The following is a 72,089-nucleotide window of genomic DNA, read 5'->3' on the forward strand; positions in this document are numbered from 1 at the left end:
ACTCAGGGGGCTGATGAAATTCTCTCCCTACCAACAGGCAACTGAGTTTTTGATCCATCAGGCTCATTAGGCTCATCGTCTTCTCAGACATATTTAGAGTCTGTGCTTTTGTCGTTGTAGTAAATATTTAGCAACTGTCAAACACCTGATCACTACTGGTGAAAAGAGACCCATTAAATTGTCTTGAGGCACATCTCCGTCACTGTTCTCTTTAAATGAAAATAGCGTACTAAGCACCTCCTTGATACCATTGCGGTCCCACAGTACATGCTCATTTCTGGGTATGCTTTGCGATTTTCTTTGTAGAACAGAAGGAAAATAATCACTCAAGTTTTAAACCCACGACAGCTCAACTTTCAGTATCTTATTATACCTCATAATAGACTTCCCCCCCGAAACTGAAGATCTTTCTAGGTGATGAAATAGAAGACCAGGAAGCAAAAGCGCAAGTCCTGGAAAACACAGAGCGAGTCTGCACGAAAACATTTGGTACCTGTTGGTGGGATGCTTCTTCCTCCTGCACCAGCTCCAGGCCCGCCCTTCGGTAGAGAAGAAATATAGCTGTCCGAGTGCAATACGCTCACAGCCTGAGCGGCAACAGCAAGGAGAAGAACATCAACTTTACGCTGCTCTATTTGACTGCTGCTCCCTCCCAGAAAAAAACACCTGCTGGGAAATTCCGATCAGACACCATTTAATTCAAATGTGAAGAGCCTGAATAAATGAAATGATCTGCCTTTGTGAAGGATTTTGTCATGCCATGGGTGTCAAGTGCTAACCATATGGGATTTTGTATGAGGTACGTAAGATTTGGATACAATCCCTGACAAGCCGTGCGGGTAACCAGCAGGTAATCTCATCCAGCTTGATATTTTTTGGGAAGACATTGTTCCTACCTCTGTGGATTAGACTTGACTAGCTTGACTACTTGACTAACAGAAGCTCTAATTTGTGCTCAGTATGGGGACAAAAGCCCAAACAGGCAAAATATCAAAAGAAGTAAGATAAAGATTTGGAAAGAAGGTACAGTTGAGAGGAACTTGCCAAGAGAAGCCTTGCTGGCATTGGGATCTTCCCTCCCAGATGGCTACTCAGGGAAGAGTCCCCATGACCCTCAGTGGGCTTCCACACACAATACCCACTTCAGGGAGTTCAGTATTCTAACTTAGGAATAACACCACTCTTACTAAAAGTCACAAAAAAATATTATTTTCCTTTACTCCTATGATTTGCATGCAAGGAAACAAAAGCTGCTCGTTTTTTTCCATCTACTATTGATTTCAACCTGCTAGCATATGCTAAGGAGAAGATGGCTTTTTCTCGTAAAAGCCAGGCCAACACTAAGACAGTGTCTTCTGTAGCCGCCTGTTCCAGGGACGAGCAAACCCGACCAGGCAGGAGTCTTTGATTAAAAACCCCACTCTGTTCACATCACATTGTATTTTCAAACAACATAAAGATGGCTCAACTAATTTTCCTCTGAATGCTGCCTTGTGCAGAGCTGGAGAGTCACCGCGCAGGTTTTGAGTCATTATTTGCCAACTTACTAATATCGATGTGATTATTTAGGAGGAATTAACATTATGGATCATTTACACAAGTAAATGATGTTCTTGCCTACAAACCCAAACAAGGCAATTCTAGCTAGGCCTAGGCATTTCTGGTGGGGAAAAAAAAAAATAAATCACATTATCCCACACAGAAAAGAACCTCTTCTATACAGCAGTGTATTTCCTTCATTTTCATACAGATTTTCTTAAAAAGACATTTCTCAGACATCCCATGGGCAACTGTTCAATGCTTTTCCTGGCTGCAGCCTCGCATACAAATCAAATCGGTCCCAGCGCACAGTACGCCTGAGCAGACCCGCTTGGTATGCCTGACAGCAGCGGGGGTTTAGCACCTCGCCAGGACTAGTGCGAATCCAGCTAATGCCCACCTCTCCTTCAGTCATTTCTAGCAATAAACCACAAATATTTATTAACGGGTAGAAACTTAAAGACTGGCGTTAGGTTGTGATCAAACAAGATACCTATCTTCTCACATCATCCATTCTCCATATTGATGTACTATGGACAAGTGAGCTTTGTAGGTTGATGTTGCCATATTAACAAAATATTATATTATGGAAGAACGTATTTTAATGCAGTTTGGACTTTCAATTGTTCCACTGCTCGTGAAAGATTTGCATCCCCTAATTCACAGCATTTAAAGAGCTGTGATGCCCAAGCACCGTGTGCGGCATTTGCACGGCAAACGGCAGATGCAGAAAGCGGACAGGATCCCTGGCAGGATTCCCACTCTCCTTATGACATCATCTGCCGGGGCAACCGTGTGACGTAAGCAAAGCCAAAGATGTCCACGGGAGGAGAGTAAGTGCTTGTGGACACTGAGTGAATGAGGAAAGGCACCCGACCGGGAAGAGCGTCGCAGTACTGAAAACAGCTTATGATGTGTGGTTTTGAGATGCTTTCCTGCTTTTAAAAAAAAGGGAAAAAACAGGTTTTGGACAAAACAGTAATTATTGAGTATTGTAAGTGACAAGCGGGAATCTTGTTTACTGGAAATATGTGCTACACACTAATGTTAGCCCACAGTTCAATCTATGATAACACCAGTTTTTCTCTATACGTGTCAAGAATGGGGGAAGGAAGGGGAGATAGGCAAAAGAGGGTAATACCCAGCTCGAGTGACTATCTCTGCAGGAGAAAGAATCGCCGTTTTTTGGCCAGTCTAGAATCACAGGTTAGCAGAAGTAAACTAAGAGATACTTATGTTTCGCACTAACCCCAGAGTTTAACCTGGCCGAGAACAAGCGACGATGCTCATCGGCCAAGATCCTGTCTCCATTAGTGGAGAAATGCCTTTGGGGCTGGTGGCCACATACTTTGGTTGAGTTGGGACCTGGGGATTTTTCTCTGCAGAGTAGGGCATATCACTCCCCACGTAGGAGGCCAACAAACCAAGTTCTCATATAGAGAATTTTTCATGCTGTTTTTCTTCCAGTATTAAAAGTTTATTTGTGTTGCTTCTAGAAAACTAATTAGACACAGAGCTCACCTCACACAAATTAAAAATAGAAAAAGGTGCATTGAATATTTTCCTTATAATATCCCAAAAAGCTCAGTTGCCCCAACTGACGTCCATATTTTATTTCAAAGGAAAAAGAAAACCTATGTGTCCTGGCAGATCTGCGCTAAAATCTAGCCTCATTGTAGCTCCATATTGAGGATTTTTTCCTAGAAAAGCATCTCAAGTACAACCGTTTCTTTTCAAACTGTTGACAAACATTTCTATGGCTCCTGGCTTACAGTGGTGGAAGGTCACTGGCTCAGTTCACACTATTCGGGTCTCTTTTCCGTAGACGAAAGGTCTCACTGAGCAACTCGGCTTGGAGACAATGATCCATGAAGAGACTCATGGCTTTCCTAGAAAATAAAGTCTGTCTAAATCATTTAAGCAGGATAACGCCTTCTTCCTTCGTGGAAAAAAGTGTCTTTCATGGCCTGTCTTATCTTTGTTATGAAAAAAAAATGCCTTTCATTCAAGTTGCAGTACAATGATCTCGTCCTACCAGTACTAGACATTCCCTCTCTCTGAGCCCATGTCTCCTAGCATTGGGTCTCCAGCATAAATAATTGCTCCGCACAGGCCTGGCAATGGGCAGAGTGCAGGTTTTCTTGACATCTCTACAACAAAGTCAGCCTTCGCCCCAGCTGGCTGCGTTCCCTCGTGGCGGGCGGGCGAGCTCGACTCGGGAAATGGCGTGTTGCAAGGGTAGGTACAAAGTGAGCAGAGATTCGCAAGGCGGTAGCACGCGATCCTACGGCAAGCACTTCTGCCAGGATCCCTCTGCCGATCAGTGGCGAAGCTCTGACATGGGACTTCTAAATACCCTCTGCTGCCCAACGTCTGGCATCCTCTGTCTGACCTGTGGCCACCTCCGTATGCTGGCAAAAACTTGGTGTGCACAGACCAGACTCGCTGGCTGTCACCCTCTCTGTGGCCACATCCAGCTCTTCGTCAATCCCTAAAATTCTCTGCTGTGTTCAGCTTTTTGTCCCTCCTCCAAGAGTAGCTAGAAAAAGAAGCCATTTTTGGCAGAGCGAATAAAAGAAGGATGAAAATAGTTGGTTAGTTTAAGTTAAAAAGTAATAACAACAACAACAACATTTTAGGTCAGTTGTAATGGATTCACATAATTCCCGATACACTTACAATACAACCTAGATAGAAAGGTTCACACTTCTAAAACATCAGATGATGTACCTGCAAAGAGGGGCGTGCAGGGTCCTTGGTATTTTGACATTTGAAATCTTTAAACGGAAGAGAAGTTATATGTGAGCGTCAGCCTTAGTTCAACCAGAAACACAGCACTTGCCACAGCAAAGACTACTGAATTCAACGTCACCTTTACAATCGATCATCCCTCTGGCCTTGAAGCACATCATATACGAGTAGTCAAGACTCTAAATAAATAAATAAATAAATAGAGTTTTTTCCCAGTAAACCAGCAACCTACGTGCCATCACAGCAACTTCAGGACAGTCTTTTTTTTTCAGGGCCAGATTGCAGCAGAACAAAAACTTTCTGCCTGCCTAAAACAAACCTCCTGGATGAGCGTCTGTCTCAGCTCGTGTTCCCAGTCTCTACAATATACTCAGTTATTTGCTTTGTTTTAATGATATTTAGGATTAAGTTATTACATTTCCAGATATTTCCCCATAGACATTTTCTTAAATAGCTTACGTTGAAATAGTAATAATCCTTTGGATGGTCCAGCTGATTGTTCACCTTATTTCTTTTCACTAGGGTAGGTCTGTAAATTAGATCTCTCTTCTCTAAAGTTTTCTTGGATGAATGGTTTCATTAATAAGAAAAGAAACAGAAATCGATTCAAGCATTCAAAAGGCTCCGAAGAAAAATAATTTCAAAGTGAAAAGAATTTAGGAAATTTCAAAGCCCAGAGGAAAAAAAAAGAACTTTATCTCTTTTCTATAAACCCTAGCTTAAAAAATAAGGGAAAAAAATACAGCAGGTTAAAGAAACTTGCCAAGAAATGCAAAATTTCACAGTTAGATATACTGATTTTCTAACGTTTCTTTCCTGATTATGTCTTTTTTCGATAACTTTGTCCTCTAAGCCATTAAGAAATTTTGTTTGATGTTTTATTTTAAATTTCCCTTTCTAATTTCATCCCAGCACTAAATTGCATATGGCTTTTTATCTTTGCATCCCATATAATACTTCTCTCCCCATGATGCCCACATCTTTGGAAAACAGTTAGCGGGGACACCTTTGTCAGATCTCTAGCCTTGTTGAGCATCTACGTTTCTGGTTCTCAAAGGTTTTGTGTCTTCTGCTGAGGAGGAATGTACAGGTACAGGAGGAATGTACAGGTGGCCATACGGTGTAAAACCAACCCCTGCTAAGAGGTAACTCCTTGTAGAAGAGATGCTGGATGTACATACACGTCTGTGCATTTCCGCACACTCAAGAAAGGAAAATTCAGAAGGAGTTTGTGTTTTATTGACCCCGTTGATGAGCAGGACCTTCCTATAACAAGATCTACAAGCAAACGCTTTTGCCGAATAGTCTACAAAGTGTCACTGGTAGCAAATCATCCTATTCTCAGCTCTGTATAATTTGTAAGGACATTTGAAGGCATGTGCTAGGGCATAAATCATTTACAGTACACAACTGATTCATGTGAAATTTAAGTTAGTTCACTCTGAACTCCAAACAATTACCGCTGTGGTGATTTTATAAAATGTCTCTTCCCTTGGGAAGAAAGCATCTAAATCAAGCTCGGTTTCAAGACACAAAAATTAATGATAGGTATTCTCATCTCAACGTGCAGGAAGCTATGCACATAAATCCCCACGTCAAGATGAGGATCTTGTAATTTTAAGCATTACACAAGCCCAGATTCAAAATTTAAATTAAAAGCCCACCTAAACTAGGAAAACCTCTCTGTTCTTACAGCTAGTTTTTTCACTTAAACAAAAGCAAACACATTAAAATGGTCAGAAAAATACGGGCTTATAAAATCATGTATCCTTGACGTCATGCTATTCCAGGAAAAGTTTAGTTACACCAATTTTAAATAGAGTGAAGTGCTGTTCATCCAGCTAGCTGTGGTTCAGAGCCCAGTTGTATCCACTTCTGTGTCACCACCTTACCTGAAGGATATGGCAAACGGGTCGGGGACTCAGAAGAAAATAGTGTCAGAAAAAGCAACGACACGCCACCAACGTCAGCACTGACGTAGGGTGATGGAGCAAGGCAGGGCGACGGAGCGCACCACCCCTCAGCAGCAAGTTTCCCCAAAGCAGGGTAACCCCAGAAGGCAAAGCAGGGTGAACGTGGGCACACAGAGACTGGTCCTCAGCCGAAGGAGGAGGAATCAGGGGTCTTCTCCCAGGTTACAGCTTTCTCCAGACCATAAACCACTAACACAAAGATCAAGCGCACGACACAAAGCCTCCTCAGCTCCAGACTGAGCTCTGTTGGGGCTGTAGCCTGGGCATCGCTATCACAGATTGAACAGAAAAGGGTTTGCAGCGGGAGAGGGTGACAGCTTAGCTGATATTTAGCCAAGAATGTAATTTTAAGTCAACAAAGTATGTTCAAGGGTTGTTACATTACTTTATAACAGTATGCATGTATTACTGTCATTAGCATTACGGTCATTAGCGATACGCAACTTGCTACATGTTTAGAGCACATTAAACCATTTGTAGAATGAACATTTTGTTCCTCATTGACTTTAAAAGCTACAAGAAAATTTTCATCATCCAAATATGTCTAGACCCGAGTGTCATGTGCAAGTTAAAACTTCTTTTTTCTATGCTTGTCTCTATCTTCTGTCTAATTTTCAGATATTGCAAGCTCTCACTTAACACGACAGCCAGGGATGAATTTTTCTCTAGCATTCCCGAAGCCGTGCCGGCCAGGGACAAAGCCCCGATCAAAGCCTTCAGACTTGCATGTCTGTAAAGTTACCGTGAGTATTTAAAAGGGTCACCGCGCTTCCCTGATTTAAAATCAAGCTTAAAACACACGGGCCTCCCAGGACAGCAGGGAAGGAAGCAGGTCCTCATGCCCTGCACCAACGGGAGAGGTTGTTGGTCAATATGAGCAGCCCAGGGATGTTTAATAACAACAAATAAATTATCTTCCAGAACCAGGATCATCTCAAGACCCCAGATGGCCGAACAGCCTCCACCATGCCAGTGTTTCCATCCCAGGAGCTGCCTTGGCAGGCGCACGTTGGTGCCAGCTGCCCCCGCCAGCCACCCATGGTCAGCACGAGGTGGCCGTCGGCACCGAGCCTGCGGCTGCCCCAGCCCCAGCCCGGCCGGCAGCACCCGCTGGTTTTCATCTTTGAGCAAAAAAAGCCAACTCCTGCTCTGGCCACCGAGATGGCCACTGCTTCAGCCCCATGGCCAACGGCTCCTGACACCGGGTCCCTTCCCACACCTACCCCGGTCAATGCTCAGGCTGCTGCGGAGGCAAATCCCAGGGGGTTTTTAGAAAAAAGGAGCAAACCAGGGTGTATGCAGCTGGCACCCCCCCTGGCCGCCCCCTCCGTCCACAGCTCCTTCGCACAGCAAAGCCCACATGGGGAAAATCGTCAGCAATGCTCAAAACCCCCACCCCTGCTGCCCTCAGCTTGGGTCCCCTCCCAGCTCCCCGCCGTGACCCCTGAGGAAAGCTGGGGAGCAACAGGAGCTGGCGTTCCACCTCCCTGCCTGGAAATCATCTCGCTGAAGGAAGGATTTGCCATCACGACCTTTCCCAGGTTAAACCGGAGCTGCCCGCCCGGAGCCAGCATCCCTGCGAGAGCCAGGGCTGCCGGGAGAGACCGTGCCGAAATGCCGAGTGCCCATGGGACCACGGCCACAGGCAGCCGGGCAGGGGGCAGAGCGCCCAGGTCTGCACCCTTGGTAAGGCGGCTTCTAACTATGGGATTTACTTAAAGGTTGATTGAAAGGGTGAATTAAAACTTGCCTTTCTCTGCGGGTGACCCTTGCTGATGACAGTGGTACCTGGGTGGGAGGGGGCCCTGACCATCTTCCTCAGGGACGGCATCCAAGGGAGTCCCAAATGTGGGTGCTGGCTGAACACTGCTCATCCCCTCCTCCCCAGCACCACCTTGCAGCAAAACACCCCTTCTCACTTATTTATACAGAGGACGGAGGAGCTGGTTTAATTGATAGATCTGCAGCTCTGGGGTTTGCTGTGCCGTGGGTGGGTGCAGAGGGTGTCCCAGTGGCACTGGAGGGGAGTCCCAGCACCAGCAAGGCTTAATATTAAGAATATAACTGTAAAGAAGAGCTTGAAATCACAGATATGCACTCACCTCAGCGTTAATGTCATTAGAAAAGGTCGACGTCTCGTGTTTTACAGCCTGGAGCCAAATGGGTCCACAAATTCCTGTAGGGTGAAACCTTCCCCAGCACCATCACCATCACCATCACCCTGAGAGGACGGCACGGCTCGAACCATGCAGCGGCTCTTCCCCAGCGCCGGGGAGAAGTTTCCCAAAAAGTATACTTCTGCTTCAAAGCTACTTTCTAGAGCTGCTTTTCAATATTAAAAAATTATCTTTTTGTCAGAAAAAAAAAGAGGTAACTGTGTCCCAGCTGGAAAGAAGCATCACAACAAGGACATTTCACAGTTCAGTGGGAAGCTCGCTTGACTCAAGCCAAAATAAACTACGGACAAAGTCAGCCCCGAAGTATGAGATATCCTATAGTGCAAGGAAACAATGTTCAAATCAAGACAGTGAGAATTATCTTTGTGTTGTAGGAAATGTTTTGCCAAATGCTAACAAATAGGCTCAGGAGCATCCCAGATCCAACCAGACACCGGGAACTATAGCAGGTAACTCCTACAGAGCAAGTGCTGCGAATTAAATCCAGCCTTACCACTCTCAGTCCCATCTCGTCCTCTGTAGCAAGGTGACCTGCAAAAAGCAGAAGCAGATCAGGCAGCAAATAGTGGTACGAGTCACCCAAAAGGCACCCGAATTATTACAGGTCACGTATTTTAAAGGTAGATTCGGGCATCTGATACCTGATAACCTACACCCTCACCTAAGTCACTTTTCTTATTTGCTTCTGTGCACTAAGCCACAGTTCATTTCCTTGCGTCTGGGAACGACCCCTTGTACAAACGCGCCCTGTTTATCACAGCCAGTCCTCGAGTCGTCGGTCTTTTACACAGCCTACACCAGCAACCCATCCAGATATCTCATCTAGAGGAAATTTATTCTCCTGCCTTTTACAAAAACATAAAAGGGTGCTTATGATTATTTTTTACTATTTTTGCTACATTTTTTTCCACTCGCATGGCTTGACCACGTGAACAGGGCAGCGTGCAGGGATGCAGGAGATGCTCGCGGTGAAGCAGGGCTTAACCCCACACAGCACCGCGCGCTGGTGCCTCCCCTCCCCAGCCACGTCACAGCAAAGGGAAAACAATTTGTGGTTTAGCAAGTTAAACAAAACTTAAATTGATCAACTTTGTATTTTCTTTCTCTTTACTTTCTAACAATTTAGGGCAATTTTTAAAATTAAATACAAAGGCCTTTCCACATTTCAGAAAATTAATCACTTTTGGCATTTATTAGTTATTCATTTCTGTTTAAAACATGTTTTATAATTCATTAAAGTACCTCAAAAATTAAATTCTTAACAGCCCTAGGCCCAAAATACGTTTAAGTAAGAAAATTAAGCACAGTAATAAATAGTGAAGAATTCTGAAATATTAATTTGGCCTGTAGCATTTCAAATGTTTATTTGCAATAATTAATTTGAAACCAAGTTTACATTGCCTTTGTCAGTAGTTTGCCGGGAACTTTCAGTTACGTTACTAATTTCCTCAAATTTGCCCTTCTAGTGGCATATTCCATCACTGACAACCATTGCCGGTGCATTGAAATTAATTCTTTCAGCTATTTTTGAGTTTGATCATTTTCCGTGAGGCACAGAAAATTAGCAAGACGGCTAAAGGATATGTCCCCAGTTTGGCGCAGGGGGAATTAGCTAACCGGAGCTGGTGATTAACATTTTCTGCTCCCCCACCTGCACTGCGGTGCCCGAGCGGCACGATGAAAGCGCTTATTCGAAGACTGGCACGAGCGATAACATATTTGGTGCCAGAAGTAAACGTATGCGCCCCACGCAGAGGCAGCCTCCGATAGAAATAAGTATAAATGCAGATATAAGAAATCCCGTACACCTAAGAGAAGTCTCAATTAAGGAGTTATTACAGTTTCCGCCCCCCCCGGCCCTTACAGGACGCGGTGACACCGGGCAGCGGTGTCTCTTCATCGCCCTTCGGCAAACCGGATAATGTGCTTTTTTAACTTGGCGAGGCAAGCTCTGACATAATTTTTATTCCTGAAGCGTTGTCTAACTAGCAGGATTTAATGAGAACTTTTCTATTGTCAAATTTGTTCCAGATACTGAACCCCGCAGTATCACAGTGTATTAAATCACAGTAAGTTCCCTAATCAAAATAGTAAACGTGTACAAAGTTGTATTTACGAGCATACAGGTGCCTAAGTCGCTTTTGCTAAGGGAGAGTTCAATAGCTTTGAGAAATCACTAAAAATATACACCCGGTCTCTATTTTGATCTCAAAACATCCGTACTGATCTCAAAAAAATCTGTTTTGCGGATTTTGAGGGTTTTGCTCTAGATCAGAAGTTTCCAAATTTGCCTCTTGCTACTGTTTCCAGATCCAAAGCTTTTGTACTTGGCTGCACTGATTTCCTTGCTAAGGAAGAGCAGAGGAAGCGTTAGAAGAGGCGAGCTCTGCACCCGAGCATCGCCCAAACACCTCGACACGGGCTGTCCCCGCGGGTCCCGTGCCAGGGTCCCGTGCCCTCCTCGTGCCACCCGTGGGCCCTGCTGCCATCCCGGCCACACCACGCTTCATCCCTTCTCTTCCTCCATTCCCAGTATCGCTAACAGCGGGAAAACCTCGCCAGAGGGGCTGTGAACTCTGCGCTCCTGGAGATGCTCGGGAGTTGGTCCCTGGTCCCTCCAAGCTCCTTGCAGAGCCCTCCGCTGCAGGCAGCCAGGGCAGGCAGCTGCCTGCGCCTGCTTGCCCTCTCTTCGGTCCAGAGCAGCAGAGCTGCAGCGGGGTGAAGCCGCTTCAGCCCGTGCTGCCGGGCACGGGCAGCGGAGCCAGCCCCCAGCCAGGGGAGCAGCAAATGGTTCTGCCCCCGCAACACTGGAGCGCAATTGAATTCCAACACCGCCTTCCGTGCTGTGCATCCTTCAGCCGTAAGCGGTCTCTCCACGTTTTCCTACGGGATAAAGCCCCGCAGGAAGGTTTCCCGCAGGCCCGCTCCGCCGGCGGTGCGGGGCCGGGGCCGGGCGGTGCGGCGGGCGCGGGGCGCTGCCGCCATCTCCTGGCGGGAGCGGGCGGCGGAGCTGGCGGCTGGGCCCGAGCCCTGAGCCGGAGCGGCGGCAGGGACGGGGAGCGGCGGCAGGGACGGGGAGCGGCGGCAGGGACGGGGAGCGGCGGCAGGGACGGGGAGCGGCGGCAGGGACGGGGAGCGGCGGCAGGGACGGGAGGGGCGGCAGGGACGGGGAGCGGCGGCAGGGACGGGGAGCGGCGGCAGGGACGGGGAGCGGCGGCAGGGACGGGGAGCGGCGGCGCTGCAGCCCCCCCAGCTCCACCGTGCAGTTCCGTCGTGGTTTAACCCCAGGCGGCCGCTCACCCCCCCCAGCCGCTCGCTCCCTCCCCCCGCTGGGATGGGGGAGAGAATAGGAAGGGGGAAAGTGAGAAAACTCGTGGGTTGAGATAAAGGCAGTTCGATAGGGAAAGCAAAAGCAGTGAACACAAGCAAAGCAAGGAATTCTGTCCTGGTTTCAGCTGGGGTAGAGTTAATTTTCTTCCTCATAGCTGGTATAGTGCTGTGTTTTGGTTTTTAGTATGAGAATAATATTGATAACAAACTGATGTTTTGGTTGTTGCTAAGTGGTGTTTACACTGGCCAAGGACTTCTCAGCTCCCCATGCTCTGCCGGGCACCCAAGGAGCTGGGAGGGGGCACAGCCGGGACAGCTGACCCCAACTGGCCCAAGGGCTATTCCAGACCATATGGCCTCATGCCCAGTATAGAAACTGGGGGATGGGCAGGGGGCAGCAATCGCTGCTCGGGGCCTGGCTGGGCATCGGTCAGCAGGTGGGGAGCAGTTGCATCACTTTTTTTTTTTCTCCATGGGTTTTGTTCCTCTCTCTCTCTCATGTTGTTTTCCTTCTCATTATAATTTTTATTATTATTATTCCAATTATTAAATTGTCTTTATCTCAACCCATGAGTTTTCTTACTTTTGCTCTTCCGCCTCTCTGCCCCATGCCACAGGCGAGGGGAGGGAGAGCGAGGGGCTGGGGTGGGGCTTAGTTGCGACTGGGGCTAAACCACAACCCATTCATTCACTCCTTCCCCGGGGCAGGCCCGTGTTCAGCCCTCTCCAGGAAAGCAGGGCTCCATCATGCATAGCCAGTAGAAGAATGGAAGACAAATGCCATCACACTTCCCTATTCTTCCCAATATAGAGGGAGGAGTGGGACTTTTTAGTTGGCGGGGGGGGGAAGGCAGGGGAAGCCTTCCCCAGCAGCCAAGTCACCCTAGAGAAGTGGTTTTCCCCCAGTTTCTATACTGAGCATGACGCCATAGGGTATGGAATAGCCCTTGGGCCAGTCTGGATCAGTTATCGTGGCTGTGCCCCCTCCCAACTTCTTGTGCGCCCGGCAGAGCATGGGGAGCCGAAAAGTCCTTGGCTAGTGTAAACATTACTTAGCAACAACTAAAACACCTCTGTATTATCAACACTGTTTTCAGCACAAATACAAAACACAGCCCCATACCAGCTGCTATAAAGAAAATTAACTCTATCCCAGCCAAAACCAGCACAAGGGGCCACGGCTTCAGCCACCAAGTACCACGTTAAACACCGCAGAATCCCCTCCCAGGCACTGCAACAGGCGCAAGGAGCTGAAGTTGTCCCAAACATGCAGCGTGGTTTTGAGGTTGCTGTCTATCTGTACCTAACCAGGACCACTTCCCCCCCCACCCCCCCCAAGAGAAGAGCAATGGAAGAATTGCTCCCTCTTTGTGCAGGAGCCCCTGTGCTGTGCTTCACCCCTGCTACTACTGCTGCTTTCTCAAAACTACTAAATTCAGCCCAAAAGAAATGAAAGACAACACATTACCTGTTTCTAACTCCTTGCTACATGATCAACGTTCCATTTAATTACAAAGACCTCCAAACAAGCCTTAAGGTGTCCACCAGCACATCCAGCTGCCAGATTAGCAAGGCACAGTGCCTGCATCTGTGCTCCGCAAATGCAGTTATAATCCCCCCTCAAAAGCCTTTAGAAGTAAAAGCAAACAACTCCCTTAAATTAAGGGGAATCTAGCTGTTTATGGTTGTGAATCCCAGCCTCCTGGTCTCCTCAGCAGAGACCAAGACACAAATCTGGATGCCGAGAACCACAAGAGCCAGAAATGAACCTGTTTGGGAATAAAGTGATTTGCACTATTAGCCAGTATTAGGGCATTAAACCTTGTTGTTTAGACACTGAGGACTCGACATGGTGAAACACCTCTGGCAAAAGAGTTTTCCTATGTGTCTTTCGAGAGGCATACAAGAAGCCCCGGCCTTTAAGAGAAATTCCCCAGAAGTTCTGGGGGAAAAATTGTTAAATAAAAACTTAAATACAGTTAAATCCATATTTTGGCAGGATGGCTATGCCAGCAGACATAGGCTTCCTGCTACATGCTAGTGCTAGGGCAAAGATGCGTTTGAAGTGACGGATGGTATGGCAGCAGCACAGACGCTGCCCCGCTGCAGCCCTGCTGGAAAGGAAACGTATCACATGCAGTAGTAAATCAGTAGTAAATCACAACCTTCACTTCGTAACGACAAGGAGCAGTCTGAAAAGGGATTTCTGCCAAGAGGGGTGTATCATTTAACTGTGGTCTGTCCTTACCTCCTGCTCTCCATCCTCGAGGTCCACCACTGAACAGGTTAAGCTCAAGGAGCAGCATGCTCTGGTCTCCTCGGTGTCCCAGTTCCTCGGTGTCCAGCATGGTAATGCACTGTGCTGTTGATGATGCAAACTTGATCTAGTGACTACCTATGGAAAGCTACTCAGCTGAAATAAGCACATTTGAAGTATCTTTGAGAGCTTTTTATTCACCTTAAAACATTTTCTACCCCATAAAAGCACAAAAGACAGACGTGGGAAGGTGCCTCAGTCACAAAGCTTCAGAGATGAATCATGGGGAAAACAGCTTCTGAGAACCAACATTTGCAGGAAAGCAAAATGAGCAGGATGTGCTTGATTAAGGCACATTCTGTAGTCTCCTTTCCAACACTTGGCTTGTCCCTGTTCTTGGTTTCTGGAAACACTCACTGGCATCTGACGAGTAAGGTTGGTTGTTTTTTAATCCATGCCTTGTCTCTTCTCCCACCAGAAAGGTCTTCACCAAGCCTACAGGAATCACTATCTGAGACTTTGGGGTTTTCAGGGCTTTTTTTTGTTGTTTTAAAATCATTTCAAAGTAATTTTTTTGTCCAATTTGGTTATTCTTTCCTGCCTATCTTCAATGAAATAGAGGAAATCACCACCATCTTAGAAACTTTCTTACCTGTTGCCTGCTACATGGCTTCAGTCACCCACTTCTTCCCCGCTCAAGGCATAGCTTTGCCGTTTGCTCTCCAGCTGTGGGAGGAGACCGCAGGACCACCTCCACCACCACCGCAGCTCCACCAAGCCCTGGCCCGACCTCGGGAGCCCCCGGGCACACTGCGGGCTGGCACTGCTGGGCAGGGGCAAGGAAACAGCTCTCTGCCACAAAGAGCTTGGTCCTCATTTGGCTCCTACCTTTTCCTTTCCTATTTCAGTTACCCATTTATTAATGACAACGTTAAACAACCAAACAGAAAACACACCCCAAACCATACTGAAGCACTGGATCCTTCCCCAGGTGCCAAGGGGTGTCTGCGGGTGAGCTCAGAGCTCCCTTCTCTGCCCGTGCCGGCGGCCAGGAGACTCCACCACCAGGCAGGCCTAAAGTGCTTTATTGTGCGAGCAAACATCACCTGGGAGATGGGCTTACTTCAGGCAACTGTGGAAAAATCCTTTCTGTGTATTTGGACTGATAGGGTAACTGAAAAACAAGGTCTCTGTAACCCATTTTGAATACCAACAGCAACACTAGTTACCAAATACCTTACAAGCATTTTAAAGTGGAGATATTGCAACTTAACTTCAACGCTATTATATCCAAGTATCCCCTATTCTTGTCCCGTGACGGGCATTATTAGCTGCATACTGAGCTGTTCCGTCACTTACCAGCAAGGAGATCAACCACATTTGGCTTTGCAGTAACAGCTCATACCGGACAGCAGAGTTCACTAATCTGCAGCGATTCATCAGCTTAAACCCAGAGACGAAGCGGTGTCAGGAGGCAGAGCCGTCTAACGCAGCTCCCGACGCCTCGCGTGGCAAATGCTGACGCACAGATTTAACCCTGACCAGGTGTGCAAGTCCTTTTAATGTGATTACTCTCTGCCTGTATTTTCAAAGGACCAGACCTTTGCAGGAAAATTATTTCCTCCTAATATATAAAGTCAAAGCTGAATAGATACCTGAAAAACATATAGAAGGCAGATCATCCCACCCTGAAGTAATACATCAATCCTATCAGTGAATGTATGTTTTATTGAAAGTGTGGCATGAAACACTTGACTGAGTATAAATTTATAAACAGCTCTTGATGTATGTGAGATTTTTGGCAAGGTTTACCAAATAATGCAACTGACAGTACATTTAATTTAGGAATGTTCGCTCATTGGTTTTTATATCAATTTTAAAAAAAGGAGTTGATGAACTTCCAAATCATAAATGATGGATTTTTGTCAACTATAAAATATTATGAATTTGCAACCTTTTTATTCTAGTACTCAAGGAACTGCCAGCTATTTAAAACTGTACCTTTATCATTATTCACAAAGTTTAACAAAAATAAATACAATTTCGAGGTTGTCTTTGGCATGTCGTAATTCAAGGCAATAGTATCTTTTAGCAGCACAGTGCGAAGAAAAACAACATACCATACAATGCACTACTAGATTCAGCCTTACAAGGAGAAGAGAACGTAGTACAATGCAAACTTTAATGTCAATATATACAGAGCTTTAAAGAAAACATTTTTTTAAAATTAAATGAAATAAATACAATATGATACAAAATCCACAATATGCTTAGAGAAAGAAATGACAGTTACAATATCTGATAACGGGGACCTTTTGTATAGTTTCATCTTTGAAGTACCTCAGAGAGCATGTAATTCATTGCACACTGTTTTCAGTTAATGCCCTTTCATATATTGAGATTTATCGCCAGTCACGTGCCAGAAGAGTTTTAGCTCTAATCAGAGTATCAGTGCAAGATGCCAAAGTGCTTGGGATATTACGACAATGCAATTACTTAGCAAACGCTGCTCATAAGCCTAATGCAAAACACACAAAATAGGAACACTTTGTCCTGCAAAGGAGATCCACCTCGAGCATCTTTTCAGTTCTCACATAAAACCCACCCCCAAACAGGATTGAATGTTATTCAAACTCACTATTGGTGATAATAATTAAGATGTGGGCAATAGCTTAAGAGGCATAATCAATTAGATATCTTTTAAAGCTTTCAAAGAAAGTTTGCTTTCATTACACAGGAAAAAAAAATCTCAAGAAAACCAGTCACTGATTATTTGGGGAGGACTTCTAATTACATAAGTTATTATAATACTCAAGTCAGCTTTAGCTATACACTAGGGGTGGTTTTTTTTGCTTTTAAATTTGTATTCATTCTTCTATTCCCAAAGAAAAATGTAGGCTTATCCACAGCAACATAATTTGGGGGAGTAAACATTTACAAAAAATACACTGAAGTAGGGACAAACAGTATCCAGAATGTACTTAACTAAAGGGGTGTTAATGCGGAAGGATGGTACGGTATGAATGACAGCGTAGGCGTGTTACCAACAGGTATCAATACATACCCAAGAAAGTTTTTGAATAAACTTTCAAGGAGAAATTTATTTTTAAATCATATAGAGCTCCCATAGGATTACATCAGGACTCTATTATGACGGCTTCAGAAGCCTTCTGAGAAGTTTGAGAAAGAAAAACCTGCTCTTCCCTTCCCTCCCACAAACATTTGCAAACTTCTAATTCTGGATAGGACTGAAAAACTTAAGTGCTACAGAAGTAAGTAAAACCCCATGTTTGCATTGATGTTTCAGCCTAATTTTGTTGATACAAGTCAGGATAATTACTATAGTATTGTGAAATCCATTTAACTCAAATTTTACAAGCTATCTCAACCTTTTAATTGTTACATTTGAGGGCAGAGCACCGAGTACTGGATGCAGCAGTCTGTCACTGCAAATGGCCAGTTTGTAAGTACACTGCAAGTAACTTCCAATTGTTGAACTTTGCTAGAGGTAATTTTAACTATTGGACATAGGAATATTAGCTTTGGAAAAGTAATTAAAACATGGAAGACAGAATTCAAGCTCAGTATGACTGACTTGGGTGAGGTTTTGGATGCAAGGAGAACATTTAAACCATACTACAACGTGGGCCTCAAATGGACAGTACGCTTAGACCACCTACACCTTAGGCTCTTCGCGTGGTCAAAGAGAATTTACTAGTTTTAAGCATAATGGGAAAAACCACACAACATGCTAATGGCATTGAGACTACACAAGCCACAAAACAGTGGCTTGAATGAATCCACCCATGGTAATGCTCTCGGGTATGGGCACCCTGCGTTATGCACCACTGGCTGATACTGATGCCACTGCACAGTTTTTGGATACGTAACAGGAATACGATAGAGTTCCTCACTTTTTATCAAAAGGATAACTGAAGACAGAAATGGCGATATCCAAGGGGTGAAAGAACAGCAAGACATGTCATGAGCCTGCTCCAGCTCCAGCTGATGTCTGTGGGAATCTACTCTCTTTAGTGAGAATGCATCAGCCTCTACGTGCACTTGAGAACTGGCACTTATTTATAATTGCCATTACCAAACATCAGAGTAGAAGCTATTATGCTGGCAGTAACAGAAGCCCTATCCAAAATATTGTATCACTTGAGAAATTAATTAGTTCTCTGGAAATTCCTCTAAACACATAATATGTATACCTATTTCTTCGTAATTATAAGCCTTCGTAAAAAACATCACTCTTACTTTAAAAAAAATCAGTAAGATAGTAGAATTGTAACTAGTTGGTAATCTTGAACTGTGCAAAGACCATAAGAAAGTGAAACAAGTTACACTAACCTCTCACTCCAGCCAACAGCAAGTTCAAATAAGCGTTCTTCCATTTCAAACATTTAACTCATTACTCATGAGCAGACCATGCTACTTTTTAATAATTGCTTAACTGAACGAAACCTAAGTTTGAAAAAAGGATGAGAAGTATGCAAAAGATTCCAAGAGAAGTATCACAAAGATGATGATCCTTAAATACTATATAGTAAGAGTAAACTGCATGTGAACTCTTTTGTATCCCTGTATATCCAAAATGTTTCCAAGACTGATATGCTAAAATATTCATAGCAAGTGAACTTCCCCCCCAAATTAAGGGTTAAAATTGGCATACCAGGGTACACTGGCCTGTCAGATATAACAAAGGTGTTTGTCCATATGTTTTCCTTGTGATAAGACAACTTTGTAATGTTGCAGTCACTGAAACCTTGCTTTTACCCCAGGAGTACCACTTGCACTAAAGGCTAGTAATGATATAAAAACAGCAGGGATAACTTTATAGAAGATGTTTTAACTTCTTTGCTAAGAATCAGAATATCCATCTTGTTTGTGTACTTTTCCTCTTACCACCTTTGTTTTGCACACCGAGAAGAACTTCAGTACCTCCAGCTGCTTACAACTGCTTTTGTGCAAAATGCTTTTAAGGTGCTTATAATGTGGTGCTTCTAAGCAAGCTAAAAGAAAATACCAATATAAACACTGTTAAATGATTCATGAATAAAGCCATTAAAGACCAGCTGCTACCATACAGGAAAGCTGAAGACAATTCAAGTTTGATGTTTTAGTTGTGTTCCACGCCTCGCATTACCCTCTACCCCCAACACAGTTTGTCCTAGTACATTTCAACCCCCATTATACCTTGACCTTGGGCTAAGGTGGCTTTTTTCCACCACCGTTTTTTTTTCTCAGCGTGAATTCAAATTCTTCTGGTGGTCATTTGTAAATTTACAAAATAATTATACCGATAGACTGTAGACAAGAGGTTTACAGGCATTCTTGTTGGCAAAGGTCTTCAGTAATGAAAAGAAGGATGAACCAGCTGCATAAGGGGCAGATTTCGTACTAAACAATAAGCTTTCCAGGAAGCAGGTGTGTTCTTTGATAAGCTTTTCAAAGCATTTCAAACAGGCACCTCAAAACTAGGCACAAATGGCCCCTAAAGCTTCCAACATCTATCAAACACTCAAGAAATTTAGTATGGGGTATGTTCTGCATGATACAAATAGCACACCTATGTTTGCTACATTCATTAAGTCTCAAATCTACATATATTCATACCTAACTATTTGGCCAGATAATTTCCATCTTCCCCCACCACAACAAAGTAAAGCAGCTTATCTAATAGTACTTCCAATGCCACCAAGTACTTCACAGGTATAAGCAAACACCAGCACTCTCTGCCTTTTAAGATGAGTTACTACCGCCGCTCTTGGCAGCTGGGCCAGAATTCTCCCCAAAGATTTTTCTTTCCATCTCAAAATGCCGAGTTCTGCCATCACTGGTGTCTTGTAATTGGCTACCGAAGGTATCCAAACCAGGAAATTCAACGATGGCAAATCAGTCTGAACTGCATTTGATTTTTGGTCAGTTGGATTCTCTAACTGTTGGTCACTAATATACTTAATATTTAAAATGCATATCATCCTCCTATGACAGTACAATCGCACAGTAGTGTCTACAACTTTTGAAAATACTTTTAAGCTCATCGTTTCTGAATGCATTAGTTCCCAGCCTACTAGCAGTTAGCTCTGGTTTTGAGTCAGAAAACCCCAAGAAATTCTGGCCCTGAAATTAATTTCCTCTCCATCACGGCATTTAGAAACAGCTGAAGTCCTAACACCAAGACAGAGAGAGCAAGGGAGTGCTGGTGACAGGATGTTGTCAGTAATTTGTCCATAACTGTGAAATTTCTTGGTCAGAATTCCCTTATCTGGGCACACTGCAAGGCTTATTTATTTTCCCAAGCTACCCCTACAGTTAGGCAAATAGAATTTTGCATTTATGTTCTGTAATATTTGTACATGCGGCAAGAGATTCAGATAGAAGCAACGTTCTATAAAAATCAAATAAATAAAAAATAAAATCCACGTGCCAAGTTTGTTATAATAAAGTGTCAGTTTGTCTTACATGCCAAACAAACTTAATATTGGATATATTCAGTAGAAACAACGGCCGAGGAAGCAGTAAGATAGTCATTGTACAAATGGATAGACGATATAAATAAAAATTATTGGATTGCATGATGTTGTCTTAAAGTGGTACCAATGTTATTTAGATCCTTAATTTTGACAGTTTATACGCATACTTACTTTCTCCAGCTCAGTGCAGGACACAATACCATTTGTGGTAACAACTAGAAATGTTCATTTTCCTGTAAGAGCCCATTTGTTAACCAGGATTTCTTTTGGGTCACAAGTGATCAAATCAAGTTTGTGGGTCAAGTGCAGAATCTTACACATCCCTTTTGTTTCTATTTTCACATAAACTTACCAGTTACCAGCACCATGCAAACACAGACCTTCCAAATTAACACTAATGCATTTAACACTGGCACAATACATTAGTCAGCTTTTCATAGTAGTAATGAACAAGTTAAATGAATTAAGTTGAATGAATTAAGTGCCCAATCACAAAATTAAGAATGTGTCCTTCACAACAGGGTCTAAAGGTGTGAAGAAAAGAAAGCTTACACTGACACTTTATATACAACTTGGTCATTGGTAACGGTCCCCTAAACCATTTTTTAAATGAATCCAGCAAAACTATACAGAATGTGAAATAATATTTGCAACAGATCTCTTAAAGGACAGTGTAGAGAAATTCATTATGGTGTACCTGATGTTTAAATTAATTTAACAGATACGGCCTGTAAAACAACACAGTATGAACCTGTGGATTTTTTTTTTCTTTTTAAAAAAAGGACTTTTACAGAATTCAAGTAGTGTAGCAGGAAACCATAGATGCCTTTTGATCACAGGTCAGGCAAAATAGAGCCACTTATTGGATTTTCCCCTTGCTTCTGTCTGCTAAGGTGTCCCAGTGGATCTATAAGTCTGTTGACGTTAGCTTTTTCATGCTCCGTCGCTGAGCTAAACTTGAGGCTGCAACAGGCTCTAACACTGGCTGAAATGTCTTGTGATTCAGTGCAGAATATGTAGCAGCCATGGCTCCCTAGAGAACAATGAAATATATAAAAGGCTGTAAAGGTCATTTTTATTAGAAAATAAAACAACTGAATATTAAATTCTTAATTAACTCTATAAAAAAACCCCAGGACTTATGGCAGGTCATGCACATTCTCTAAAGTTTGTTTTGGAAAAAAAAAAACATTTATTGCTAAATCCTTCAGGTTTCTAAGCACGGGTATCTGAAATTCTTTCCTGTGTATTTCTTTTACATACCTTAGCTGTAGGAGTAACCTTTTAATGTGGGTCAGAATTAGTACCTTCCAAGCAACATCAGCATCTATTTATCAAACAGCCACTTAAGTGGCTATTCCGGTCCTGACTTATAAAGACAACACAATTAAGACTGGCTATCACAGGTCCTTGTTTTTGAGTCCAAGAGAACTAATGAAGTCAACTTAAAAGCTGTCTGCATACAGTAGAGTGTTTTTGTGTCACAAGTCAGAAACACAAATACAGAACACACAGATAAAATACTGGTGGAAAAACTGTAGTGTAGTTTATTAATTTATGTTAGGAAAGCACAATATGAGCCAATCATAGAAACAAATCCCAAAAGATTTCTTGTATATCTTGTATAAGAATGCTAGGAGGTCTGTGGAAGGCTCAGTCTCTGATAACTGTCCTACCAGCTTCCTATATGGCCAAAGCTACCTTAATCTTTGAAAACAAAACACCCGGAAAAATCTCTTCCTTTACATACAGGTTAAAAAAATTAGTTTGCCAATAATTTGCCTGCTTATGTAACTTAAATATGTATGTTCTAGGGAAAACAAAGAGAAAGCTGATTACTTTTCCAGAGACCAAAAGAAAAAAAAAAAAAGAGAGTTCTGCCTGTAGCTCTCAGAGTGACCCAATTCATTGTACATCCACCAGCACAAGCAACATTCAGCCTTCAGGTTGTTTTACCTTTACTAGATGTGGTGCATCTTGCCTGTTCAGTTGATAATGCGGCAACTGGTCCCTACAGGCTATCCACGAATGTTTTAATACTTGTTCTGCTGTATACCGCTGATGTGGATCTACATGAAGCATATGTGATAACAAGTCCTAGATAAAAATGAAAAACAACACGTATTATTCAGTTAAAATAGTCTTATACAGACTTTAAAGCATTATGGCAGCAATGAAAAAAGTACCCTATGTGGCAGGGATTAACACAATGCAAACACACACACACAAATCAGCAGATAAATTGGTTCATTCTGTGCCTTGACACTGCAGAAGTCTGAAAACAATGTGTTGTACTATTTAATCAGTTTAACAGAGCAAGCCTTTATTGTAAAGAAACTTACTGCTGTTTCTGTGTTTCATATTTCAGTTAGTTTTATTAATATAACCTTTAAAAGACTAGAAATCCTATTAAAATTTAGCAGACCAATTTTATGGAAGAAAGCTATTACTTGCAAACATCTCTCCTCACATTTGTGCTACACATTTGGGGTCTGCTGACTACATTTTACAACTGAATTCATATATAGTGATATACTATTAAAGAATTTTTCCTTCAAGGAGCTATATAAAGAGTAAAGCCAACAGAAATGGACACTTGTTTTTGCCTGTTTAGAAGCATTAGCAATAAGCTACTAATTACAACGGTGATCAAAAGAAGAGCTGGGTGGGAAGGGCACAGAACAGAGACAGGAATAGCTTGAAAGAAAACAAAATATGAACAAGCTGACAGAATGTTCCCTTTGTTTTAGGTACAAAATGTTAAGCATTCTTAAATACACAGAAGTGAATTACTTGCGCTAAGACAGCATCAGCCAACAAGTATTCTGAATCACTCCTACTGAAATGAACAAATAGTGCAGTTCCAGTGGATCAGGAAAAGATTTAGTACTAATGCCAAGCTTTATAAAAGGTAACAGCGGTGACTAAGATACCTACAGACCAGGCCAACGCCAAACCCAGAGAACATATACAGCAACTGCTGAGAGATGCAGTCTTTAAGTAAAACGACAGCTGCATAATCAAGCTGATCAAGATTTTCAGCAAGATATCCAGATATATTTGGTTGTTCAAGTACTAGTTTAATTGCTGAAAGTACTAACAAAGACAAAAGACCCGATGAATTCAGCATTGAACGACATTTAAGAAATTGCACCACAAAAAAGTTAACCTGTTAACGCGAGACTGGTTAGCTACTAGAACTAACAGATAATTGTAAAAAGTCATCCTTCCATTTAAGGAATCCCAAACACACCTGATTTTGGTCCAGTAAAAATAAGGAATAAAAGAATACTGATGATTAGAAAAGCCTATACTGGGACCTATCTTATTTAAAAATGTTCATCAGGGACTTGGGGGAAGCAAGAGAGTGCACTCTTGCCAAGTCTGCAGTGGGACACCAAACTGGAGGCATGGGGAAAGAGCTCATGAGTTCAAGGGCAGGGCAGCCATCCAAAAGTACCTAGGCAGGATGGAGTAATGGGCTAACCAGAGCCATACAAAATTCAGCAAGGACAAATGCAAAGTCCTGTGCTTGGAAAGGAAGAAATTGTTGCCAAGGTACAAGGTAGGGACTGACTGGCTGGGGACCAGCTTTGCTGAGAAGGACCAGGGGGTTTTGGTGGTAGCCCACAAACTGAACCTGAACTACGAGTGTGACATGGCATCCAAGGCAGCTGACAGCACCCCGGGCCGATGCACAGCAAGTAGACTGAGGGAGGTAATTGCATTCCTTTAGCCAGCACAGCCAAAGGAATGGAGACAGAGGACAAAGTAAAACACGAGAAGTTCTGGCTTGAAATTAGGAGAAGCTTTTTCCTCATTACAGCAGTCAAGCAGTGGAAAAAGCTGCCCAGGCAAGTTGTTCAGTCTCCACCCTTGGAGGTTTCCAAAAAACCAGACTGAATAAAGCCCTGAGCTACCTGGTCAGATCTCATAACTGACCCTGCTTTGAGCAGGAGGTTGGACTAGGTGACCTGCACTGCAATAAAGTTTGCAGGTAATAGCAGCAAACTACTGAGTTAGACTAGTCTATTTTATGAAGTTCAGTAGATGTTCATTTGAACTGTACAAAAACATAAGAACAAAAACAAAACACATTTACACCTTTGCTGCATCTGAAACAGTGTCCCAGTTGCCTCCACTTAAAGAGAACTTTCCACTGCCTATCCGTACCAGGATCTCCTCTGGAGTATCATTAGGACCATTGGCAAATGGAGTATAGCTGTTGGAAAAAAAAAAAACAAAAACAAAACAACCCAAAATGCCTCATTATAGGTAAGAAGCTGCAAGAAATTGGTAAAATCTCATGAATCATTCTGAGTAGATATCCCACTGCTGACAGAAACACACTATATATTACTAAATACTTCTTCTATTAGCATTTCATCTTCGAAACTATATTATTTTCTTTTCCCCGTAATTGTGGTTAATCAAGTACAATAAGTGGGAAATGCAGACTAAAAAGATGTCTTACATTAATAACTTAATAATGCATTCTAATCAGTACAGACTTTCAAGTTAAATAGAAGTGATTCATAAACACAAATTACGCTAGATTACCAAAGCATGTAAAGTAATCCAAACCTGGAACAGTACGCTAACAGAATGGCGCAATAAAGCTGGAGTAATATCCTGTTTAGGGTATGTGCATTTAATTAGACAGAGAATGAGTACAATGTACACACATCTATCATCAGGGGAAAAGCTACAAGAAAATTTTCACGATAGCTTTGGGTTTTTTTACTTAAGTGAGTTTGGGAGGCTTAAGCCACAAGATCATTGGTTTTGCAGGCTTATAACGGTTTACAGCGTTTCCTGTAAGTTTGGCTTACTTTCTAGAAATCCTACTGCAACAAACTGGAAAGAACTAAATTGGCAAATCTGAAAACTGATCTGAATCACTTAAATACACCTTTTAACAGTGTCAAAAGTATTACAATGTTCTGGCATCTCCTGTGAGCATAGGCTAGTACCAAGTTAGTTTTAACTATAAAACCCAAATCTTATTCTGATTAAGTAGTTACATCGTAATACCCCTTAGATTTCAATTATTATTGTTTGCAAGCTAATTTAAGCTTAACGCATTCTATCTTAGTACTTTGAAAGCTCCGCATAGAAGAAAGATCAACCAGCAACATCAACAGAGGTTTAGGAACTATCGCAGCCAGTTATTTAGTCTTTCAGTTGGTGAGCTTAAGAGGAACAAAATGGAAAGATAAGAATTCATGCTGGACCATTCCTCCCCCATACTTTTGGCCTGCCATATCTTTTGTTTAGACGACGTTTCCCAAGTGTGCAAGCAGTATACTGTCCAGTATCTGCATACTTGCACTTAAATCATACAGCAATCTGAGTTTTGATGACAAAACTGTAGTGGTGGTTTTACATGTGGAAATACAAATTTATCAAGAGGAACAGTTTCCAATAAATAGTATTTATCTATAAGACCAAAAAAATTTGATATTCTCCTGTGAGAGCAGAATTCAGAAAACCTTTTATCATTCAGCCATTAAGCGCTTCATAGTGCTTAATGAAAGTTTAAAGGTTTAGAAAACTTAAGAGGTTACAAGCCAGTGTGTTTTACAAAAGGGCCAGGAGTTGAGCCTGTGGCAGGAGATACAAGACGGTGAACTACAAGGGTACTAAGGTGGGAGGACAAGAGGCAGAAGGAGAAAGAAGAAAACCACCACATACTTTCACAGACTAAATTCTCTCCTGGAAACTGGGGAGAGTCTTTGGCGTCCCCCAGTCATGCACTATAGAAGACAGAAGCCTTGAACCTACCTGTAAGATAAGCCTACTTTATGTGTGCATTTACTTATAGCTTCCTGTTCCACTTCAGTGTCTTTGTCATTCTGCATTCAAATCAATGAGGTAATATCTTTCGATTTTAATGAAAGCATGGATTCATGCAGCTTGCTGGAATCTTAGGTAAACAAAAAAGTTAAGAAGTATTTCTCACCCTGCCAACATTGTGTAAAGAAGAACACCCAAGCTCCATATGTCGCAAGCAGCATCATAACCCTGTCTCATGAGAACCTATAAAACAAAGAGTGTTAAAGACTTTCCATATATTAAAGAAACACCCCAAACCAATACCACTACACACAGCCTAAGGAAGGGTAAGTCAATCCCAGGATAACTTCAGAGGCTTGACTATTTATTTTTCAATATACAGGTTACAGTAACTATCGACAATATTTCTCGTTCCCAGAACATCATCTCTTAAGATTCTCAACAGGCTTACATCTTATTTTTGAGGGTGGATTCTGCTATTTTTAAAGCAGGTTTATTATAAACATATGCACCAGTGTTGAGAAAGTATGTATAGTTATATTTAAGGACAACTAGCAGAATTTTTATTTTTTTTTTTAGCACTGCTAAAAAGTTCAAGTACTTCATGCATCAAAAACAGCATAGGGAAAACACAAGGCAGTTTAAGATACCTCTGGCGCCACAAAGTTTGCAGTGTAGCACGGAGTTAGAAGTAGTCCATTTTCTCCTCGAAGTTGTTTCGCAAATCCAAAATCACAAATCCTGATAGAATCAGCATTATTTGAATCATCCGTATATAAAATATTACTAGGTTTAAGGTCTCGATGCACTACCTTTAAACAAAGAAATAGTAAAATCTGTCATTTAGAAGTTGCGTGTACATTTGTTTGTACGTAATTCGCAATGTATAAAAACTATTCTCTAGTTTAATATACCTATTAACAGTTCTACGCAATTATATAACTTTCAAGTAACAAAAAATTCTTGTTCAAGTAATGTCATAAAAAAGCCTACTGGCTCATAATGCAACTGGAACTAACATAACCATTTGCCAGCAATCATAAGAGAACAAATATCTGCTGTTTCATAAACTGTAAAAGTAGAGTCAAAAGGGCTTGCCAGAATAACAGGATGAGTTGTTTACATTATTCACCTTTGTCATAAAATACTCAGAAATCTTATTCCCTTCTGCCATAAAAACCAGCCAACCAAAGCACGTAACAAAAGGCATTTGTGAATTTTAAAAAGTGTGAGAGAAGGTACGTCATAGAAGAAATTACTCACTCCTTGGCAGTGCAGGTAGTCCACAGTCTTAGTTATAGTGTATAATACGGCGCTAGCCTCTCGTTCCGAGAAGAACTTCTGTCTGAGAATTCGATCGAGCAGCTCTCCTCCTTTCATCAGTTCAGTGACAAGGTATATGAATCTACCATCATCATACACCTGATGAGAAGTTTAACAAGTGCACACGTATATAAATACACACGTATATAGTAAAAAAGATCAGCTATAATTAGACATCCTGATAAAAGTGAAAATTACAGACTAGATTGCTCACCTATTCACAAATGAACATAAAGCACTAACAGCAGGGACTGGAAAAATTTAATTCTGCAATTCTGGAGCCTTAAAGCGTGAAGTATAAGAAAGCTTATGTGTCATTCTGTGAGATGTTGAGGTAATCGACTGCCAATTTGTGACTCTGAATTAAATTTTTCAGTCTAGGAACTTCTGTTGTAAGAGGAGAGTAGCCCTACCACTCCCTACTGCTCTTCCCCTCCATGGACAATTTTTAGCTGCTGGAACTTCGCATATACAGGACAACATGCAGCTGCTTTTTCAGATTCAGGTTACCCACACATTAGCTACTCATTTGAAATAAGAGGAAATACAACATTTCTAACCTTTACATCATTTCTCACTTCAAGTTCAGTAAACAGCATTTAGAAAAAATTAATATCAGGACAATGTCATATTTTGAAATACTCACCACTTTACTATATGTACTGCTCTCCTAATATATTTTACTATGTAAAAGAAATTTAATAAATACCAGTAAGCTCCCTACATCTATATTTATTTATTGACTACTGTGTAATAAGAGGTAGCAGAGAAAAAACAGTACATACATCCTTTAAGGTAATAATATTTGGATGTTGTCCATAACGCATGAGAATCTCAATTTCTTCTGAGGGATCCCTCTTACTTTTATCAATTATCTGCAAAATATAGCAACAGGAAAAACAACTTGGCTAAATAAAGTCTATTTAATAAAGAAATTTTTTTTGTATTTATGTTCTCACTTCAACAACAGTATAAAAAGTTAGTAAGAGGTAATGAACTCTAGAAATCATGACTAATTCATCTTCCAGCTTCACATCCCACCATTTATTCATTTCTTGCTCTATCCTTGCTACCAGTGAAAACGTTATCATTAATGCAGTCTGTTCTGCTCCAAGAGACAAGGAAATGCAATGGGCTGTGAAGTATCACTACCTCCCTGCAGCCCAGTTCCACCCTTGTGGATCTTATTTTATTTCAGGTGTGCTCATCATCGTACAATATTTTCAGGCTTCAAGATTGTAATTGCAAAGTCAGTTCTTCAAGGCCGTAACTTTACCCACAAAAAGAAGAGCTGTAGGAGCCAATACACAATTTAAACAAATGAAGACACTGTTTTTCATTTCTCACAGCATATAAACAGCTACAATAACTAGAAAATTCATGCATTTAAATTTACCAATCTACTACACAATAATTTCAGAACTGTCACAGTGAAATTTATTCAAAGTACCTTTACAGCAAACTCCATATTTGTAGCTATGTGTATACATCGCTTGCAAACAGAGTAGGAACCAACACCAATATCTTCCTTCAGCTCGTATACATCAGTAAACTGTGCGCTGTTTCCATGAAGTTGCTTTAAAAAACAAACACATACAAGCTGTCATCTAAAGCAACAAGATGCTCTTTGCCATAATACTGTTTCCAATAGCAAGTTTCTTCTGCTTGCCCATGCTTTCTCTTTTGAATTCTGCCTCCAGAAAAACAGCAACTCGCTTTTTAAAATTTAAAAATATCCCATGGAAGCACATTTTATAATAGTCTCCCCAGCCAAAAAAGAACAGACAGTAAACACTAAATACTGGTCAATCTTTGGCATGTCAAAAAAGTTTCCCAAAAAATAAAACGTTACCTGTACTATTGGCAGTATATTGGTGAGTGGTGATATTTTATGATCTTCTACAGTAGTAGTTGCAACAAAACTAAATCCTTTGAAGAGCTGATGTGCATTCGCACTAGGTGGGACTCCTGGAGAATCTAGCAGCATACACATTTGATTAGCATGGCTAAATCCTAGCAAGGCTATTTTTTAACGTTCAGGAGAGGTACGTTGGAAGGAACATTTTGAGTGAAGGGAAGCAAACAAGGGCAACGCTAGATGTTGAATAAGACTTCTAGTCAGTTATCTGTCTTCTCCTATTTCAATAAGACACACAAAGCAAATATCCCTGGGTTTTATCTAAAACTCCAAAACACTGCAGGAACTAACGTATGGATACATGTTTTAAGGAAGACGTTTACTGAAGCACAACACTACTTATGAGAAAGAAAGATCATAGTCTCATGTTCAAGGACTGCATCACGAAGAAGAGTGTCCACAGATTTTGCTACTTCAGTGGTGTATGTGCTGCTGGCAAGGCAGAAGTGAGGCAAAAGAAGAATATTCAATCAGTAATACTACTGAATAATTAGACCCAAATTTTCCTCAGATTATATTATGTGCACCTCTGAATTCACTGTTTGAAATTTCACAGTAAGCACAGCTTGATAACTCTGCGTAGCCTGTTAGAACCATAGCCATTCTCCAAACAAACATGACAAGTGGTTTTAAAAGTTGGATGCAGCAGTAAAGAAAAAAATTCACCAAAGAAAACCTGAAGTGAAAAGCTTGAAGCATACTAAGCAATAAGTGTTTGCACTTACTGTCTGTTTTCAAGTTCAGTTACTTGGAAATTTTCATAGAGCAATAATCTAAGGGATATTTTAAAGACAAATTTTCATAAGCTTCTTGGAACTATTTGAGATGTATTTGCAACTGACCTAGTAGTACAGGTACCAGTCCACTGTACATTTCCCCACCCTTCTCTACCTTTGAATCACTGTTTTCTCAAGAGTAAAGTCAAATTCAGTATGGGTAGTGAGGGGAACAGCTCAAAAAAAAAAATTATAACACTGGTTTTAAGATTTAATTTTAATGATAATAATGAATAGGCTCAAGAAAGTTACTTAAAGTAAGTCATTTTCAGTGGAATACTGCCCCTAAAAAAAAAAATCACTGCTGCAATCAAATTTAGTTTACTTTTAGTATTAAATACTTCCCCCCCAAAACATGGCACGTCTGACTTTAAACCATAACTAGAAACCAAAATTCAGCTGTTAATATTCTGGGTTTTTTTGCTGGTGAATCAAAGTTCAGCAGAATATTTCAAAGAATACGAACCTGCTGAGGAGAACATACTCCTTCAGAGTACTGGAACCCTATTGCACCCTTTCCTTTTAATTTTGTCGCTGGCTTTTTCTTTTAGTAAGCTTGTTGTTGTAACATTAATTTGACCCCTCATCCCACAAACCTCACCAATTTATAACCATGCACAATTACCTTTTGGTGTTTTTGCTGTGAATTCTGGATCAAAACAAAAGGTATCTTCTGGCTTCCCAGAAGCAGGTTTAAATGGGGGTTGAATTTCTCTTCTGAAGAGTTTCTAAAGTAGAAGGACAAAGTCATATAATTAGGAGGGAATGAAACTTCCATGGGTGCTGTAATTTTGCCAAGCTAAAAGGGTAAGCAACTCAAGTGTTATTGTTGTATTAAAACAGTTTTCTGAAAGAATGAATAATATATAGCAAGTAGAAAACCACAAATACGTACGGAAAGACTAAGTTACTTTCATATACCTTTGATCTGAAAAGCTACGGGAAAGGTTACCAACAAGTCAAACAATACAGAGCTCTTTTTCCTCCTTCTTCTGAATCTGCCTCATCTACCAGATCTGTAGTTTTAAAACTACAACAGCAGACTGCTACTTATCACTAGTTCATCTTGGGCTTATCACTAGTTCATCAGAAGGACATGGAACAGCCATAGCGCATCATACCTTCTATCATCATCTCAGACCTGTTTCGCTACTGTTTTGTCAAACCCAGAAAAACCCACCCCAAAGGGAAGATATGGAATAGAGTCTTTACCTTTCTATTCTGGGTCCCAGACAAAGACCTCTCACGAGTGACAGGCGTGTCCCTCTTGGCAAGGAACTGCCAATTCTCAAAGTTCTATTTCAGGTTTTTCCTAACCTACTAAACTCAGTCAGGGGGAAGGAAGCAAAAGCAGAACAATGGCTCCCCCTTCTTTTCTCCTTTACTCAACATGCTTTGGAAAATGCATTGCCCAAGGGATCTCAAATCAGCAACAAGTCCCATTTACAGTTAAGGAAGAGAAAACTTCATGTCAAATGATGTCGAAGCCCCACGCAAAGTTCAGGAAGTTCTGAGAACATTTTCTTGGCATTTCTCTCATCCTTTCAGACCTATTTTTTACAGTTCTTTTCACTTAATCTTCCTGCACAAGAACATGCAACGTATTTCAATTAAAAACAACCCAAGGAAGAGGGACCTGAATTCATCCCAAAGAAATAATGAGATACAATACAGAAGTGGTCATCAGCACCACCATATTGAATACAAAGCACTGTCACGTTAAAAAAAAAAATTAGAAAAAAAAGAAAAATAAAGAGTTAGAACTGCAGATCTTTCAAAATTCCTTGCTGGTATTTATTTTGTCATCAGTCCCTTACAAAAAACCAAAGTAGATAATTAAGCTGTAACAACACAGCCTTCTCTTACAAAGTGTACTCCTATAAAACAGTGAAGTTTTGCTGTTACTGAAAACTCTACTTGCTAATCAGGACTGTACGGTAGACGCTGCATAAACACAGCTAGAAAACCACCTTCTCAGAAGTAAATACAAGAGAGAGAGTAGAATAATGACAACGGGCTTTAAAGAAACAGTTGAGCACAGTATTGGCTAGCATTGCAGGTAGTCCTGTCAGCACAGCAATATCTTATTTATTGTGTCTATCCTTTTGTAGGCATTATAGCAAAGGAGGGTTTTCAGAGTGGATTTATTTGATATAGAGTATCTTAGTTTTGTGAATGTTTCTGAGAACCACAGAGCAAAAACATCAAGGTGCTCGTTAAAAATTTAGGCAAGCAATCATGAACTCGTACGAACTTCTGATCATTTCAGAGCACCAGAGTCAATACTTCAACTGTAAATGGAATACGACTGGTAAAATAGGAATGTGCTGTGGCTAACTAGAGAGAAGTCGAAGACAATTACAGTCACAGTGAGTTTGTGCCCTGCATGGAAGCACTAGAGGGACCCTTACTGAAGAAAAGGATTCCTGCACACAGAGAACACCAGCATCCTCTCCCAACCACAAATGCTCTAACAGACAATTTAAGCTTTAGAATGCTGTAACTCTTAATTATTTAAAAAGTAAATGCACAATTTATAATTAGTACTCTCTATACCATAAATACTACAGCTCCAGATGCCAAGTAAGATTTTAGTAGAAGCCAGAATGTAACAGTCAGCAGTACTGCAGTGTTTATTGTGCCCTATTCAGATGCAAATACTTATAATGCTACAACACATAGAAAAATTAAGAACAGCTTTATCACTCAGATCATTTTGTACTTACATTCCAGTCAACAGTAGAAAAAAAAGGATGTCTCTTGATTTCTTCAACTCCATCTGAACCAGCTCCTGAACAAAGAAAATACTGTATTTAAAACACTTTTGGGTAAAGTCTTTGAAGACGACGGCACTAAAAATTAGTTAATTTCTAAAAAATTTGCATTGACATGGTTATTTGAGAGAACTGTAAATAAAGAAATATTTCAAGGATGTAAAATACTCAATTACGTAGTGTACACTTCATCAGGGAGGCAAATGGAGTACAAGAAGCCCATAAATACAGAGTCAATATTCTTTGCTCTGACACTGTCAAAGCTTTGGCTCACTGCTAAGAGTCACTGGTCCAAGAAAGTAATCATTCATTAGCCAAACCCAGGAAGTCATGACCCAAGCCAACAAAAAATGGTATCTAAACCCAAATCTTACTGACCATCTGGAGCTTGAGAGTCTCTAGCAACTACTTTCTTTAAGTAATCAACTCAACCCAACTACTTTTATTTCAAAGATCCAAATAAATGATCCAACCTAATCTATTTGATGGGTTCCTTTTAAACAACATCCTCAGAAGACTTTGTGCTTCAGGGCTGAGGAACTGAGGCATTCCAAGTTTTGCTCTAAAGGAAAACAGAGAACAAGTAAGAGGAAGAAATGTATCCTACTAGAAATTGTCTACATAGACTTCATTGCACAATTTGAGGTATCGAGGATCTATTCCAAAGTCTTGTAGAGTGTACACATTTAATTAATAAGCTTTTATGTTTCACATTCTATGACTAGTTTTCAAGAACAAACAAAAAACCCCCCACCAAACCAGACCAAAAACCCCAAACCCCGCCCAAGCCCCCCAAACAAGCCTTAGGGTAAACAGAGTCAAACAATTATCTCGGGAATACATAGTATTTTCAAAGATATCTTCATGTCACCAGTAAGTTTCACCAAAATACCTCTACCAGAATCAACGCCAGAAGAGACTCACCAAATCCCAAATTACTTGCCCCGAAGTGATTGCTAATATTCCTCTTGAAGCAAGAGCCTCAAGAAGTAGCTCATTAAACCATTATATAAAAGCTTACTGACTTTACCAAGCTTATTTTATGAAAACAATTACGCTAGGGCAAGAAATTCTTCTGCAGAACTGTGGCATCAGCAAGTGAGGCTAGTGATCTAGTCCGTCCGCTTTCACAGGTAATAGCACTATAAACTCATACTCAGGGTAAGTTCAACCTGCTGTATGCTGTTAAGCACAGAGCTTCTCTCGCCCCCTTCCCTATCACCCCCTCAAAAGGCCCAAGGCTCTGCATGTGGTCTAAAGGAAATTCTTTGTTAGCTAAGCACAAATAAAGATGAGAACATATTTGCCCAACAACTTCACTTACTAATCACCAGTTTACCCAGTTTGTCTTGTTAGACAGCTTCTGTTGTAACCGAGGTAATTTAATATGAAAAATGTGAGCACTCTCCATCTATGTGTACACAAAGCAACACCTGATTAACTATTGCTTACACAATAAGGTATGCTGTAACAGTAGCAAGAGAGCACAACCCCAAGTGGTAAATAATGCTGTTCTAATGCTGTACTGTTTTCATCTTTACTATATACCTAAAATGAAAATACAAGTTCATCCCTGAGATTTTAATTCCTGCAGATACTTCACAGTATTTCCATGCTCTGTGATCTAAACCTTGTTGGGGGCGGGGGGGCTTGGCTTCTTTTTCCTGTTCTAGCTTAATGCTCTTCAAGCACAAGGAGTTGTAACAAGCTGTTAAAACATGTTTAAAAGTTACATTTTTCTGACTTTCCAAAAAATAAAAAGATATACTTACTTCAGTATCATATTCATAGTTTCATTTCGATCTTTACCTTGAAATGGTAGTGTACCAGTAAGCATTTCAAACTGAAAAGAACAAATGTTAATCTAAATCAACACTTCTTCCCCCAATTGCTCAAACAAAGTGTTAAGTACTGTACTCTTCCCTAGCACTACATCAGACATACTGGCTTGAGCTTTTAAAACATTATCAAAAAAGTTCACAAATGTAAAATTTTGGTTTCACTGGCAGTTTACATAATAGCAGTGGCAAGTATAATGTAATGATGATGTAGGAATATTTTACATCCTCAGCTACCTCAATTAAAGTAATAAAAATCCCCTCTGTAACCTAGTTTTAGATACTGCTGTACTATGAAAACAGGAAGAAGAATAAATTCTAAAGCAGTACTTGACTTTTAATGTCAATATGCATATTTCAGCCTGATGCTCTAACACAGCACAGCAAAGGCAGAAGCGCAAGCAGTTACTGGCTTACTTCACTACTCCACTATTCATTCAACAGGCTTACTCTTACAAAAAATGCAATTAATATTGCATCAAACCAAGTCTTCATTTTTGTTTCTTTAACTATGAAGAACCATGCGAAAAATATACAAACTGAAGTTTCATGCTGACTACAACTGTTCTGAACTACTAATGGACTACATGTGTGATTTTTGTGGTTCCTGATAAGTACTCCTTACAGGGCTAAGCAGGTGAAAAGTAAATTTTATTCAAATCAGTTGCTCTTTCAGTAGCAATTCAGTTATTGAATTCGCTCTTTCCCCTTACCCAAGCATTCATAATTAGACCTGGACAAGCTTATTCTAAGCACATTGTTTCACATTAGACATACGCAGCGTATTTGTGACCTGTAAGCAAGGTAAGCAACGAAGCATACAGTACCATGAGAACACCAAAGGACCACCAGTCAGCACTCTGGTTGTGCCCTCGCCTGTTTACTACTTCAGGTGCCATGTATTCTACAGTACCACAGAAAGAATAGGCCTTCTTCTCTTGATCTACTGATTCTTTGCTGAGTCCAAAGTCTACAACAACAGCATTACAAGAATATAGCCAGTAAAGAATTTTAGAAAAAAACAAAAACAAAACAATACTGTATACAGTGTTTCAAAATCAAAGCGCTGACAGCTTTTGTTTGTTTGCTTTCAGGAATATGATGTGATTATCCCAGCTCTTCATGAAATGAGAAGCTGCAGGTATCTAGAGATACCTCAGGCATCCAGTTTACTATATATCACCAAAAGCATTCTATTAGTTATATTAAATTGAGGATTAGCCATCAACATTACTACTCAAAATAACTCAGTATTTGAAATACTACACATTTAGAGCCTTAAGATAATCAAAAGTTCCAATTTTCTCTGTTTAATGCCTGCTTTATTCACACAAAAAAACTGGATACAAATAAAAATGACTTTCAAAGAGAACAAAGTCTGCATGGTCTAGTATTACTGAATGATGAATAAATAAAATCAGACTAAAAATAATGTTGTTATATAAGACAACGTGGTTCTGCAACCTGACTCAAGTTCAGTAAAGAAGTCTTGCACGTCTGCTCATTTTATCCCCAGAATACTTTTTTCTTGTTTGAACAATGCCACTGAATACACAAGTCCTTGATATTGGCCCAGCTCAAGACGAGGCTCTCAAGGTTCCCTTTTTTCAAAGGGGAAGTGATTGCTAAGCAATAACCCCATCAATAATTCTTTCCACTTTCAGAAGGAAGTCAGAATTTCAGGATTGAATTGGATTTAAATATATCATGCAGAATTTTAAAAATGATGCATTTTATAAACATGATTTCTATTATTCCATCAAATCTTTGACAGTTCAAAAAAACTCCTTTTTCTCTTGGAATCTAATAGCAATATCTATAGATCAAAATATATAATGAAATTTAGAATACAAAAGTATCACCTTAGATATAATTTAAAGCTTTCAGAAATTCATAGTAATTTGTTTTCCAAATAGTCAGTCTTTTGTACATATAACTTCTAGAATATATGTATTTTAATTGTTCCTCACAGAACATTCTGCAATTTTACATGCATTTAAAAGTGATAACCCAGAAATGCAAAAAAAAGTAAAATTTCAGAAGTCTTATTGTGCACTAAAATCTTTTTACACCAAAAGCATCTCTGCCCCCTTTTAAAAGTCTCACAGTCAGCAACTTTTAGCCTGGGTCTATAACCTCCTGATCTTCAGCTAAAAGCCATTTCACAGTAAATCTTGATACAGCTCAATTTCTAACCTGATAGTGGATAGTTTCAGTTACTAACACACCACCACCTGAACTAAAGTTCCTTTAAAAAAACCACATTCAATGTTTTGTATTTTCAACTACATTTCTTCTGTTTTAACCACAGCAATTAGGATCTGCACTTTACAGTAATATTGCTGCTAGCACTGCAACTTGATCTATGCAAATATTAGCCAACATGAAAACTAACTTCAGTGGAACCTGCACGGACATCAGGATCTGGTAAATGACCAAAACCATCAGATACAGTCTCTGACTATCTAAAACACTTAAATAAAAGTACTTAATACTATATAAAGAATCATCATATAGGGAAGGGATACAGATGTATTATAAAAAGCCTGTCCAATAACATTTCTAAACAGCTAAATACTGGCTCACATACTGCAGCCATCACTATACATATTTTAGGCTTATAACTAAAAGCTCATAGAGAAATATGTTCAGAAAATGCTATACTAATAAATGTTACCTACCTGTTAACTTGATATGTCCTGCTTCATCAAGCAAAATGCTGAAAATTAAAATTCACATTCACCAATACACATAAAGAGGAATGCTTACATATAACATTTAAAATACAATAGTTAACAGTTTTGATCTCCAACTTCTGTCATTAATTTAACAAGCCAATATTATTTCATTTAAATCACAGGTATATTTTTTACATTTTATGTTTGTTTACATAGTCTAACAAAAACATTTTTAATTTTTTACATCACTATAGCGGAAAATGCAAAGCAACAAGCAAAATACACGTAATAGTGGTAAAATACATTTTACTTTACTTTTCTGGCTTCAGGTCCCTGTATACAATTCCCAAGCTGTGAAGGTGATCCAAAGCAAGGGCCAGTTCTGCGAGGTAGAATTTCACATCTTCCTCTGTAAACATAACCTAATAAGAACTGTATAGATTTACCTTCTGATCTTGTCTTCAGTTTTTAAAACTGCAATCTAAAAAAAATAGTCCTGTCTGTCTAAATTTCAAAATAAGTTTTAGAAGTACCTTATGAACTCATAAATTCACCTAACAGAAATGATATACTAATATAGGCTAATCATCAAGTATACAAAAGAACTACCTGCAATACTTAAACAAAAACATGAGCAGTTACTGCAGAGCATTAGCTAACTTTTAATGTGATAAATTTAAATTATTATATTTGGTGTTATTGACCACCAGCACTCCTTCTGCCACAATCCTCTACAGACTGTTTTCCACTGCATCATAAAATTTAGTATACGACTGCTGTATTGGATGCCTGTCTCTGAATTCCCATTAACAATATTTAGGAAAAAAGTAGAAATAATTTTTTTAAAAAGTTTGCAAAATAAAACACTTTGGTGAAAATAATGATGTGAAAATCTGCAGTGGGAGTTGAAGAACCTACTCTGCTCTTCTTAGGAAAAAAAAGATTTGAAGAACCCTAGTGAGATACTGAAAAACTGACTGACGTTGCATATAGAGCATTTGAGATGCATTTCTATCCTAAATACTCAACAGGTTGCTTCTAATTTCATATACAAGAATCACACCTGCCTTGGCTCGTCATGTTCTACAAATTACTGGAGAAGCTAGTAATCTTTAAGTCACTGGAATTTAATTTGAGGTTTAAGTGAATTATTCCCTTATTTGTTGAAAGCACCAGGACCAAGAACAGCCCTCTCAACTGCACAGCAGATAGCTAACAAGGCTTGAATTAAGGTAACTGGGCTTACCGATTTAGCAGTACACTGATCTGTACTTTGAATTGCACATATGTAATCTGTTCTACTGGCAACAGAAATATTCCTAATTTCCATAATGATAGGTATTAACGTATGAACAATAAAGCTGTTACGCTACACAAAGTTTCACCTTGATTTTTTAAAGAGCAACGTTGATACTGTTTTTCATCTATATCCAAAAAAGCAAGAGGAAACCCTGGATATCATTACTCCTTGGAGCAGCCAAAACACAAATCTCAAAATACAATGAGGCTAAATGGTAATCTCCAGTCTCCCAATAATAATTTCATTTAAAACTGCTGTCTGTGTCAAATTAAACATGATGCAAGTGAACTTCATTAAATGTTACCAATGAAAACTTCATTATATACTCATTTTACTTCCACAGCTGAAACTCTCATACCCACATTAGAATTTAAAGAGCAAAAAAGTGTTTTAATAACCTCATACTAAGCCCAATTAATTTAAAATAATCCTTGTGTGGAAAGTATGAAATGCCATGTGGAATTTACCCTCGTGCGTTCTCCACTGTCTTTGTTCTACCATGTACTTTTGAAAATACCTTGTCTTCCCACCAGAAGATAAAAAGGCCTGATTTTTTTTTCTTATCTATATACACAGTAAGTGTTTAAAAGCCATCACAGAAGGTAACTGAAGTCTTCCAAAAAACATGCAGACTTAACAGTAAGAAAACTTGACAATTATTACTTCTTTATTCCCAAAGGGAATACACAGGTCTTTCAACCACCTAGCTAGTATTATTATGGATAGACTTGCATCCCTTATTTAAGAATGTTGCATACTCAGTAATCCCAGCTGTGTTAGTGCAAAAGAATAGTTCTTCCTGCTATGTCAGAATTTCTGCTATAATAAGACATCCTCTATGAAAGCAGAGATTGACCTCTTTCCTACCCACTGTTCTAACAACCCTTTACAAGTCCGTTGGTTTCTTTAAGCTTTTAACCTCCATTTTAGCCTCAAGGTTAATTAATTTCAAGCTCAATCCTTAGACATGATCGCTGTTTCACCAAGGTCAGCTTTTTTATAAAAAGGAAAACAAAAACCCCTTTAAATTCTTCCTTCTTTTGCCTGTTCCTGAAGTAAAGCTTTATTTTTTCAAAAAGTGTATGGGGGAAAAAACCCCAACTAGTTCATGGCCTTACACACTGGGGATACAACCACCTCTATTATGTCATTTTAAAAAAAGTCAGCTACCCAGTTCTCATTTAATAAAGTGGCTTTTCCTATGCATTAGCAATATAAATGCATTCACACTGGTGAAAACACTGAAAAGCTCTCGTACTGTGAAGTTGTTGAGAAACTGCCATTAAAAATTTAGATCTTTATGAAAGGTTTGCAGTAAGAAAAGAAGTCTTATAAACATGTTCATAGTGCTTAAGGTAACATATAATAAATATTTGATGACAAATGTTTTAAAAAAACAACAACAGGCTGCATCATATTCCTTACTCTGAAGCTCTCTCTCCAGAAAACAAAAACAGAAATGAAAAATTAGAGTTCCAGTTGCATGCCAATGTTAAATGAAGGAGAGTGGTCTCAAAAAATCTCAGTGTTCACACGTTGTGAGATTCAGCATTAGGATTTGTATTACAGCATTATGAAATTTTACAATGCAGCAGAAACCTCTTATAGATGCGGGCTTCCAGGAGCACCTAAGCTGACTATGAGCATGAGAACTATACATCCCTTTTCTTTATTGCTAAATCTTAATTTCCTTCAGTTAGGTTTCCAAGCAACAAAACATTTTTAAACAAAAGAACTGGCCTTTGCAGATACCAAAGAAAAACACAGGCTACTTATCGACACACACTCATGTTTAAGGTTATAGAATATGTTCTAGAATATGTAAGGGAAGCCCAACTACGTTACTAAAAACTTGAGTATGACAAGAATTATGAGGGAAACAGCTATAGAAGACAACCCTATACTGACAAAAAACCCCACCTGCCTAACACTGAGTGGAGATAAAATTTTAGGTACTTACCTCTTTGGATAATCGCGTGAATACATCTCCTCCCCTGAGAAAATCCAATATTAAATATAGCTTCCCTTCAGTCTGAAAGGCTTTAAAAAATAATAATAAAAAAATAATCAATAGTTGTGTGACAAAGATGATCTACAAAACAAATCTGAATGCTTTTACAACTTGGAAATTTGAGTGAAAGGCAGTACTTCTGTTTCGGAACTGAAATAATTCAGCAGCCATGAGGTAATTTATTGAACGATTACTTCTTCACAGAAGACAATCTTAGTCATAAGATCATTAAAATACTGTTCTTTTATTTCCCCTTTGTCAAACAGGGAAACACCAAGTAGGTGAATTACTGTGTTTTGGTTTTACTCAATGAAAAGTAAAAAATCTCTGCAGAATCATAAGAATTCTGCAAGAAAACCTGTAAGAATTTTCCAGGAAATCTTTCATTTCAAAAAGACCTAACCTAAACCTTTTATATACATGTGTATTTACATTCCTTTTTTTAGTCTTGCGATTTAAACTTGCAAGAACCTAATTTGGGCACTAAAATGGACGCTACAAAACTGAGAAAGAACAAGATCAGCTATGCCTTCAAGTATTGAAAGAAATTGTAGCAAAAAAATACCAACCATAGTGCAGTTTGACGATAAATGGATGATTTACTTCTACTAATATATCTCTCTCCATTTTTGTACGAACTCTATCCCGAACTGAGGGGGGAAAAAAAGAAAAAGAAAAAAGACTAGTATGAAACTAATGTATTTGGCATATTACAAATGGAGCAGAAATTAGCATATGGAAAATCTTTGCTGTCTAAAGAAGTACTTTTCCTTGTTACCTTATTGTTTTTAATTTTTAAGCCTCCCACAAAACACATGCTTTCAGACAGCAAAACTCTATTTTGTTTCTCACCTGCCCCAGCTCACTTCATGTCTACTTTTTTCTTCCAACACATCCCAATATTTTGTGATAAACTATATTACTTTCAAGAAAAAGTAATATTATTGAAAGTAAATTACTTTCAAGAAAAAGTTCACATCTACACTTCCAGGCAGCTAACTTCAACCTCTGAATTAACTATCTGTACTGAATATATATTTTCTGCCTTTTAAGATTACTTTTTCCTCTTCAACTAGTAAGAGTCCCTATTTACACACAGTGGAGTTGCATCCACTGAAGTGTCTTCTGAAAGCCAAAACAGCAAGCTAGCTTGCTACGGTACGGCACCTACAACAAAAGGGCATGGCTTCACATTTTTAACCACAGTAGAGTTCTAACTTAATGAAAGAAAAAAGGAAAATTGTTTATGAAATTGTTTTAATATAATGAAAAGAGTTAACAGAATTAAATAATGTAATTTTAAGCTTCGAAAGAGTACTTTTTACCACATAATTAAAGTTATCTGGCCAGATTTAAAATAATTCTTAAACATGAACTTACAAGTTATTCTCGAAAAAAGCTACTGTCAGAGAAAAGTTATGAACTCACTGAAAATGATTTAAGATTTTAAAAATTATTTTAAAAAGAAGTATTTACGAGACTCATTTAAGAGACACAGTAGCACTGAAAACCATTTTCTAAAGTTCCAATTCAAAAGATACACTTACCTTTTAAAGAAGCTTTTTTCAATACTTTCATTGCATAAAGTTGCCCAGCATCAGGACCAATTATTTTCCGTACGAGGAAGACCTGGTAATATAAACACCACTTTTAAAATTACTGCTAAAAATATTTTGTGTAAACCCGACTAAAAACCATTACTATGTCTTTACTTTTAACTTCATTAATATAGACAAGGAGACAGCATGTCCCTAGTCCCATCCCACTCCTCAAAAACTCTGAGGAATGAAAAGATGCCAATTATTCATAGTAAGTATTTTTGCATAAGCAAGCTTAGTTATCGAATCACAAAGCATTTACAAACCTCCTACTAATTTCAGACAGCTTTCAGTGTTCTTTCCTAAGTACGCATCTTGAAAGGAAGGGCAAAATTGCGTTCCCTTAATCAGACTAGAGGTACGTGCACCACCGCGCGCTCTGAAGTATTCAGATTGGTCATAAACTATACGTTCCTTCCTACAGCAAGCCTTTTAAATAAGTACTTATCAAATAAATACTTTTATAAATGTGTTTCTTTATATTACTTCCCTGGAGAATGACAATTCTGCCTGGTCTGCCACCTCCTAAGAGATTTTTCAGGTTTAAGACCCAAGTCTCCAACATGTAACAGGTTATATTAGCGAATTCTGTAATAGTGGCGAGACGAAAGCAAGGAAACCACCATTTAAGATCAAAGCACCCTTTCCCTGGGAATAGCAACTCCAACAAGTTTTTCTACTCTTCTCTTTCCAGAGGAGTTCTAAAGATAGATGGTACATAACTTCACACTAAGAAAAGCGTAATATTAGATAGAATAATGCAGTACAAATACATGTACCTCTATGAACTAATATTCAAACAACTAGGTCTTTCAATTTACAAAATTGTTTGGTATGTGTTCCTGTTTCCAAGTTGTTGTTGTTATAATAGCAATTATTAGTTACAAGGAATGTTTGTACTGTAAAAAAATGTGCAAGTCACAAGAGAATGCCAAGAGCTACCCAAAATTGCCTCTCTGATCTTACTTTATTCAGATTTTCATTAACACTAGATTTATTTACATATAAACTTTTTTAGAAATTAGTAAATATTTAGAGATTATTTAGAAAAAATAATCAAATAAACTTGTCAACTCTTCCATTCTAGAATCAGAAATTCATATGCTGTCACTGACTAAGTAGTACAGGGTTGGGAGATGGGTTGCTTTTATTTTAAGCTCTGGCTAGATGAAAAATGTTATCGTGTTTCAAGATTATGGGGCTTTTTGTTTTGTTTAAGTTTTGCCCAATGATTGACCTACAGCACTGCTTTCCTATTACATGATGTTGATGCTCAAATAATAAAGGGAGTAATTCAAACACCAGCAAACAAGAAAACATCTGTACATTAATATACTCACAATTATAAAAGTAAAGTATTAATAAGCGTATAGAAATATTTTGGCACTTAATAACTAGCAGCTTGTGACAATGTAAGGGAATACAAGTTACAAATTCTATCTAATAAGGACCAAAAGAGCTGCCACTGTGGAAACTACCACCATCTATTTAATTTGCAGACAAAGGCTCCATAATCCCGCATCCTGGGGAGATGTGACAATTGGTCGTTAATTGTAAAGCACAATCAAGATGGACACATACTGCACAAAGCAATTCACCTAAGTGAATCGAAGGCCATCTTCAGCAGCCCAGGCGCCGAACCCTCAGAACGTTATCAAAGGCTGAAGACATTCAGTAATGGGCATGAGATTTAACCCTTTATTTCTGTGAAGCAGCGTTACATCCTGCACAGATGCTGAAAAAGGCAGGTAGAGGGTGGGCCGTAGCACTATACTAACCAAAGCAAACAAACCTGTGTTTGCTAAACCCAAAGAGAGATCCCTGGGAAGTATGAACTGGAGAGAGAAAACAAACACCATGAAGGCAACAGCCATTGATCTGCGCTGTTTGTTCTCTCTTTTTATGGAAAGCAACAAATACTAGATAAAAAGAGCTCCGTTCACATGTGCAACAGTTACCATCCAATTCTTAAAGTTGGTTCCTGAACCAAGTACTGCCAGGTTTCAAAAGCTCCAAAACAGACACCTCACCAAGCTGGTGGGATTCTGAGCAAGAGCATTCCTTACGCTATCAGAAGCCTGAATTCTGTGAAGGATCAGTCTGAGTCAGGGCTAAGAAGTCCATACCAGACGTGCCAAACCCTAAGATAACTTAAGACATCTCAAGTCAGGAGTAATAAATGCATGGAGCCTTTTAGTACCCCAAGACAAGAAGCGTATGAGGGAATTGGCAACCAACATTACCTGATAAAGAAATGTTTAAGCTGTAAGACATTAGGAAATATTTCAAAGTCTACTTTGTAAACTACCACTTATTCACAGAATGCCTTCCTAATGTCTAATTCCACCCCCCGCCCCCGCCTCATACAACTCTATGCAGAGGTTTGTTCCTGCCACGAGATAGACAAAACCAGCACAAGAACAGGAAAATGGAAACATAGGTAAAGCTGACTGTCTATTTTTTATGTGTTGCAAGAGATCTAGTTTAGGAGTCTGGTTTTAAAAAATAAATTAGTTTCTTATACACCAGGATTAACACTTCAATTAATGTGTTTCAAACTAGTGACTGAGACATTTCATTTTTAATTTCATTTCTGCAAGGTGAAACCAAGTGGCACACTACAAAAAGAAATTATTTTAACAAAAAAATTGCCGTATTTCTTCTATAACCTATTCAAATAATTGTTTGCTTAGTGTCTTTTACCTCTAGATCACTTGACAAATACAGCAAAATAAAAAAACTGAAATACACTTCACAGGTTATTTACTTTATTGTTGCGTTGGTTCAAGTTCCAAGCTACCACAATCATTCCTCTGTATCTACAGAACTACAGATTTCATATATTGAAAAAACTCAAACATTCACAGCGTGTCAAGTACCATCACTAAAAGACAAATCACCTCTCCTCCATAAGTGTCTATCGATGTTTATTACGCTGCTGGTGCCTCCCATGCGTCAACCTAAACTACAGAAGATGTGAACCTATATGGAACAGAGATATTGTTAATTCTGACTCCTCACTAGATGCCGCAATAAAGTCTTGAGGCAGTTGAAAACACTTATTTCAAACAGCCATGGCATTAGGCAAACAGAGCTTGACAACACCAGAGCTGTTGCATAAAAACCACCCCTAACTCTATAACACAACTGGTAAAATCCCTTTCTGTTGGTGCCATTGGTCCCATGAAGCTGCAGATGCCAGTCCAGATAAACTACAAACATGCCCCTCTGTTCAGTTAAAGCAAACCGTAACTTTCCGTGGCAGACCTCCTAAAATTTACTACTGACTCACCCTTCTGCCTAGAGACTGAGGCTGTTGCCTCTCTGTCTCCGACACAATTTGGTGTCCTGCTATAAATAGTGCTCCCTTGGCACCAGAGCAAAATTGGATAAAGATGATTTGTCAATAACTTTTCAAACATTCCCAGCAACTCTGCTATGGCACTGTCTTTCTTACCCAAAAATGTACTTGAGCTAACCCTTCCCAGGTTGACTGTCTGGACAGGTCTATGGAGAAAGACATCGCTTTTCCTCTAAAAAATGCAAAGTCAGAAAGGCTATCATAGTAAAAATAAAACCAAAAAACCGAACACCAACCAATTGCAAAACAGGATGGATAACTTCCTCCAAAACAGGGCAATTTCCACGAGCACTTCCACCTGTACTCACATTTGTTAGGTTTATACCTAATCTTGTAGTACCATAGAAATAAGGGAAGTAAAACCTTAGTAAGACAAAGCAGGTTCAAAGTGGACTTCAGATGAAAACAAAGTTTGTTGTCTTACCTTTCCAAACGATCCCTGTCCAAGAACCTTAAGTAGTTCAAACTGTGCTGGATCTGCTTTCTCACATCCTTCTTTCACATGGTGTGTAATAGGAATTTCTTTCACACTTCCTTCATCCTATTATTTCAAAGCAAACAAAAATATAACAATGAACAGGCCTGACTTAAGCAACTCTCATTAGAAGTACATGTAAATGCCTGCTCTTTTCTTGTTTGGTGGTTTGTTGTTTTGTTTTTTTGGTTTTTTTTTTTTAAATAAAACATTTGAAATTCTAATAAGGCATAAAAGAAAGCTGTTCAAATGAAGAGTCTTCCCATCCATCCTTTCTTTAAATAAATGCATCTAAAATTTCTAAACTGAAGTAAAATTCTCAAAGAATGCTCATTTCCTTTTGTCATAAATATTACAACTACAGCAAAGACAGATTTTCTTACATGAAAGGAATAAATACACAGATTTTTAAACCAAGTCTAAGATGATCCTTCTGTGCTTCACCTCTAGTTTAGCAGCCTTTAGTTTTCCCAGTGATTACTCCTCTCATCCTTCCCCTTCCTGAAACAGTCTTAATGAAAGCTAAATTGAATTTCATCATTTTAGGTAATTATTGCTTTTCACAGCAGCAAATAATAAATATGGTCATCCAGTTGTAGCTAAAGGAACATGCATCATTTGAAGAGCATAAATATGAGTCATCTTAAGAACTCTGTGAATTCTTCCATCAGAAGAATGGAAGAATGGAATTCTTCCATCAGCATCCAACAGAAGAAACACAGCTCTGGGGTGCAGAGCTCATGGAAAGACTATCCTGTGTCAAGACCTCCTTCAGAAAGGTGAGGGTAATTCTGAGGTCAGTAAAGGATTTAGTGTTCTGTTGCCTTTTTCCTGTTACTCTCATCTTTAGCAAAGCAGGGCACAGCAGCTACAATTGTGAAAAGACAAACATTCATGATGAAAACAAATCAGATGATGTATTGCAGCTTTTATGGTGCAAGAGAAGTTTCTGTGAGCCAAAACAAGTGAGGTGTCAAAATAAGCACCCTTGAAACTACAAGCTACACGGTAAGGCCTACAACAGCAACTTCAGCTTGCGTGTACAGAAGGAGCAGCGCTCCTCAGCCCTATCAAGAATGCCAATACCAATTGCACACTGCAAATACAACCCAATCACAACAGAAAATCCCACCTTTGCAGTACTTTGATGTCTTTAGGGTATCCAAATGATTATTAACTGTCCTCCTATCCTCTCCTTAGATCTTCATCTTGAAAGCTTCTCTAGTCAAGATCAGAAAAACACCCTACCAACCTACGGTGCATTGCTCTCTCTCAGTGACAAGTACGAACACCACCAGAAAAAGACCTGACCACTTGATGAAACAGTTGGTTTTAGGAAACAACATTATTCTGTAGTCAGGCTGACTACAGAAAGTCTTGCTGTCCAAGACCATGCATTAAAACTTATAATCAGTATTATCAGACTTGATACAGAAGTATCTAGATAAAATTCTCTAGGTGTGGTTACACAGAAATTCAGGGTAGAAATCTGATCATCTAAATGTGTAAGTACTCACTGCAATAATTTAAAAAAAAAAGGGGGGGGGGGGGGCAATCCTCACACTGCCTTAACTGTTTATGTCTTAATTGCTTTGTTTGTCCAGAGGGGGAAAGAAACAGGTCAAACTAACATCTTACTATATTCACAAACTGTAGTCCAGCTGTTATTGTACACAAGTCCTTTCCTCTCCCCTACATCTCTTATTTCATACTCTTTCTGGAAAAGGCCTGTTTGTTCTGCCTGCTTCCCGTGCAAAGGTAGGTATTAACACAAGACACTGCTGGATAACCAAGTTAAACCTTTAATTCACACTCTAAGCTACTTTATTTCCCTCTCTGTTCACAAAAAACCAGCTGACATACACTGATGATACAGTGTATACATCCCAACTTCATTTAATCCATCCATCTTGTTGACTATGCATATACGTATTCATAGGAAAGATGCACGTAACTTTTCATTTTTACGTATTTTTTTTTTAAACACATGCCTGGAATTTAAGGCAGGTAAGAACACTAACATTTCAAGTCATCTGACGACGGATGAAAGCAGTGATTCCTCTAGTTATACACCAAGTTGTACAACAGACTTAATGGCTGCTTCTTCCTATGAAATATGTAAACACTATTTAGAAGCCTTTCTACTTGAACATCCTAATTTGTATTCCTTAACACTGTGGACCTTTGCATGCAAAAAGATCTTCAAGAGTTCATCTGCTCTTCTGTTTATCACCCACCTTGAGTCATTAGCCTGTGACACCACACGTGGTTGCTGCAGAGACTGACAGAGCATTTTCTAAATGTGAACTGAGGAGAAAAGTGTTTTCCATGCAAATAAAGAATAACTTGAGATGTATGAAATGAGTTATTCTTGAGTGTTTTACCTTCACAAAAGATATCTATATAATTTCACCTACTTAACTATCATTAAAGTACTAAAAATTGGCATGACTGAAGTATAAAAAGACGTTTGCATCATCAACAAGCAATGAGCAGGTAAAGAGCTGAACAGATATATAAAGCCAGTTTCATTTTCATTTCTAGTTTGGGCTCCATGAACTGCAAATTTGGTTATCTGAGTTTGAGCTCTGCTGCTTGAGCAACAAATCTATTTCAGGGCTCAGGTACCAGCTCCCGCTGAGTTGCCTTGCACAAGAGGTAACTATTCCCAGCAGGTTCGACAGAAGACACTGAAAGAAACACAGCAATCGGTTATGGCTTTGTGCCATCTTACTTCGTTACAGCTTGACTGGTATGTAGCTCCAAGCACCTAACAAGCAAGCTCAGCAACAGCCTCCTGGTTCAAGTACAGTGAAAGACCGAGACAACCCATTGCTTATCTTTCTTTGCTACGTGTAAGATGACTATGACACTGACGGTTTACTTACTGCACACCAGGAAATGTCCAAGCACCACGTTTCTACCCCTGAGAGTTTTATTCTCCAAATCACTTACTTAAAAAGTTATTACTGCAATACAAAGCAGTGGTTACAGCTGGCAATAAGATCTACTCGACACCTTCTTCCAAGATCCTGTTAAAAAATATCTGGATGCGCGCACTGAAAAATGATGGCAAATTTTTCCATGTGAAGTCAGGTGTTTCACCACATAGAGAATCAGCCTGAAGTTTAGTCCAAGATTTAGCCAGCATACAGAACACTGATCTTCAGCATCTCCTACATATGCACATCACCAAGGCACTGGACAAAAATCATGCTCAACAGCGTTTATCTGGGATATTTCTACAGAAAAGTCAAATTAGCATACTGGTGTAAAAATTAATTCTGTTCTAAAATATCAGGAATTAAGTACCTTCTAGATGAATGTACAGCTACTACATTAAAAAACACAAAGGAAGAACAGATGACAGAGTAATAAGAGCAACATTAAGCACATGGTGTATTAGAAGTTCAAGGTTGGACTGAGCATTTTCTGAGGCTGAAGGATCTGTAAATGCTCTCTCCAGCACACAGGATCTGTTTTCCATAAAGCACTGCCTCATGCGGCAAACTTTCCCAAACAAGGCACTTACAGCCCATACCCAGGTACTAATTTACAAAATCATCTCTGAGACTTAGAGCCTCTTCAGATCTGGTCAAATAAAATGATAGGTTCAAAAGCTATTAAAGAGCAGGGAATGCATAAATTTTGCTTCAAAAGGAAGTCATGCTAATGAGTGTCTAAACCAAACATCTATCAAATCTACTTACGTGGTAGGAATATGGTTCACCTTCTTCCATAGGCTCATCTGCCATTTTAAGGCCATTTAGCTGGAGAGGGGAAGGAAGAGGAATGCAGAAGGAAAAAAAAACAAAAACAAAAACAAAACCATTAAGACCTAACAATTCCAAATAAGCAGAGTACATAATTTGACCAATTTACATTTCAGAGCACACAAATGAAAACTGGTATTCTTGTTGCTCTAATTTACAACTGTAGTTTCAAACAAATACTACTGCTTAGTAGTTGTATTTAGCATCTCCCTTATGTATCATGTAGCTTATCTCTTTGTAAATGCCATTCCACACTTATTTAATTGGAATTAATTGAAAATTCCTTCTTTAAAAGCTACAGATACCATCCATACAAGATGACGCTAATGTAAAATTCTTCCATTATGCACAAAATCTGTGTTGTGGATGCTTTTCAGAAACCTAAAATCTGGTGCTGAAAATTAATCTGCAGTTTAAGGAGAAAAGATTCAAAAGTGATCTCAAGTCTTTTTGGGGCAAGAGGAAGAAGCGCAAGACCAAGTAGAAGGGAGAACACATACCACAGAATTCTTATGCACAAAAATAATTACCTATGTCCTTAAAAAAATTAAGATTCCTCTCAAAATTTGCTTGCATCACAAGTTATTTAAATACCTAGCAAATAGAATACTCAAACTTTAATGAAGTACTTTAGAAACTGTAGATCTGTATATTAAAATATTTGTGGATCAATTTCAAAAATAACACCTTTAAGAGGCAAAAAAGTATGACACACATCTGGACAGGAGCAAGTGACACGCTCTTAAATGAGCACAATACTTGCTAGCATTTGCCTACCCCCCTTCACACACTTCAAACAACAAAGAAGATATCAAGCCCACAGTCACAGTAAAAAAAGAGTTTAATTTATAAAGTTATTTAGTTTAAGCTCTCCTTAAGTAACAAACAATTCAATGCTTTTTAACAACTGAAATGAAAAAATATACAGAAATATAAAGGACATGCTCTGTTTCAACATGCAAAGCATTAATTAAAAACTGGAAATACCTGACAAAATGGGTGAAGCCAATTATGGATTTTGCTAGTGATAATTGCTAATTTATTTATATGTTAATTGTTCAGCATCACTACCTTCATGTGGCACAGATCTCACACAACAAAATACTAACTAGAAATAACACAAGGGAACTCAAACTACTTTTTTCCTGACAACAAAAGTTGAAGCAATTAAATTCCTGAACAGGTAACAACAATTTTTTTTCTTGTACTTCTGAATTTATCTGAAATACATGCCTAAGATACCGCAGTATGGTATGATGATCGGTATGCGAACTGGTAAAACACAGGACTACAAAGAATCTTGAAATGCCATATAGACCATGCCCCTGTTTAAAAACAAAACAGAAAACTCGACAAACGGGTAGGGCCGAAGGGACAGGTTTATACCACCACGATTGCGTCATCTAAGCAAACCCAACCACTTCCACTCCTTCTTCTAGGACTCTTGATTTCAAGTAGGACTGAGGCTTTTAAAAGCTCTAAATGAATGATTTCGATAAAATTAAGTCTCCAATCCTTGTATCAAGATACTGGCACTTATTTTTGGACTATATCCTCACTGAAAAAAAAAAAGTCAAGGAAAGTAGCATGAGGCTTTAGTTACTTTCCCTCTTCTCTAAGGTTCTATTTATTTTAAGCACAGTTTACACACATACTCTTCACATTAACTATAAACCATCAGTTTAACCCAGTGCTGGCATATTCAACACATGTTCATCATTCATATATATCATGTATGGCCACCCTAATTTCTCAAGGCCAAAAAATCACTAACCTATCACCCTGGATTCCGAAACCTCACATATGCTACAGAAACCAATGCTACTAATTTGCTACATAATTTATTTCTTTTTTGCATAACTATTTTTTCCAAATTAGATACTGGGAGGGACAGGACACCCACTCTACTTGTTATTGTACAAATTAATTGGATACATCAAGAAATAACGCCAAAGTTCAGACCAGATATGAACTCCAACCTAATTTCAGATGATTCACTGCCACGTGATTTCTTTTCACAATATCACTAGATTACATTTGAGCATGAATTAGTGTGAGGCCCACTGAAGCTGTCCAAAAAACTTATTTGGACCTAGTAAGAAAAAGGGTTTCCACTCCAGGTGCTCAGAAATGTGACAATTCCTCACTCACGGACTGTAATTTGAAGTTAAATTAATCTGCATTTCACCTTTTCTTTCTTTAAGTATGGTCAACACTTCCCAAGGTTTTTTACTTAAATTTAAGCTCTGGAACCAATACTACTAGCCAGAAGAACTGCAGATACACTGAAAACAGTAGCTTAACTCCAGGCAATCAGATACAGAAAGCTGTCACTGCTGGAATGGGGTTTTGAACCAAAAATCAGCATGTTATTTGATCTACATAGTTCCTGAGCACGCCATGTAGGCATACTTTCAGCTTTCTGGCAAATCAAATATAGTAAGCTATTGGATTTTTATGGCAGGTAATCAAATGTCATCTTAATTAACAATTTCCTATCGTACACTTTTCCCCTTCATTGCTGCTCATGGTTTTTTTTCCTGTCCAGTCTCTCTATAAGTACAAAGACTGGGATGCCTGCCAATTTTTAGTCCAAAGAATTTTATGTTCAAGTGCGTGAATCTACTGTTACTGCCCGACATACACAACTATACTTTTGCCTCATTTGTTTGTGAACGCTGGTCATTATTCATTAAAAAAACAAAACAAACACCAACAAACCTGTTGGGTTGCAACCTAAAGCCTAGTAGTTTTAAAGAACTAGTAGTTTGCTAGTTATTCAGTTTAAAAAAAAAAACAATAACAAAAATCAAATCATTACTGTTCTATACAGCTACTTATATTGGTCAAGTTTCAGTAACTAGAAGTTTCCACTGTCTCTCACATTAGGCAAAAAAGAAAAATTACAATTAATACTTAAGTCCCACCTTTATGGAAACCAGATACAAAATTCTGCTTCCGCAGCCAACTGGGACCCCTTTTAGTGATTTAATCATTAATATTTATGCACAAACATACACAGAACCTTTTTTAAAAAGTATAGAACCTATTTTAACCTCTAAGTCATTATTTACTAAGTATCTATGAACACACAAATTTAATTCATTATTGCAAATTAGAAAGCACATATCTCTAAGAGAACAGGTGAAAGGAAGCAAGTACCATTATTCGGAAGCAGATTCTTTCATCCTTGAATCATTTCGCTGTTCGGTACTGCTAAACTCCTACAATTATGAACGTTTTAAACATTAACTTTCATTAAGACACAAACCAAACTCAGACATTTAGGCAGTGTCAATAGTTTCCAAATAAAAAAATTTAAAGTTAGAGAAAGTATTCCGCATTGTTGATCAGCATAAAAATAATCAAAACCACTACGCAAAAAGAGATGAGAACAAGGTTAAGGTCAGACAACCTGGCAGGTAAGAAACTTACTTTTCCAGAGGTGCAGGCTAAGAGAACCCGATCCTCCGATGCAAAACTGCCTCTGAGGTAACACAGTGCAATCTGCCTTCTGATTTAAATAGCTGCAATGGATCCCATGACTACCTGGGACCATACCCCATTACCTTGGGAGAATATCCAAAGGGCTTTTGTGGGCTGCTAAACAGCTTAACTACTATTGCATATGCTTTTCCTCTGATAATTACAGCAGAACAGAGGAATCCCAGTATTACCAAAGATTAGAACCATCCTCCCCCCCCATATTAAGGATGTTTTAACAGTTTACATGGTAAATGTGTTATGGTTTGGTGGGTCTATAGGTTTTGGCCAAAAGAAGCTAGACAAATAGTCAGGAAAAATGCCTTACTACAAGGGAAAACAGCAGAAGATGTAAAACTGGTTAATTCTGCCCTGTTTTTACAAATCTTCATTTAAGCATTCAAACAGAATTAAAAATTTTATAGAAAAAACAGAACTGGGAATTTTATTATCATAATATTATTAGAAGTGGAAAGCATTGTTCATCACCACTCACATGTAATCTAGTCTGGCTTCAAACAGGTAAAATTCTACATAAGGATCAACAAAAGCCTCTGCATCCTCCACAGTTCCTCCTTCACTGCTCTCAGCTTGCTAAGTTACTGCAGCTACAGTCACCAGACCCACACCTCTCAATTCTTCCAAATGAACACAAGACAAACCAGTTTGCTTCCCCACATAGAAAAGTATTGCTTCAAATACTTATTTCCAAATGTTAGAGTGGAAGCTTACATTAGAAGCCCCAATTATTTTGAAAAGACTTTGGAAAAAAAAATCCTTTGAAAAAATCCTGTTAAGATGACCACATTTGTTCCTCATTTATTTGGAATTACATCTGCAGAGAGTTTGCATCATTAATTTAATTAGCAACACATTGGCCTACTGAATCTTATTTCCTGAGATAGGTTTGAGAAATTTGGGGGTTCTGTGCACAGCCAAACAGGTGAGGGGTTTTATTATTAAAAAAAAATCTCTAAAAGTCACTGTGAACAAAACTGAAGCTCAAAGGCACTTGTTCTTCCTATAAAACATCCACAACTTTTCTCCATGCAACTTTTTTTTTTTAACAGTAGATATTGTTAGTGTGTGCAGGTGCCCAAGCTGGATGCAGTGCTCTTTACTGCCTGGGCTCGCATGCTTTTGGGAAGGAACAATTTCCCCCATTACAACAGCCAACCCCATAAAGTGGAAGACGAAGCAGTGTTATCACGGTTACCCGACACAGAGTTACACCAACTAAAGCCGAGTCGTGCCCTACCACGACGTGACCAGAGGACGGACGTCCCGCTGACGGCAGTGCCCACGTGAGACTCCGCAGGTCTATGCTGAATTTTCTTACCACCCACACACCACAAAAACCCTGTGCTAGCCTCAGTCCCTCAGCTCCTCTCACAAAAGGAAGAGGCCAGGTAACTCACTCACACTCTCTTTAAATATACCAAGCAAAAGAGGAGGATAAAGCCATCTACCTCAAAAAAAAAAAAAAAACTTAAACCCATAATCAGTTACTAGGGAAAGTTATAAAGTCCTTTTCCTGTGGCAAATAAATCATACATTCAGACAGGATAACAAACCTTCAGCAACATATAATTACTAATTTTAAAAGAACATTTTGATCTTTTCCATTATCAGAGATCAGGGGAGAATTACGTGTGTGTCAGACTAGTTATAGCTATGACAAGACACAAACCTAACCATAAGCACAGGAATCACTGAACTAGTAAAGGACTTGAGATCTTTTCACTACCACCTCCCTGGGAGAAGACTGTGACTCCATAATCAAAGGGCATAAAGCAGACACACTGGAAATTGTGTTTAATAGCAGATTAAAGAATACTGGAAAAGGGTAAGATTTAAAATTGATGAAAACAACATATTTCAAATTTTATTCTTAATGTAGTAGAGAAGTACATCTATGTAAATATTAAAATTCTATATACTATTAACAAATCATACCATTCTTGATTTAGGGTTATTGTGAAGTCTCTCCAAAGCTATCCTGCGGGAACTGAGGTGAGCTACCTTGAACAGAGCCCCTACTCCTTTTAGAGACTCAGAATACCATAGCAGATTTCCAAAATGATCTTCAAAAGCGGTATTCCAGAAGGGACCTCTTATTATTATTCTATTGCAGCACTTTTCAATGCATAAAGACACTCATTGTTTTCCATTTAAGAGTATTAATGTGCTTACTTTTTTTTTTGTTTTTAAGGCAGTTCATTCTCATAAGTCTTTATAAAAACTGTACGTTGTTGCAATGGCTGAGGGCACTTAGTTCAAGTTATGTGCAATACTATTACTTCTTTTTCTTAGCATAACACCACCTAACTGTAAAGATTTTCAGAGATGCACAAAACTAGGTAGCTGAGTCATCCACGTCACTGCCAGTAATTACTCACAAAGGAGTTATGCAACTCCTAACACTGACAAAATTCAGTGGCCTTTGACAGAGCAGGTTCAGAACATGCTTAAGAGAATCAACTAAAAACATCAGCCAAAATCAAAGATGTTTTTCTGTAAATTGGCATGGGCAACAGATTATGTACAACAGCAGCAAAGCTCAACTCATGAGCACGCCTTTTGGAAGGCAGCAACTTTCAATGCAGCCCAGTTTTCTAGCAGAATACTTTAATTTCCAGTCACTGTTGTTCCAGCCTTGTCTTCCTTGAGACTGTCAGCCAATTAAGCAACTGGTTTCCGAAGTATTTATTTCAAAAATAAATATTTGAGTATGAGGTCGCATTTATGCAATTCACAGTATTCACGTGTTGCAAACAGCATTCACTTAAGTCAATTACACTTCTCCTTTTAAATGCAAGACTACTTCTATTAAACGGGCAGAAAACTCCAAAATTACTGTATTCTGCCCAATTCCAAGTATGTTTGCATTTCACTCAGCTTGGTCTATAAAATGTTAACATTTACTTTCCTGTTTCTTTATAAACTGCAATCATATTTTAATAATCTACAACAGTTGATCATAATCAACACCCCCATACCTATTTTTATTACCATGAAAATACTTATTAATCCTATATTTAGGAGGAAAGAAGTTAACTCAATATTTGAAGCTTAAACTGCATGATACCGACCCTTCCTCCCTAGGCTTGAGGAATTCCCACAGTCACAAGACTGCTTCACAAGTGACACTGTCATAGGAATATAAGAACAAAGAGGAACAACACAGTGTACAGTCCAAAATGTAATCTCCAGCTTCCAAGACCGCCAACGTGAAAGAGGGCAAAATAATTCAATCTTAAGTTTCTTCCAAAAGTTCATGTTGTTTTTATGCCTTGAAGCATGAAAATTTGTTTCCTACCTTCAAGATCGCATTCTTCCCTTGCCAACTGTTTTTACTTCATCAAGTCAACATGAGTGCTGCCTCACTGGAAATGCACTTATTTCTAATAACGTAATCCTAAATTTAGTCAACAAGCAGATTCCTCAGAGAAAACTGTTTCTCAGATTTTTCCTCCTATGCCACAACTGATGGACAAGAGCACTAACGCAGGTAAGTTAGTCTTCAAACTATAGGGCTATTTCACAGTAACACTGTTGATTGTAGTTCCAGTGAGGCCAAGGGCACCGAGATCTATCAGACTGCCAACATAAGGTCGTAGTAAGTACTATAGGCTATACTTAATTCTATAAAATTTAAGTGAAGCATCCGAACCAAACCAAAATTCATTTTAACATAAAATAAACCTTTGTTAAATCCCCAAATGACATGAATGTAGAATTCCAACAAGTGAAAAGTACTACACATCCCCGAGATGCACTTTATATTAAGTGTTACGACAATAACAAGTATTTGTTAATGTAATTTGGGAACTTCATAAGCAACTTGAAGAAACTGGTTTTGGTAGAAATTAAGTCTCAAAACGCTGCTAGCCAAATGTAACACGGACAGAACAAACATGATGTCTCAATTCAGGCAGAGCACAACTGAAAGTTTTACGCAGACCCTGTTAAGTAAGTAGTTCATGTATGGGCTTGAGGAAAATACAGTTTAAAGAACGCCTGTTACAAACACAGAGGTGTTTCAGTTTGGACATCCCTCATCCTCTGCTCTGTTGGCTAGGCGAGCGTGAGTTCAGAACCAGGCTCCTACAGCAGAGCATTGCCGAGCTCACGTCTCTTTATTAGCCCAAGCCCAGTCAACTATTTGAGGATAACTTAAATGTCACCACCATCAGGAGAACTACCTGTCTGAGCTTTGCTGTGCTGGAGCTAGGGCTGGCTCTCCAGCCTCTTGCTAACTGCCAATACAGTATTTAGGGCAAAATCTGTACACAAAAGCAGCACTGAACACAATACTCTGAAAGTAGCATCAGCCTCGGTGGAGAGGTTTTCGTCCAGCCAAAAAATACTGAGAGATGCACAATAACCACAAATGTTTACATTTCAACTGCAATACTCCAAGTTTGATTATTTTAACTCTGATGTATCACAATATTCTTAGAGAACAGATCAACGGGGCCAAGAAAGTTCTCAGACCTTCAATAAGCTTCAGACCTTAACTACAGCATACTATTTTTACAAACCATAAGATTAACAAATAAGCCTTAGTACTTCTGCTGACTTTTTAATCCTTACCTGTAGCTTCACTAACATAATTAGGATTTCTCTAATATTAAGGCACAGCAACTGTGTCAAGTGTTAGACCATTAGAATATTTTAAAGTGTTAAAGTCTAGCAGCCATGGTGTAGAAATGCATGTCCAGTACTTATAGTACTTGGAAGTGGCACTCTGTAGACACAGATACAAAAAAATAAAAAAAACCCTAAGAAATTTAAAACCTCGTGGCTTTATTCCTATTGTGACTTACTGTTTTTCCTTTACATGTATAATGTTTTTATCAGAGAATAAAATTTCACCAAGATCCTTTACAGGATATCCTTTCACTCGTCCCAAAACTTTAACCTACACCTGTTTTGCACACTTTGCACTTAGAGATGAATTTGCTACAGACCTTTTTACTTACGATAAGAGAAGCCTACTGCATCGCGGAAAGCAAGTCTGACCAGTTTTAAGAAGCTTTATCTAGATAACATCTTTTGTGTGTCTAATACACCCTAGGTGTAATCTTTTATTTGTCATACTTGATGATACTTGATATGTAATCCTACGCTTCTGATTTAGAAGTGCAAAAGTTTTAATACTCGAGTGTCACATTCTGCTGAGGTACATGCATTATTACAGCATAACCAGTTTTACCATTTCTTTTCTTTTAAACAGCATTTGATACTTGCTTACGGATGCACCTGGAGTGCTAAGCAATACCTTGAAGACACTCTCGAAGTCATTCCTCGTTCTTTACAACGTTTCAGCATCCAAACCTCAGCCGCACGCTCCTGGTTCTTTCTGCCAGTTGGGCGTATGATAATTATTGTATAGTTATTCAATGAAAAAGCAAAGGGACCTCTCCTAGCGAGAACGTACCTGGACGTGCATCGGGATTAGTACAATTGAATTTTCAGAAAAAGTTAAAGCAACTTTCCACAGAAGCTACGGCCATAACACCGAGTTTACAAAAAACCTCCCGAGCTGTATGGTAACTGGGAACCGATAACCGCGATGTGCAGATGCCTACGAAGGCGACACGGAGCACGCCGGCCTTTAACGCTCTTCAGTACGCGTTATTCTTGCGAGCCCAGCTGGCTCCTCTGACTCCACACGTGTTACTGCTGCCTCGCAGCCTGCACCCAGGAGGGGAGCGCGCTTTGCCGCCGCTGCCCGAGCCCCGGAGCCGCCGCCGGGCGCAGGGCGGGCTGTGAGGGAGTGGCGTCGGCCGCGGCCGCCGAGGGAGGCCCGCAGGGACGGGCCCTCCCGCGGCGGCGGGGGCGGGCAGGGGCTGCGGGTCGCGCCGCGGGGCCGCCGCCTTCCCGGGACGGGCCGGAGCCGGGGCGAGCTCCCAGGAAGGCCGGTCCCGGCGCGGCTGCTCCGGGGGACGAGGCGTGAGCAGGCCGGGTGCCCGGGCGGCGGGGCCCGGGCGGCAGCGCCGGGGGGGGGGGCGCGGGGGATCCCGAGGGGGCGGGGAAGCGGCGGCGGCGCCGCCACAGAGGGCGCCGGGATCCGGCGGGGGAGGGCGGCGGACAGACCGGGGGCAGCGAGGCGAGGAGCGGGGAGACCCGCGAAGCCGGGGCCGGCAGGGAGAGGCCGGGGCCGGGGGCGTTGCGGTCCGCCCGCCCTCCGCCCCCGGCCCGGCCGCTCCCAGGCAGCGGCGGCGGGGGCCGGGGGGCGGGGAAGCAGGTGCCCGCGGGGAGCCGGCCGCGGCGCGGGGAGCCGGCCGCGGCGCGGGGAGCCGGCCGCGGCGCGGGGAGCCCCGCCCCCCCCGGCCCCACACTGACCTCGCCGCCGCTCACGTACAGCTCCATTTTGTGGCAGGGCTCCGGCTGCTCCGCGTCCTCCAGCGGAGCGAACGGCACCATGTCCCGGCTCTCCTCCTAGCCGGGCAGCCGCCGCCAGCCGCTGCGCATTCCCCGGCCCGCGGCCGGCTCAGAGGCGGCGGGCGGCCGCGGCGGGCCCCCTCCTCCTGCCCATAGAGCGCGGCGGCGGAGCTCGGGCTACTGCTGCTGCCGGCCGGCGGGGGCGGCTCCGCTCTGCGCTCCCCCGCGCACACCCCCCAACATGGCGGCCGGCGGGGGCGGGGCCTGCGCGGCATGGGGATGACGTCAGGGCGGGCCGGAGAATCCCCTGCATGGGGGGGAGGAGGGGGGGGGCCGTGACGCGCGGTGACGCGCGGCGCCGTTCACGTTCCCTCGGCCGGGCGGGGGGCGGCGGCCGGGCTGCGGCACGCGGAGCGCTCCGGGGAGCGCGGCCCCGCCGCGCGGGGCGCTGCCCTCCCGCCTGAGGGCCCGCGGGGGCGGGCGGCGCGGGGCGGCGCGGAGCGGAGCGCCGGGACCGAGGGGAAGCCGAGGGAGGGTCCCGGGGAGCGGCACGGGGGCGCTGAAAACAAAACAAAGGGGGTCACAGGAGCGCTGGCGTGAAGTCAGGGAAGAGACCGTTGTGGCCTCAGCCCACAAAGAAATGGCCGGGCCCTACCTGAGGTGCCGTGGATTCCCCTCATGAGCGCGGGCAGGCCCACCTGCGGAGTAGCTCCGGCGTGAGAAGGCGACACCTTGGGCAACCCGGCTGTGAGGATGGAGGCCGACGTACCCGAGGAAGTGACAGAGGGGGGTAAAAAAAAAAAAAAAAAAAAAGTTTCGTTTTGTTTTTCCAAATTCAGAGGTGACAGGATGTGAAACACAGGCTGGAAAGTGGAAAACCAAAGCCGGGATCCTCCTGGGTTCTCGGTGAGGTGAAAAGCGTGAACAGCCGTGTGCACGGCAGCCCGCTTCACCGTGGTTACAGACACCAAGGGGATGGACTCTTTTGTTTCCACGCATGTGTTCAGAGAGAAACACTACAGTATTTCCAAACCTGAGGGGGTAGAAAAAAGACCATGGATGAAAAAATAGTATTTCTCCATCCCGGTTTGATCTTAGGAGCTGGAAAACACTAGATGATACTATCAAAAATACATATTTTTAAGCATAGAAAACTGCCTCAAGGACACTGAGTTTTTATTAAACACTCTGCGTGACTTATTAGTAAGCCCGCCCTTTAGATAAAGCTAGGAAAGGAAGTCTCAACCCATTCTTGATTGCCAAATAATTTTGATGAAATTAGCACGACCGAGGGAACAAGCTGGTACACCCTGTAGTCCAGAATGCTTTCCTGTGCTGCTCTGTTTTTTACTCAGAAAGTCAATCATCGTACAAGCAAGTGTATAGTATAAGATGCTGTGCTGCTGCAGTCCTTGATTAAATTAGAGCAACCTGTTTCACAAAGCTAACCATTCCCGGTTCCCTGTCACTGAGCCTGCTGAAGAGAGTTGCCTATTGTGAATGTGTCATTGCAGCAACAGCCAGCTGGCATGTCAGCATTTCCATTGCAAACCTATTTTTAAAGGTCTGTAACTCAACCATGGAAGACAAATGTTTTGGACTGAAACGGGGAGTGTGTACCAGGAACGTTCATCCTTCAGAAAATAAAAAGTATGCAAGAAAATGTAGGACCAAAGTTACCAGTACTTAATATCGGGAGAGAATTTACATTTTATATATAGAACCGTTTAGGCTAGGTCACTTGTAAACATTATTTTTGTTATAGTAGGATTGTGTGAATGTGGAGCTTTTAGAGCAATTAAGCGACAGGAGACGAAGGGACAGGACCCAGCTTCGTGGGCCTTCGGTCACACGCAGCTACCTACCCCAGTGCCTCTGTTCGTATAATTGGTGTGCATCCACAAGAAGCCGCATGGCCAGATCTTTTCTGTGCAGATCTTAATTTACATATAAAGGAAATCAAGTGAGAAGTGACTTTCTGAACGTGCTTGAGTGCTCAGCAAGAACTCGTGTCTAAAACTTGTGTTGCAGATGCCATTTCCTTGCGTCTGAAATTTTTTAATGCTGCTGAGGCTTTTCCTATTTCCGGACACAAGGAGAGATTGCAAGCAAGTGTTAGGACAAAGTCCTAACACTGTAATATTTGAGAAGTTCAGAGAAAAGCAATAATCAAATAAGTTAGGATTGTTATTCATTTCTTGTCAAAGACTATAAAAGGGAAATTATGATACATGTAGATATAATAATGACTGAATAAGAAAAAGTAGATTCAGAATTTCTTTTACTCTAGGTCTCACAACCAAAGAAGCAGAAGGTATTCAATAAAAAAGCAACAACATGTCACTGAAATGTAAAACTTAGCAAGATCCCCCCTCCCAAATTATCTTTTATAGAGAAATAAAACATCAAAAATATAATAACAAGTCATTAATTTAGGAAGACTAAGGCCTCATGTCTTGGGTTTCAAATTAATATTTAAATATTATGTATTTGGATATTTTTTGTACCTTTTTCTAGAGCATCTGATCTAGCCCGTGTCCATGGTTGTATGGATATCAGATCTCATTTGGTGTGCAGTTTTCAGCTGAATGTTTTTTACATCCCAGCACTTTAATTTGTTCAGCCAGTTCTGCCCATTATGTTCCTCAGCAGGTCGTTGTATGATCAGCATGACACTGTAACCACTTTTTCCTGTCAGGTGCTTTCATTAGATGAAGGTTTCAAAGTAACCAGTTTCTAAATATTTATTCACTTTAAAATTAATTCTGTGACATGGCAAAGTTGCTGAGAATGCTCTTTTATATAGCCTAATAGGAAAGAAATTATTATAATAATAAAAAAGGGGATCTGCAGCCAAAATTCAGCTTGTTCAGTGTCAGTAACACGAACTCCAACCACTCAGTTGTCCGTTTTACAGACCTCCAGGCTGCAGCCAACTGACAGCATCCATGCTTAGTTTGCTCATTCAATTTCCCTGAAAGTACCAGCCATACACCTGAAAATACGAACAACAGATTATGAGGTAAAAAGAAATCCCTGCAAGTTTCCTGCACATGATTCCTAGCAGGACATACTACAGAACTGCATTCCCTCTTAAGCTTTCTGTGAGTCTGTGTCAACCTTGTCCCTAAACAAGATTATTTCAGAAGAATCCTGCAAACTTTGTGTTCATTCACCCAGAATGTTTTTCAAGAAAGGAAAAATAAGAATATTATCATCAGGCCAGTGTCTTTTGTTCCCCTGCTCCCCCCAGTTAATGATACTGGCATCTGAACCACACTGACCACGGCAAGTACAGTGCAGCTCCACCCTGGAAAGCAAAGCAGAAAAAACTGTGTGAATATAGGAGTACGTATAGGAAGAGTATCTAGCTCAGCGAGATCTCAGGAAGGAAACTATACAAAAAGCAAAGTTTGAGGAAAGTGCCCAAGCCAAGACTGAAGTTTTTATTCTGTTTTTACTGCGATGGTAAAGCCCCTGGAAGGGAACAGGTACAAATTAACTTTTGTAGATTCTGTTCAAGGCAGACTGTGAAGTCTAGTATCGATTGTGAAGGTGGTTTTGGGGGGGATACAGTTAATTTCTCCGGGCAAGTTTATTCAAGTTCATCATCATTTCACCTTTAATCTTTTGTACAATATGATTTAACAACACTTGCACAGTCAGAGCAGTAGAACTCTTTCCTATTGTGTGGATGAATCGACGTGGGTACAAAGCATGCTTCTGTTAGCATGACTCGTTCTCATACAAGAAGGAAAAAGAACTGTCCTGATGCATCAAAAATGTATAGTTGTACGCCTGTGTCTACGCCAGAATTCTTCCAGAGGAGGAACTGATCTGTATGTATTTGGATTAAGTTATGGAAGAGTACCGTGACAAAATCTGTAGCCAACACTGTGTTAGTCTGAATATGAAATAGAAACATGAGAGTCCATATCCCATCCTGTCTATACTGATATTTTAAAAATGCAAATAGAGCCAAGCTCATGTATGTGTGTGTATTTACAGAAATGTGGTATAAAGTATAATATAAACAGTTTGATGTTGTTAAACAGTTTATTGTATACTTTGCCCCACCCTACAGAGGCAAGAGAAGTCACTTAGGTGAGGAAACAGCATGAATCACTTTTATACTCAGTTATGGTTATGCTGAATGTATGAAGTGCGAGTGCAGAGGCCCTTACTGAATCCCTGCTTCAGCTTTAGGATTATATTTTTCCATCTACATCTTTCGTACTTTTGTAGCAAGTTTTTAAAAGCTCACTTACGGATAAAAAAGGAAGCCAATTTGAGACGACGCTCCTAGATCAACACCTTAAGAAAGACCCTTAATACTCACTATTTCACTCTCACCATCAAACCAACACTCTTTTCTTGGGCTATTTTAGGACCACAGGACAAACTTAGCAGCAAATTTTGCCACGTTTGTCCAAAATGACCTAAAGAAGTATCTCAGCCATATGGAAAAATACAATTACTTGATCTCTGCTGACCATATCACATTAAGTAGGGAATGAAAACTGCAGATAGGCACTAGATTTTCTGATGCTTATCTAAATTTTTTTCACTTAAAACTTTTTATCAGTTCTTTATTTCAAAATGCATTTTGAATTCAAATGTCCTGCAATATTTTTTCCCCCAAAAAATGGAGTGAATGCTGCAAACCAGCCAACTGACACATCTCAGAAGTTCTATATGGTCAAGTGAAAAGCTATGTACAGTCAAATGAAAGATCCAGTATCCTGTCTCCAACACTGGCCAAGAAAGCAGATGCCAGACAAAAATACAAACGGGGTAAGCAGTAGCTAAGAATACTTCTCCAGAATTTGTTTTCAGCCTCCAGCAGCTCAGGTTTCATGAGCCAGGGGTGGTATCTTGCACGGAATAGTCTTGATGGATGTATCTTCCATCAGTTTGCCCAAGCCTTCTTGAATGTTTGCAGATTCATAGCAACCATAACGTCTCACAAGTTCCACAGCTATACCTTATGTCAAAAGTATCTCACTCTGAGCCTACTGCTTAGTTTCATCTGATGTTCCCTAGCCTTACATTGGAAGGGAGAGTGATGAATTACCCTCTCCACATCGTTCGTGACTTCATGCGCGGTATATATCCCACCTCCACCGTCCTACCGTGCTCTGCTCTGTTTCCCAGGCTGAAGATTCCTGGGCTGTTTAGTCACTCGTAAATGAAGGGTGGGGAAATTCCGGTTTCTCTGTACGCATTTTCACTAGTGATTTGGAAGTAAATATAAAATAATTACCGATAACATGCACAGATTACAAAGAGAAAGGAAAGTAGTGAGCAGTCATTAGCTATCAAAGTCCTTTGGAAAATGACAGGCGACTCAAAGTAAATTACAGACCACGAGGACTGGGTACACAAGCAGTGATCGAGTAAGGAGGGAGCTTGTTTTACATCCACGAGCAACACTGTGGAGATGGATATTCGGGCTTTGCGTACGGTTTTGGAGTCTGTGCCTAGAAAAGCCCAGCAGAGAACCACAGATGTACTCCAGCCTCTACGTAATGATTTAGAGTGAAAAACTCAAAGGCTCAACTTTATCGAACCTCATTCTAAGTACTCATCAACAAAAATTTCTTTGGTAACTCAGCTCTTTCCAAAGACTACTTAAGAAAACTTAAGCAACTATATTTCTCATATAAACACCTAAGGTTAGCTGAGCCAAATGCAGGTCAGAAAAAGTAATTAAATACTGAAATAGCTCACCACAGCAGTGTGAATACACCAACGGATGGCAAATCTACCCCAAGCAATTGATCCTTTTTTTTTTTTTAACCAAATCTCACATACTTTTGTATGTTCCAAAACTTGCTTTATTATTTTTCTTCAAACCCGTTTAATCCTTGGAACGGAAACCCAGCCTGCAAAATTCAGCTTGAATTCACATTTTGCCTGAGAGCACAGAATAAACCATCATGATGTTCCAATATGCAAATGTATCAACAATGATGAATACTTAAGGAATTGATTGCATCTAAAGTCATCGTGATCTCAATCTTCAGGGAAGTTTTTGTGACAGCAGAGGGTGTTACTTCTGAAATGATACAGAGCCAAAGATGTTGCCAGTTCCTAACTTTAGCTAGGAGCCCACATATCATGCCTCAAGCCAGTATCCTAATCATCTCAGGTGAAAATTCTTCCCATTTTGGAAGATTATAATTAACTTCCTACTGAGCCATGCTTAGAAAAATGCCTCAACCTGGAAGATTAAATAGGGACTTAGTATCTGTCAGAAATAATTCAGCAGTAGCTGTTTGTGTCTTGCGGTGTAAAGATACTGATTTAAAATAATATATTTAGAAATTGTTTTCTCCTTATTGTGGAACAAAAGGACTTGACTGCATGAGTAATAGATACATTACTGGGAATAGAGAGTAGGTCGCTGAATACCACTTCAGTAATATTAATTTAGGTCCTCAGATAATTGCTGTAGCAGTAGTACTTAAAGAATCCCCACTCCTGGAGGAAGAGAAATCAGCGTACCTTCCCAACCCACTGCTACGTAGCTTCTGGGGGTCAGCATAACTTGGAACTGATTGCTATTGCTTCTCCACTATTATCAAGGTTATTTTCAAGCCGTCTTGACTTTGCTTCTGTTCCACTTGGGGCACAACTTGGCTCATCAGTTCTTTATTTGGAACGCACATCACATTTCTTCACTTCATCAGTTCTCCTCCCAGTGAGGTCACGTGTTTGTGGCCATTCAATACTTCCTGCAAGTGCCCATTTCTCAGTTTAACTCGGTTTCATGCTGTCCTGTGCAAAGAGTCTTGCTTAAAGCCACCGTTCAGCCAAGTATGCGTTTTGTAGCAGTGTCACTTTGGGTTCAGCAGGATGTAAGCACATGGTAAAAGCTGAGGACGTTCTGAAATACGTTTCAGAACCAGGATCTGAAGCCCAACTTCTTTTTCCATTAAAAATGGTGACAATATTCATAATAATTTCAATGGGAGCATGATAATTCTGTAAGTAATTGCTACCAGGAATTTAATTTAAACCTCATTTGACTGACATTTCTTGTTTGCAAGATCTCTATTTTAGGAACAATGTCTTGCTAGTGTATCTCTCTTCATCTTAGTCATGACTGATAACAGAATAATCATCTCAGCTACTTTCCTTTTCTTTTCCTGCATAATGGCTTCACTGCATTTTTACATACCAAACATGCAAGAATAGAAACAATTAGAGAAATAACAGTATTGTATGCAGATGAGCAGGTAAGTGACTAGAACTTACTTGAAACTCTGTACCTGGCTGGATGTCAGGTGGAGAAGCCTTTACAGTCACATATTGGTTTGTTTAAAAGACGAAGGAAAGGTGCGAGTTTGTCTTTGAAGCGTGCCTCACGTTACCCTCAGCTGGCATTACCCACGTGTCTTAAATACAGAATCTCTACATACCGTCTCTCCGAACTGCGCCTTCCTTGTCTTTCTAACTTAACTGCTGCTCTGCAAGAGTTAACTGCTCAGTCCTGTCAATGCTATCTGAGAACGCAGCACTACCAGCAAAGTCACAACTACTTAGCCCAGTCACATTGTGCTTTCCCAGGACAAATCTGAAGCAGCAGTTACAGCGGCAATTTATCTTTAAACCCTGTCTTTCATACAGGGAAATGCCACACAAAATGCTTCGCAGTTCATTTCGTTATCTTGTTTCTTCTACTGCTTTAATAAAAGACAGCGGTCATGGGGCAGCCGAATGCTAAGTTAGGAAAGGACGTTACTTGCGACTGTTCCCAGTTCTTTGTAATATTTTCTCATTTGCCATAAATCTATGAGGACAAGCGATTATGAAGAGTTTTCAACAAGTCGACTCTGACCCTGAAAGAGCTGCTTCTCCTTTTAATGATGAGCTGTCACAGGCATCGATCAGTAGCCATGGCAGAACAGATGAAAGCAGTAAAAAACGACAGACGAACAGACTTCTTAACGATAAGGAAAAAATACAGTCCACGCCATCTGAGAGGCAGATTCTCACCACCTCTAATGGGAGGTTTTTTTAGTAAATGTTGTGTATTGGCTTCAGTGAGAAATGAAAGCACTCAGCGGAGGAAGCATCTAATAGAATGAGGTCAGACTTTTAAAGAATGGCTATTACCCAGCAAACCAGAACATCAGCAGACCACTACAGAGTAAACAATAAATAATCTTCTGTTAACAGGAAGAATAATGCTGGTAGGGGGTACCTTGAAAACCCTAATGAAGCTACAAAAGGTCAGCTCCCGCCTGGTATAAGTTTACAACGTCTCACCAGTTAGAGGTGTTTCACTGAGTTTAAGGAAATTAGAACTGAGCCCTACAGCTGATATGGCAAGACTTTAAAGAATACAGCAGGAAGGAGCTAGATCTAGAGCCTTGCTGCTGAAACGCTGCTGTACCCGGACAGTCTTCCTGGGAAAGGGGAAAAGGCAAAGGCTGCGTCAAAATGAAATTCTCTAGCAATGACCTGGCAGTGCTGTTTCTCTTTCAAGTTTGGGTCACTTCATAACCAGGCTTGCTCCTATTCTAGCAGCGTAGGCAATACGTAATGAAATTACTTGCACCAATAAACCCCTCGGTCTGAGTCTCTCTGCTGCACCCCTGGGAAGTGCTCTAGGGCTGGTTTTGCACCTTCCCTCTTTTCAGCTACAAACATAGCTCGGCTGATTCTGACCCCATCACGTAAAAGGATGGATGGATGCTGAATACCCGAGAGTTTAGAACCACCGGTGTAGCTTATGGCTGGGGAAATAAAGTTCTGCTTTTATTAAACGCTGTGGGGGTTTTTTTAAACGTGTAATTCTGAGCATCAACCTTGATCTCATAAAAGGAGGAGGAGGAGCCCTTCATATTTTTTCCTGCAACCGACACAATCTAGTACCATCTTCGGAAGGACAGCAAAAAGCACCAGGGCAGGACTCTCAAAAAGAGGAGGATCTGATTTCTTAATATAAAAAAAAAAAAAAGGCTCACTTTTAAAATATGCTAACAGTAATATAAAGAAAAAATGAAATAATGCTGGGTTTCTGTGGGAAGGAAGCATATTTAGATCTAAAATGAATGACGTACCTTGTAATTACAGGAACCGTTGAAAGAGATAGTCAGAATTAAAATACTTTCAATATTCACATTGAAATATTAATTTGAAAATTTTAAAGTACGTATAAATGCACATAAACAGAGGCAGATGATAAAGGGCTGAAGTTCAAATCAACTGAAAGAAAGAAGTCAGCCTTGTTAAATGAAAGCTGAAATTGTCACTGAGCTCAGCAGCGAGGGCTTTAGGCAGCACGTGGCTGGGTGAGCAGCTCTGCACCTTCAGGCTTAGTGCTAACTTGGGTGTTTGAGAGTACCACAACTGCCTTCCGATGATGCTTTTCTAAAGCACATGAACTCTGAGAACTCTTAAAAATTTAAATCAAAACACCCTTCTCAATTTTGAATCACCAAACAATGGGTGATTAAGCACAATTATTAAGCTTGCAGCAACAGAAGTAACATATTTCTTCTGTTATGACAGTCCTCATTGCTTAATGTGTTTTTATAAGACAGTTATAAAGTATTTTATGTTTTTACAGACATTTTACATCCAGCTATTAATATTGCTTATTTAGCTTACTAGGTGGAAGATGTTTTCACTCAGAGACAATTCTATCTGTATTAACAAATTCTGTCTGTAGTAACAGCTACAAATAAAACTATGTACCCGTTTAATATTGAGAGATGGCTTTCTGTTTGAGCAAGGATGATGCTTATCTGAGCGCAGAACCAGCACAAGACTCCTGCAGCGCCCACGTCCCATTACAAAGTTAGATATGATTTCAACGGGGTGAACAGGTTGTATCATTTTTCTATACGACAGAACATTTTGCCATTAATATTTTCTTCACAAAAGATTTTTCCTCCATAAAACGTCGCATTGAGTGCTCGGGATTTCCTTCCGACTCCCCTTGTGTCACACTGCTGGATCTGCTTAACCCACCGATAGCTGCGGAAAGCTCAGGGGAAATGAAAATTGTCATTCCTTGTTTGTCTGCTTGTTTGTTTAACTTCAATCCTGCAGTTCTGGCTTCTTCCAAAGTTGTTTTGAGACTCTGGGAGTGCTTTTTAAATGCTATTGGCATGTCAAAGTGACACCTACATTTCATTATACTCTACACAGCTGGAAAAAAAAAGAGAGCTCACCTGCAACACCCTGGCTGCTGAGCACAACCAAACAGCCCCTTGCCAAAGCACTGCCTCAAAAGCGGGCGATGAATCTGCACAGGTTGGTGGTTCGCTTTGAAAAGCACCTGCCAAAACAACTGCTAATGCATTTTCGTTTCAACGTTATTGAAATATTCACACGTGCCGAGATATTTTCTGTCGACGCACGCCCCAAGGACCTCAGTCCCTCCTCCCTCAAAATGTTTTTGAGCAGGAAATCGGGGTTTGAGCTTTTACGGGGGTCCTTAACCCCCCAAACCACAAGCAGGCTGATCAGCCCTCATGCAGCCCCAAGCCCTTCTTTGTTTTTATCCTCATCCCACTCTCTATATAAAAACATCTTCCTTTTTGTTTTATCTCCATAAGAGTGCAGTGCTTCTCAATTTGTGTTTTAATTCCTTTTCAAGTCCGCTGAAAATTATTAAGCACATCGAGTGCTACAGAACTGGCTGTTTTGCCTCCAGACTGTCCATCTTTCAGCTGGCATCCATTTCGTAGAGAGCCGCAAAACCCTTTTTGCGTCAGCCTTCAGATTTCCAGAGCGATTCAAACTCCTCGGGGAGCTCCAGTCGTACACGTGGGTTATTACAATCCTGGTGCAGCACAGTCGGAAATCTCTCAGAAACAGCATCTGAGAAAGGTCTGCTTCAGCCAGGGTCTGAGCTGGAAATGGTCGGCATTGCTTCCCACCAGCACGGCACGATGCCGGCTCTGCCGGTGCCAGGCAGTTCTTGCAAGAGCCCCTTAGGGGTACAATTCCTTTCTTTTACTGCAGATAAGAAATACACATTTATAAGCCTACAGTTACATTTTAAGTGACTAACTAGTTGAAGGAGTCACCCAAAAAAGTAAATTAAAGTTATCGGGTCAGATCTTGGCTAGAGAAAGCTGGAGTGACTCAGGTTAATTTGGGGCATGAGTTGAATCAGTTCAAGATCTCTTTCCTTGAACTAAGAAATACTTTTAGAAGAAATACTCATCATTGTATAATTTTTAGGATATGGAAAATAATATGTAACCCAACGTTATTACTAGATAAGGGTAAAAACAGCCTTTAAAACGTCTTGAGCAGGAGATTTTCTAATGGATTGTATTTGAATTTCTGCTTATAATGACTACATTGCTTTTAATACAAACTATTATTTTGTGCACATATTTTATTTTTTGCATGTAATACCGTCCTACAATGTTTCAATGAAAATTCCACAATATGTAGCTTATAGTGAGGATATAACCAAACAAAAAAAGGTTGGGGTTTATTTTTTCCTTATTGAGCCAAAAATCAACCGTCATTTCATCCCACTGCTACACCTACAGGCAGCATCGTCAACGCGGCGTGCAGCACCCATACCGCACCGGGGCTCATACCGAGACGTCTGTTCCTTCTGAACCCGGGCCAAACCCAATCGGTGCAGGCCCGGATGACACGCTCGTCTTCAGGTGACTTCTCCAACCCTGTTTCTGATGTGATCAACCAAGATCAGCCCCCCCTACACCCCAACAAGGAGGCTGTTGTGGGTTGGTCCCGATTCCTTACCACTCTTCCTTTCTCCCCCAAGACCTGTATGTCCGTCTCTGGCATCTGGTGCGTTTGCAGCCCTATCTCACAGGGTTGTCCTCGCTTTACAGGCTTATCTTTCTCCAGTATGTACTTGCACTGACGTTTTGTCTGTCGGTTTAATCTGCCTTTATTACCTGTAGTTCCAAGCTGGTTTGGTTCTGTTCCCTTACGGTTCCTCTGTGGTCTCCTGCTGCTACCTATGGCCAAGAGACGGATGGAAAGAGGATCTGGGTGATCTGGGATCCTGACTTCAAATTCAAATCCAAATCGTGATGGTCACAAACCTGGGAGGACACAAATCCAAGCCTTTGTTTTATCTC

General features: G+C 40.4%; 1 protein-coding gene across 7 annotated transcripts; it reads right to left on the minus strand.

Moving 5' to 3' along the window:
• Positions 1–15,773: 15,773 nt before the first annotated feature.
• Positions 15,774–60,229, minus strand: RPS6KA6 (ribosomal protein S6 kinase A6). Of its 7 annotated transcripts, XM_072876957.1 has the most exons (23): positions 59,962–60,067; positions 58,895–58,975; positions 50,065–50,124; positions 46,304–46,420; positions 42,468–42,549; positions 41,490–41,570; positions 40,870–40,949; positions 37,925–38,031; positions 37,613–37,650; positions 35,759–35,901; positions 34,866–34,936; positions 33,567–33,655; positions 33,046–33,110; positions 30,945–31,047; positions 29,478–29,602; positions 29,076–29,201; positions 28,411–28,500; positions 27,566–27,724; positions 26,953–27,114; positions 26,469–26,545; positions 24,611–24,728; positions 22,463–22,603; positions 15,774–21,539 (listed from the first exon to the last, which is right to left on the minus strand). In XM_072876957.1, the coding sequence occupies exons 3-23, from the start codon at positions 50,107–50,109 to the stop codon at positions 21,414–21,416; spliced, it is 2,145 nt and encodes a 714-aa protein (XP_072733058.1). In that variant the 5' UTR covers positions 50,110–50,124; positions 58,895–58,975; positions 59,962–60,067; the 3' UTR covers positions 15,774–21,413. The 7 variants fall into 7 exon arrangements, 6 of the variants coding, with proteins under 6 accessions (XP_072733058.1, XP_072733060.1, XP_072733055.1 ...); XM_072876959.1 differs by lacking the exon at positions 58,895–58,975 and having other exon boundaries at positions 59,981–60,229; XM_072876954.1 differs by lacking the exon at positions 58,895–58,975 and having other exon boundaries at positions 59,962–60,229.
• Positions 60,230–72,089: the final 11,860 nt, after the last annotated feature.

This window comes from Ciconia boyciana, chromosome 12, assembly GCF_034638445.1.
Source record: "Ciconia boyciana chromosome 12, ASM3463844v1, whole genome shotgun sequence".
NCBI classification, from domain to species: domain Eukaryota; kingdom Metazoa; phylum Chordata; class Aves; order Ciconiiformes; family Ciconiidae; genus Ciconia; species Ciconia boyciana.

Excerpts from the sequence above, each read along its gene's own strand:
- RPS6KA6 (XM_072876954.1), bottom strand. The coding sequence starts at position 60,042 with ATGGTGCCGTTCGCTCCGCTGGAGGACGCGGAGCAGCCGGAGCCCTGC. Across the intron at positions 42,550-46,303 it reads GACAGGGATCGTTTGGAAAG|GTCTTCCTCGTACGGAAAAT; the intron begins GTAAGACAACAA and ends TTATATTACCAG. Across the intron at positions 40,950-41,489 it reads TATCGTCAAACTGCACTATG|CCTTTCAGACTGAAGGGAAG; the intron begins GTTGGTATTTTT and ends TATTTTTTAAAG.